Source organism: Oncorhynchus nerka, linkage group LG17 (assembly GCF_034236695.1).
Source record: "Oncorhynchus nerka isolate Pitt River linkage group LG17, Oner_Uvic_2.0, whole genome shotgun sequence".
In the NCBI taxonomy this organism is placed as follows: Eukaryota; Metazoa; Chordata; class Actinopteri; order Salmoniformes; family Salmonidae; genus Oncorhynchus; species Oncorhynchus nerka.
In genome coordinates, this window is record NC_088412.1 from 1,759,980 (window position 1) to 1,832,068 (window position 72,089).

The window sequence follows — 72,089 nt, forward strand, 5'->3', positions numbered from 1 at the left end:
AGAGCCATAAGGGAGACTAGAAATCTTCCAGCCCACTACCACTATCAGAGCAGAGCCATAAGGGATACTAGAGACATACCACACAACTACCACTATCATATTAGAGCTGTATAGGAGACTAGACAGCTACCACCCCACAACCACTATCAGATTAGAGCCATGAAGGAGATTAAACATCTACGACTACCAGATTAGAGCCGTAAAGGAGACTAGACATCTACCATCCCACCACCACTATCAGATTAGAGCTTTAAAGGAGACTAGACATCTACCACCCCACTACCACTATCAGATTAGAGCCGTAAGGAGACATCTACCACCCGACTTCCACTATCTGATTAGAGCCATAAGGGAGACTAGACATCTTCCAGCCCACTACCACTATCAGATTAGAGCCATCAGGGAGACTAGAGATATACCACACAACTACCACTATCAGATTAGAGCTGTAAAGGAGACATCTACCACCCCACAACCACTATCAGATTAGAGCCATAAAGGAGATTAAACATCTACGACTACCAGATTAGAGCCGTAAAGGAGACTAGACATCTACCATCCCACCACCACTATCAGATTAGAGCTTTAAAGGAGACTAGACATCTACCACCCCACTACCACTATCAGATTAGAGCCATTAGGGTGTCTAGACATCTACCACTACCAGATTAAAGCCATAAGGGAGACTAGATATCTACCACCCCACAACCACTATCAGATTAGAGCCATAAAGGAGATTAGACATCTACCACTATCAGATTAGAGCCGTAAAGGAGACTAGACATCTACCACCCCTATACATGATCAGATTAGAGCCTTAAAGGAGACTAGACATCTACCACTCCCAGATTAGAGCCATAAGGGAGTCTAGACACTACCACTATCATATTAGAGCCATAAAGGAGACTAGACATCTACAACCCCTCTACCACTATAAGATTAGAGCCATAAGGGAGAATAGACATCTACCACCCCACTACCACTATCAGATTAGAGCCATAAAAGGGAGAATAGAAATCTACCATCCCACCACCACTATCAGATTAGAGCTTTAAAGGAGACTAGACATCTACCACCCCACTACCACTATCAGATTAGAGCCGTAAGGGAGCCTTCTACCACCCGACTTCCACTATCTGATTAGAGCCATAAGGGAGACTAGACATCTTCCAGCCCACTACCACTATCAGATTAGAGCCATAAGGGAGACTAGACATCTTCCAGCCCACTACCACTATCAGATTAGAGCCGTAAGGGAGACTAGACATCTACCACCCCACTACCACTATCAGATTAGAGCCATAAGAGAGACTAGAAATCTTCCAGCCCACTACCACTATCAGATCAGAGCCATAAGGGATACTAGACACATAACACACAACTACCACTATCAAATTAGAGCTGTAAAGGAGACTAGACATCTACCACCCCACTACCACTATCAGATTAGAGCCATAAGGGAGACTAGAAATCTTCCAGCCCACTACCACTATCAGAGCAGAGCCATAAGGGATACTAGAGACATACCACACAACTACCACTATCATATTAGAGCTGTAAAGGAGATTAGACATCTACCACCCCACAACCACTATCAGATTAGAGCCATGAAGGAGATTAAACATCTACGACTACCAGATTAGAGCCGTAAAGGAGACTAGACATCTACCATCCCACCACCACTATCAGATTAGAGCTTTAAAGGAGACTAGACATCTACCACCCCACTACCACTATCAGATTAGAGCCGTAAGGGAGACATCTACCACCCGACTTCCACTATCTGATTAGAGCCATAAGGGAGACTAGAAATCTTCCAGCCCACTACCACTATCAGATCAGAGTCATAAGGGATACTAGACACATACCACACAACTACCACTATCAAATTAGAGCTGTAAAGGAGACTAGACATCTACCACCCCACTACCACTATCAGATTAGAGCCATAAGGGAGACTAGAAATCTTCCAGCCCACTACCACTATCAGATCAGAGCCATAAGGGATACTTGACACATACCACACAACTACCACTATCAGATTAGAGCCATAAAGGAGATTAAACATCTACCACTACCAGATTAGTGCCGTAAAGGAGACTAGACATCGTCCAGCCCACTACCACTATCAGATCAGAGCCATAAGGGATACTAGACACAGACCACACAACTACCACTATCAGATTAGAGCTGTAAAGGAGACTAGACATCTACCACCCCACTACCACTATCAGATTAGAGCCATAAGGGAGCCTAGAAATCTTCCAGCCAACTACCACTATCAGATCAGTGCCATAAGGGATACTTGACACATACCACACAACTACCACTATCAGATTAGAGCCGTAAGGGAGACTAGACATCTACCACCCCACAACCACTATCAGATTAGAGCCATAAAGGAGATTAGACATCTACCACTATCAGATTAGAGCTGTAAAGGAGACTAGACATCTACCACCCCACTACCACTATCAGATTAGAGCCTTCAGGGAGACTAGACATCTACCACTACCAGATTAAAGCCATAAGGGAGACTAGACATCTACCACCCCTATACATGATCAGATTAGAGCCTTAAAGGAGACTAGACATCTACCACTACCAGATTAGAGCCATAAGGGAGTCTAGACACTACCACTATCATATTAGAGCCATAAAGGAGACTAGACATCGTCCAGCCCACTACCACTATCAGATCAGAGCCATAAGGGATACTAGACACAGACCACACAACTACCACTATCAGATTAGAGCTGTAAAGGAGACTAGACATCTACCACCCCACTACCACTATCAGATTAGAGCCATAAGGGAGCCTAGAAATCTTCCAGCCAACTACCACTATCAGATCAGTGCCATAAGGGATACTTGACACATACCACACAACTACCACTATCAGATTAGAGCCGTAAGGGAGACTAGACATCTACCACCCCACAACCACTATCAGATTAGAGCCATAAAGGAGATTAGACATCTACCACTATCAGATTAGAGCTGTAAAGGAGACTAGACATCTACCACCCCACTACCACTATCAGATTAGAGCCTTCAGGGAGACTAGACATCTACCACTACCAGATTAAAGCCATAAGGGAGACTAGACATCTACCACCCCTATACATGATCAGATTAGAGCCTTAAAGGAGACTAGACATCTACCACTATAAGATTAGAGCCATAAGGGAGCCTAGACATCTAAGACCCCACCACCACTATCAGATTAGAGCCGTAAGGGAGACTAGACATCTACCACCCCACTACCACTATCAGATTAGAGCCATAAAAGGGAGAATAGAAATATACCACCCCACCACCACTATCAGATTACAGCTTTAAAGGAGACTAGACATCTACCACCCCACTACCACTATCAGATTAGAGCCGTAAGGAAGACATCTACCACCCAACTTCTACTATCTGATTAGAGCCATAAGGGAGACTAGACATCTTCCAGCCCACTACCACTATCAGATCAGAGCCATAAGGGATACTAGACACATACCACACCATTACCACTATCAGATTAGTGCCATAAGAGACACCAAAAATCTACCACCCCACTACTACTATTAGATTAGAGCCGTAAAGGAGACTAGACATCTACCACCCCACTACCACTATCAGATTAGAGCCATAAGGGAGACTAGAAATCTTCCAGCCCACTACCACTATCAGATCAGAGCCATAAGGGATACTAGACACATACCACACAACTACCACTATCACATTAGAGCTGTAAAAGAGACTAGACATCTACCACCCCACTACCACTATCAGATTAGAGCCATAAGGGAGACTAGAAATCTTCCAGCCCACTACCACTATCAGAGCAGAGCCATAAGGGATACTAGAGACATACCACACAACTACCACTATCATATTAGAGCTGTAAAGGAGACTAGACAGCTACCACCCCACAACCACTATCAGATTAGAGCCATGAAGGAGATTAAACATCTACGACTACCAGATTAGAGCCGTAAAGGAGACTAGACATCTACCATCCCACCACCACTATCAGATTAGAGCTTTAAAGGAGACTAGACATCTACCACCCCACTACCACTATCAGATTAGAGCCGTAAGGGAGACATCTACCACCCGACTTCCACTATCTGATTAGAGCCATAAGGGAGACTAGACATCTTCCAGCCCACTACCACTATCAGATTAGAGCCATCAGGGAGACTAGAGATATACCACACAACTACCACTATCAGATTAGAGCTGTAAAGGAGACATCTACCACCCCACAACCACTATCAGATTAGAGCCATAAAGGAGATTAAACATCTACGACTACCAGATTAGAGCCGTAAAGGAGACTAGACATCTACCATCCCACCACCACTATCAGATTAGAGCTTTAAAGGAGACTAGACATCTACCACCCCACTACCACTATCAGATTAGAGCCATTAGGGTGTCTAGACATCTACCACTACCAGATTAAAGCCATAAGGGAGACTAGATATCTACCACCCCACAACCACTATCAGATTAGAGCCATAAAGGAGATTAGACATCTACCACTATCAGATTAGAGCCGTAAAGGAGACTAGACATCTACCACCCCTATACATGATCAGATTAGAGCCTTAAAGGAGACTAGACATCTACCACTCCCAGATTAGAGCCATAAGGGAGTCTAGACACTACCACTATCATATTAGAGCCATAAAGGAGACTAGACATCTACAACCCCTCTACCACTATAAGATTAGAGCCATAAGGGAGAATAGACATCTACCACCCCACTACCACTATCAGATTAGAGCCATAAAAGGGAGAATAGAAATCTACCATCCCACCACCACTATCAGATTAGAGCTTTAAAGGAGACTAGACATCTACCACCCCACTACCACTATCAGATTAGAGCCGTAAGGGAGCCTTCTACCACCCGACTTCCACTATCTGATTAGAGCCATAAGGGAGACTAGACATCTTCCAGCCCACTACCACTATCAGATTAGAGCCATAAGGGAGACTAGACATCTTCCAGCCCACTACCACTATCAGATTAGAGCCGTAAGGGAGACTAGACATCTACCACCCCACTACCACTATCAGATTAGAGCCATAAGAGAGACTAGAAATCTTCCAGCCCACTACCACTATCAGATCAGAGCCATAAGGGATACTAGACACATAACACACAACTACCACTATCAAATTAGAGCTGTAAAGGAGACTAGACATCTACCACCCCACAACCACTATCAGATTAGAGCCATAAAGGAGATTAACATCTACGACTACCAGATTAGAGCCGTAAAGGAGACTAGACATCTACCATCCCACCACCACTATCAGATTAGAGCTTTAAAGGAGACTAGACATCTACCACCCCACTACCACTATCAGATTAGAGCCGTAAAGGAGACATCTACCACCCAACTTCCACTATCTGATTAGAGCCATAAGGGAGACTAGACATCTTCCAGCCCACTACCACTATCAGATTAGAGCCATAAGGGAGACTAGACATCTTCCAGCCCACTACCACTATCATATTAGAGCCGTAAAGGAGACTATACATCTACCACCCCACTACCACTATCAGATTAGAGCCGTAAGGGAGACTAGACATCTACCACCCCACAACCACTATCAGATTAGAGCCATAAAGGAGATTAGACATCTACCACTATCAGATTAGAGCCGTAAAGGAGACTAGACATCTACCACCCCACCACCACTATCAGATTAGAGCCGTAAGGGAGACTAGACATCTACCACCCCACTACCACTATCAGATCAGAGCCATAAGGGAGATTAAACATCTACCACTACCACATTAGTGCCGTAAAGGAGACTAGACATCTACCACCCCGCTACCACTATCAGATTAGAGCCTTAAAGGAGACTAGACATCTACCACCCCACTACCACTATCAGATTAGAGCCATAAGGGTGTCTAGACATCTACCACCCCACAACCACGATCAGATTAGAGCCATAAAGGAGATTAAACATCTACCACTACCACATTAGTGCCGTAAAGGAGACTAGACATCTACCACCCCGCTACCACTATCAGATTAGAGCCTTAAAGGAGACTAGACATCTACCACCCCACTACCACTATCAGATTAGAGCCATAAGGGTGTCTAGACATCTACCACTACCAGATTAAAGCCATAAGGGAGACTAGACATATACCACCCCACAACCACTATCGGATTAGAGCCGTAAGGGAGACTAGACATCTACCACCCCACTACCACTATCAGATTAGAGCCATAAGGGAGCCTAGACATCTACCACCCCACCACCACTATCAGATTAGAGCCGTAAGGGAGACTAGACATCTACCACCCCACTACCACTATCAGATTAGAGCCATAAGGGAGACTAGAAATCTTCCAGCCCACTACCACTATCAGATCAGAGCCATAAGGGATACTAGACACATAACACACAACTACCACTATCAAATTAGAGCTGTAAAGGAGACTAGACATCTACCACCCCACTACCACTATCAGATTAGAGCCATAAGGGAGACTAGAAATCTTCCAGCCCACTACCACTATCAGATCAGAGCCATAAGGGATACTTGACACATACCACACAACTACCACTATCAGATTAGAGCCATAAAGGAGATTAAACATCTACCACTACCAGATTAGTGCCGTAAAGGAGACTAGACATCGTCCAGCCCACTACCACTATCAGATCAGAGCCATAAGGGATACTAGACACATACCACACAACTACCACTATCAGATTAGAGCTGTAAAGGAGATTAGACATCTACCACTACCAGATTAAAGCCATAAGGGAGCCTAGACATCTACCACCCCACCACCACTATCAGATTAGAGCCGTAAGGGAGACTAGACATCTACCACCCCACTACCACTATCACATTAGAGCCATAAGGGAGAATAGAAATCTTCCAGCCCACTACCACTATCAGATCAGAGCCATAAGGGATACTAGACACATACCACACAACTACCACTATCAGATTAGAGCCGTAAGGGAGACTAGACATCTACCACCCCACAACCACTATCAGATTAGAGCCATAAAGGAGATTAAACATCTACCACTATCAGATTAGAGCCTTAAGGGAGACTAGACATCTACCACTACCAGATTAGAGCCATAAGGGAGTCTAAACACTACCACTATCATATTAGAACCAAAAAGGAGACTAGACATCTACAACACCTCTACCACTATAAGATTAGAGCCATAAGGGAGACTAGACATCTACCACCCCACTACCACTATCACATTAGAGCCATAAGGGAGAATAGAAATCTTCCAGCCCACTACCACTATCAGATCAGAGTCATAAGGGATACTAGACACATACCACACAACTACCACTATCAGATTAGAGCCGTAAGGGAGACTAGACATCTACCACCCCACAACCACTATCAGATTAGAGCCATGAAGGAGATTAAACATCTACGACTACCAGATTAGAGCCGTAAAGGAGACTAGACATCTACCATCCCACCACCACTATCAGATTAGAGCTTTAAAGGAGACTAGACATCTACCACCCCACTACCACTATCAGATTAGAGCCGTAAGGGAGACATCTACCACCCGACTTCCACTATCTGATTAGAGCCATAAGGGAGACTAGACATCTTCCAGCCCACTACCACTATCAGATTAGAGCCATCAGGGAGACTAGAGACATACCACACAACTACCACTATCAGATTAGAGCTGTAAAGGAGACATCTACCACCCCACAACCACTATCAGATTAGAGCCATAAAGGAGATTAAACATCTACGACTACCAGATTAGAGCCGTAAAGGAGACTAGACATCTACCATCCCACCACCACTATCAGATTAGAGCTTTAAAGGAGACTAGACATCTACCACCCCACTACCACTATCAGATTAGAGCCATTAGGGTGTCTAGATATCTACCACTACCAGATTAAAGCCATAAGGGAGACTAGATATCTACCACCCCACAACCACTATCAGATTAGAGCCATAAAGGAGATTAGACATCTACCACTACCAGATTAGAGCCATAAGGAGACTAGACACTACCACTATCAAATTAGAGCCTTAAAGGAGACTAGACATCTACAACCCCTCTACCACTATAAGATTAGAGCCATAATGGAGCCTAGACATCTACCACCCCACCACCACTATCAGATTAGAGCCGTAAGGAGACTAGACATCTACCACCCCACTACCACTATCACATTAGAGCCATAAGGGAGAATAGAAATCTTCCAGCCCACTACCACTATCAGATCAGAGCCATAAGGGATACTAGACACATACCACACCATTACCACTATCAGATTAGTGCCATAAGAGACACCAAAATCTACCACCCCACTACCACTATCAGAATAGAGCCGTAAAGGAGACTAGTCATCTACCACCCCACTACCACTATCAGATTAGAGCCGTAAAGGAGACTTGACATCTACCATCCCACCACCACTATCAGATTAGAGCTTTAAAGGAGACTAGACATCTACCACCCCACTACCACTATCAGATTAGAGCCGTAAGGAGCCTTCTACCACCCGACTTCCACTATCTGATTAGAGCCATAAGGAGACTAGACATCTTCCAGCCCACTACCACTATCAGATTAGAGCCATAAGGAGACTAGACATCTTCCAGCCCACTACCACTATCAGATTAGAGCCGTAAAGGAGACTATACATCTACCACCCCACTACCACTATCAGATTAGAGCCGTAAGGGAGACTAGACATCTACCACCCCACAACCACTATCAGATTAGAGCCATAAAGGAGATTAGGCATCTACCACTATCAGATTAGAGCCGTAAAGGAGACTAGACATCTACCACCCCAACACCACTATCAGATTAGAGCCGTAAGGAGACTAGACATCTACCACCCCACTACCACTATCAGATTAGAGCCATAAGGAGACTAGAAATCTTCCAGCCCACTACCACTATCAGATCAGAGCCATAAGGGATAGTAGACACATACCACACAACTACCACTATCAGATTAGAGCCGTAAGGAGACTAGACATCTACCACCCCACTACCACTATCAGATTAGAGCCGTAAGGGAGACTAGACATCTACCACCCCAGAACCACTATCAGATTAGAGCCATAAAGGAGATTAGACATCTACCACTATCAGATTAGAGCCGTAAAGGAGACTAGAAATCTACCACCCCACCACCACTATCAGATTAGAGCCGTAAGGGAGACTAGACATCTACCACCCCACTACCACTATCAGATTAGAGCCATAAGGGAGACTAGAAATCTTCCAGCCCACTACCACTATCAGATCAGAGCCATAAGGGAGATTAAACATCTACCACTACCACATTAGTGCCGTAAAGGAGACTAGAAATCTACCACCCCACCACCACTATCAGATTAGAGCCGTAAGGGAGACTAGACATCTACCACCCCACTACCACTATCAGATTAGAGCCATAAGGGAGACTAGAAATCTACCACCCCGCTACCACTATCAGATTAGAGCCTTAAAGGAGACTAGACATCTACCACCCCACTACCACTATCAGATTAGAGCCATAAGGGTGTCTAGACATCTACCACTACCAGATTAAAGCCATAAGGGAGACTAGACATATACCACCCCACAACCACTATCGGATTAGAGCTGTAAAGGAGACTAGACATCTACCACCCCACTACCACTATCAGATTAGAGCCATAAGGGAGACTAGACATCTACCACCCCACCACCACTATCAGATTAGAGCCGTAAGGGAGACTAGACATCTACCACCCCACTACCACTATCAGATTAGAGCCATAAGGGAGACTAGAAATCTTCCAGCCCACTACCACTATCAGATCAGAGCCATAAGGGATACTAGACACATAACACACAACTACCACTATCAAATTAGAGCTGTAAAGGAGACTAGACATCTACCACCCCACTACCACTATCAGATTAGAGCCATAAGGGAGACTAGAAATCTTCCAGCCCACTACCACTATCAGATCAGAGCCATAAGGGATACTTGACACATACCACACAACTACCACTATCAGATTAGAGCCATAAAGGAGATTAAACATCTACCACTACCAGATTAGTGCCGTAAAGGAGACTAGACATCGTCCAGCCCACTACCACTATCAGATCAGAGCCATAAGTGGTACTAGACACATACCACACAACTACCACTATCAGATTAGAGCTGTAAAGGAGATTAGACATCTACCACTACCAGATTAAAGCCATAAGGGAGCCTTAACATCTACCACCCCACCACCACTATCAGATTAGAGCCGTAAGGGAGACTAGACATCTACCACCCCACTACCACTATCAGATTAGAGCCATAAGGGAGACTAGAAATCTTCCAGCCCACTACCACTATCAGATCAGAGCCATAAGGGATACTAGACACAGACCACACAACTACCACTATCAGATTAGAGCCGTAAGGAGACTAGACATCTACCACCCCACAACCACTATCAGATTAGAGCCATAAAGGAGATTAGACATCTACCACTATCAGATTAGAGCTGTAAAGGAGACTAGACATCTACCACCCCACTACCACTATCAGATTAGAGCCTTCAGGAGACTAGACATCTACCACTACCAGATTAAAGCCATAAGGAGACTAGACATCTACCACCCCTATACATGATCAGATTAGAGCCTTAAGGAGACTAGACATCTACCACTACCAGACTAGAGCCATAAGGGAGTCTAGACACTACCACTATCATATTAGAGCCATAAAGGAGACTAGACATCTACAACCCCTCTACCACTATAAGATTAGAGCCATAAGGGAGCCTAGACATCTAAGACCCCACCACCACTATCAGATTAGAGCCGTAAGGGAGACTAGACATCTACCACCCCACTACCACTATCAGATTAGAGCCATAAAAGGGAGAATAGAAATATACCACCCCACCACCACTATCAGATTAGAGCTTTAAAGGAGACTAGACATCTACCACCCCACTACCACTATCAGATTAGTGCCGTAAGGAAGACATCTACCACCCAACTTCCACTATCTGATTAGAGCCATAAGGGAGACTAGACATCTTCCAGCCCACTACCACTATCAGATCAGAGCCATAAGGGATACTAGACACATACCACACCATTACCACTATCAGATTAGTGCCATAAGAGACACCAAAAATCTACCACCCCACTACTACTATTAGATTAGAGCCGTAAAGGAGACTAGACATCTACCACCCCACTACCACTATCAGATTAGAGCCATAAGGGAGACTAGAAATCTTCCAGCCCACTACCACTATCAGATCAGAGCCATAAGGGATACTAGACACATACCACACAACTACCACTATCACATTAGAGCTGTAAAAGAGACTAGACATCTACCACCCCACTACCACTATCAGATTAGAGCCATAAGGAGACTAGAAATCTTCCAGCCCACTACCACTATCAGAGCAGAGCCATAAGGGATACTAGAGACATACCACACAACTACCACTATCATATTAGAGCTGTAAAGGAGACTAGACATCTACCACCCCACAACCACTATCAGATTAGAGCCATGAAGGAGATTCAACATCTACGACTACCAGATTAGAGCCGTAAAGGAGACTAGACATCTACCATCCCACCACCACTATCAGATTAGAGCTTTAAAGGAGACTAGACATCTACCACCCCACTACCACTATCAGATTAGAGCCGTAAGGGAGACATCTACCACCCGACTTCCACTATCTGATTAGAGCCATAAGGGAGACTAGACATCTTCCAGCCCACTACCACTATCAGATTAGAGCCATCAGGGAGACTAGAGACATACCACACAACTACCACTATCAGATTAGAGCTGTAAAGGAGACATCTACCACCCCACTACCACTATCAGATTAGAGCCGTAAAGGAGACTAGACATCTACCATCCCACCACCACTATCAGATTAGAGCTTTAAAGGAGACTAGACATCTACCACCCCACTACCACTATCAGATTAGAGCCATTAGGGTGTCTAGACATCTACCACTACCAGATTAAAGCCATAAGGGAGACTAGATATCTACCACCCCACAACCACTATCAGATTAGAGCCATAAAGGAGATTAGACATCTACCACTATCAGATTAGAGCCGTAAAGGAGACTAGACATCTACCACCCCTATACATGATCAGATTAGAGCCTTAAGGGAGACTAGACATCTACCACTACCAGATTAGAGCCATAAGGGAGTCTAGACACTACCACTATCATATTAGAGCCATAAAGGAGACTAGACATCTACAACCCCTCTACCACTATAAGATTAGAGCAATAAAGGAGAATAGACATCTACCACCCCACCACCACTATGAGATTAGAGCCGTAAGGGAGACTAGACATCTACCACCCCACTACCACTATCAGATTAGAGCCATAAAAGGGAGAATATAAATCTACCATCCCACCACCACTATCAGATTAGAGCTTTAAAGGAGACTAGACATCTACCACCCCACTACCACTATCAGATTAGAGCCGTAAGGGAGACATCTACCACCCGACTTCCACTATCTGATTAGAGCCATAAGGGAGACTAGACATCTTCCAGCCCACTACCACTATCAGATTAGAGCCATCAGGGAGACTAGAGACATACCACCCCACTACCACTATCAGATTAGAGCCGTAAGGGAGCCTTCTACAACCCGACTTCCACTATCTGATTAGAGCCATAAGGGAGACTAGACATCTTCCAGCCCACTACCACTATCAGATTAGAGCCATAAGGGAGACTAGACATCTTCCAGCCCACTACCACTATCAGATTAGAGCCGTAAGGGAGACTAGACATCTACCACCCCACTACCACTATCAGATTAGAGCCATAAGAGAGACTAGAAATCTTCCAGCCCACTACCACTATCATATTAGAGCCGTAAAGGAGACTATACATCTACCACCCCACTACCACTATCAGATTAGAGCCGTAAGGGAGACTAGACATCTACCACCCCACAACCACTATCAGATTAGAGCCATAAAGGAGATTAGACATCTACCACTATCAGATTAGAGCCGTAAAGGAGACTAGACATCTACCACCCCACCACCACTATCAGATTAGAGCCGTAAGGGAGACTAGACATCTACCACCCCACTACCACTATCAGATCAGAGCCATAAGGAGATTAAACATCTACCACTACCACATTAGTGCCGTAAAGGAGACTAGACATCTACCACCCCGCTACCACTATCAGATTAGAGCCTTAAAGGAGACTAGACATCTACCACCCCACTACCACTATCAGATTAGAGCCATAAGGGTGTCTAGACATCTACCATTACATTTACATTACATTTAAGTCATTTAGCAGAAGCTCTTATCCAGAGCGACTTACAAATTGGTGCATTCACCTTATGACCTCCAGTGGAACAGTAGTGCATCTAAATATTTTCAGGGGAAGGGGGGGTGAGAGGGATTACTTTATCCTATCCTAGGTATTCCTTAAAGAGGTGGGGTTTCAGGTGTCTCCGGAAGGTGGTGATTGACTCCGCTGTCCTGGCGTCGTGAGGGAGTTTGTTCCACCATTGGGGGGCCAGAGCAGCGAACAGTTTTGACTGGGCTGAGCGGGAACTGTACTTCCTCAGTGGTAGGGAGGCGAGCAGGCCAGAGGTGGATGAACGCAGTGCCCTTGTTTGGGTGTAGGGCCTGATCAGAGCCTGGAGGTACTGAGGTGCCGTTCCCCTCACAGCTCCGTAGGCAAGCACCATGGTCTTGTAGCGGATTAAAGATTAAAGCCATAAGGAGACTAGACATATACCACCCCACAACCACTATCGGATTAGAGCCGTAAGGAGACTAGACATCTACCACCCCACTACCACTATCAGATTAGAGCCATAAGGAGACTAGACATCTACCACCCCACCACCACTATCAGATTAGAGCCGTAAGGAGACTAGACATCTACCACCCCACTACCACTATCAGATTAGAGCCATAAGGAGACTATAAATCTTCCAGCCCACTACCACTATCAGATCAGAGCCATAAGGGATACTAGACACATAACACACAACTACCACTATCAAATTAGAGCTGTAAAGGAGACTAGACATCTACCACCCCACTACCACTATCAGATTAGAGCCATAAGGGAGACTAGAAATCTTCCAGCCCACTACCACTATCAGATCAGAGCCATAAGGGATACTTGACACATACCACACAACTACCACTATCAGATTAGAGCCATAAAGGAGATTAAACATCTACCACTACCAGATTAGTGCCGTAAAGGAGACTAGACATCGTCCAGCCCACTACCACTATCAGATCAGAGCCATAAGGGATACTAGACACATACCACACAACTACCACTATCAGATTAGAGCTGTAAAGGAGATTAGACATCTACCACTACCAGATTAAAGCCATAAGGGAGCCTAGACATCTACCACCCCACCACCACTATCAGATTAGAGCCGTAAGGGAGACTAGACATCTACCACCCCACTACCACTATCAGATTAGAGCCATAAGGGAGACTAGAAATATTCCAGCCCACTACCACTATCAGATCAGAGCCATAAGGGATACTAGACACATACCACACAACTACCACTATCAGATTAGAGCTGTAAGGGAGACTAGACATCTACCACTACCAGATTAGAGCCGTAAGGGAGACTAGACATCTACCACCCCACAACGACTATCAGATTAGAGCCATAAAGGAGATTAAACATCTACCACTATCAGATTAGAGCCTTAAGGGAGACTAGACATCTACCACTACCAGATTAGAGCCATAAGGGAGTCTAAACACTACCACTATCATATTAGAACCATAAAGGAGACTAGACATCTACAACACCTCTACCACTATAAGATTAGAGCCATAAGGGAGACTAGACATCTACCACCCCACTACCACTATCACATTAGAGCCATAAGGGAGAATAGAAATCTTCCAGCCCACTACCACTATCAGATCAGAGCCATAAGGGAGAATAGAAATCTTCCAGCCCACTACCACTACCAGATTAAAGCCGTAAGGGAGACTAGACATCTACCACCCCACAGCCACTATCAGATTAGAGCCATAAAGGAGATTAGACATCTACCACTATCAGATTAGAGCTGTAAAGGAGACTAGACATCTACCACCCCACTACCACTATCAGATTAGAGCCATAAGGGAGACTAGAAATCTTCCAGCCCACTACCACTATCAGATCAGAGCCATAAGGGATACTAGACACATACCACACAACTACCACTATCAGATTAGAGCCGTAAGGGAGACTAGACATCTACCACCCCACAACCACTATCAGATTAGAGCCATAAAGGAGATTAAACATCTACCACTACCAGATTAGAGCCGTAAAGGAGACTAGACATCTACCACCCCACTACCACTATCAGATTAGAGCCGTAAAGGAGACTAGACATCTACCACCCCACTACCACTATCGGAATTAGAGCCATAAGGGTGTCAAGACATCTACCACTATCAGATTAAAGCCTTAAGGGAGACTAGACATCTACCACCCCGCAAACACTATCAGATTAGAGCCATAAAGGAGGTTAGACATCTACCACTATCAGAATAGAGCTGTAAAGGAGAGTAGACATCTACCACCCCACTACCACTATCAGATTAGAGCCTTAAGGGAGACTAGACATCTACCACTACCAGATTAGAGCCATAAGGGAGTCTAGACACTACCACTATCAAATTAGAGCCATAAAGGAGACTAGACATCTACAACCCCTCTACCACTATAAGATTAGAGCCATAATGGAGCCTAGACATCTACCACCCCACCACCCCTATCAGATTAGAGCCGTAAGGGAGACTAGACATCTACCACTACCAGATTAGAGCCATAAGGGAGTCTAAACACTACCACTATCATATTAGAACCATAAAGGAGACTAGACATCTACAACACCTCTACCACTATAAGATTAGAGCCATAAGGGAGACTAGACATCTACCACCCCACTACCACTATCACATTAGAGCCATAAGGGAGAATAGAAATCTTCCAGCCCACTACCACTATCAGATCAGAGCCATAAGGGATACTAGACACATACCACACAACTACCACTATCAGATTAGAGCCGTAAGGGAGACTAGACATCTACCACCCCACAGCCACTATCAGATTAGAGCCATAAAGGAGATTAGACATCTACCACTATCAGATTAGAGCTGTAAATCTACCACTATCAGGAGACTAGACATCTACCACCCCACTACCACTATCAGATTAGAGCCATAAGGAGACTAGAAATCTTCCAGCCCACTACCACTATCAGATCAGAGCCATAAGGGATACTAGACACATACCACACAACTACCACTATCAGATTAGAGCCGTAAGGGAGACTAGACATCTACCACCCCACAACCACTATCAGATTAGAGCCATAAAGGAGATTAAACATCTACCACTACCAGATTAGAGCCGTAAAGGAGACTAGACATCTACCACCCCACTACCACTATCAGATTAGAGCCGTAAAGGAGACTAGACATCTACCACCCCACTACCACTATCGGAATTAGAGCCATAAGGGTGTCAAGACATCTACCACTATCAGATTAAAGCCTTAAGGGAGACTAGACATCTACCACCCCGCAAACACTATCAGATTAGAGCCATAAAGGAGGTTAGACATCTACCACTATCAGAATAGAGCTGTAAGGAGAGTAGACATCTACCACCCCACTACCACTATCAGATTAGAGCCTTAAGGAGACTAGACATCTACCACTACCAGATTAGAGCCATAAGGAGTCTAGACACTACCACTATCAAATTAGAGCCATAAAGGAGACTAGACATCTACAACCCCTCTACCACTATAAGATTAGAGCCATAATGGAGCCTAGACATCTACCACCCCACCACCCCTATCAGATTAGAGCCGTAAGGGAGACTAGACATCTACCACCCCACTACCACTATCACATTAGAGCCATAAGGGAGAATAGAAATCTTCCAGCCCACTACCACTATCAGATCAGAGCCATAAGGGATACTAGACACATACCACACAACTACCACTATCAGATTAGAGCCGTAAGGGAGATTATACATCTACCACTATCAGATTAGAGCCATAAGGGTGGCTAGACATCTACCACTACCAGAATAAAGCCATAAGGGAGACTATACATCTACCACCCCACAACCACTATCAGATTAGAGCCTTAAGAGAGATTAGACATCTACCACTATCAGAATAGAGCTGTAAAGGAGAGTAGACATCTACCACCCCACAACCACTATCAGATTAGAGCCTTAAGAGAGATTAGACATCTACCACTACCAGATTAGAGCCATAAGGGAGTCTAGACACTACCACTATAAGATTAGAGCCATAAGGGAGCCTAGACATCTACCAACCCACTACCACTATCAGATTAGAGCCGCAAGGGAGAATAGACATCTACCACCCCACTACCACTATCAGATTAGAGCCATAAGGGAGACTAGAAATCTTCCAGCCCACTAGCACTATCAGATCAGAGCCATAAGGGATACTAGACACATACCACACAACTACCACTATCAGATTAAAGCTGTAAAGGAGACTAGACATCTACCACCCCACTACCACTATCAGATTAGAGCCATAAAGGAGACTAGAAATCTTCCAGCCCACTACCACTATCAGATCAGACCCATAAGGGATACTAGACACATACCACACAACTACCACTATCAGATTAGAGCCGTAAGGGAGACTAGACATCTACCACCCCACAACCACTATCAGATTAGAGCCATAAAGGAGATTAAACATCTACCACTACCAGATTAGAGCCGTAAAGGAGACTAGACATCTACCACCCCACTACCACTATCAGATTAGAGCCATAAGGGTGTCTAGACATCTACCACTACCAGATTAAAGCCATAAGGGAGACTAGACATCTACCACCACACAACCACTATCAGATTAGAGCCATAAGGGATACTAGACACATACCACACAACTACCACTATCAGATTAGAGCCGTAAGGGAGACTAGACATCTACCACCCCACAACCACTATCAGATTAGAGCCATAAAGGAGATTAAACATCTACCACTACCAGATTAGAGCCGTAAAGGAGACTAGACATCTACCACCTCACTACCACTATCAGATTAGAGCCGTAAAGGAGACTAGACATCTACCACCCCACTACCACTATCGGAATAGAGCCATAAGGGTGTCAAGACATCTACCACTATCAGATTAAAGCCTTAAGGGAGACTAGACATCTACCACCCCGCAAACACTATCAGATTAGAGCCATAAAGGAGGTTAGACATCTACCACTATCAGAATAGAGCTGTAAAGGAGAGTAGACATCTACCACCCCACTACCACTATCAGATTAGAGCCTTAAGGGAGACTAGACATCTACCACTACCAGATTAGAGCCATAAGGGAGTCTAGACACTACCACTATCAAATTAGAGCCATAAAGGAGAATAGACATCTACAACCCCTCTACCACTATAAGATTAGAGCCATAATGGAGCCTAGACATCTACCACCCCACCACCACTATCAGATTAGAGCCGTAAGGGAGACTAGACATCTACCACCCCACTACCACTATCACATTAGAGCCATAAGGGAGAATAGAAATCTTCCAGCCCACTACCACTATCAGATCAGAGCCATAAGGGATACTAGACACATACCACACAACTACCACTATCAGATTAGAGCCGTAAGGGAGATTATACATCTACCACTATCAGATTAGAGCCATAAGGGTGGCTAGACATCTACCACTACCAGATTAAAGCCATAAGGGAGACTATACATCTACCACCCCACAACCACTATCAGATTAGAGCCTTAAGAGAGATTAGACATCTACCACTATCAGAATAGAGCTGTAAAGGAGAGTAGACATCTACCACCCCACAACCACTATCAGATTAGAGCCTTAAGAGAGATTAGACATCTACCACTACCAGATTAGAGCCATAAGGAGTCTAGACACTACCACTATAAGATTAGAGCCATAAGGAGCCTAGACATCTACCAACCCACTACCACTATCAGATTAGAGCCGCAAGGGAGAATAGACATCTACCACCCCACTACCACTATCAGATTAGAGCCATAAGGGAGACTAGAAATCTTCCAGCCCACTAGCACTATCAGATCAGAGCCATAAGGGATACTAGACACATACCACACAACTACCACTATCAGATTAAAGCTGTAAAGGAGACTAGACATCTACCACCCCACTACCACTATCAGATTAGAGCCATAAAGGAGACTAGAAATCTTCCAGCCCACTACCACTATCAGATCAGACCCATAAGGGATACTAGACACATACCACACAACTACCACTATCAGATTAGAGCCGTAAGGGAGACTAGACATCTACCACCCCACAACCACTATCAGATTAGAGCCATAAAGGAGATTAAACATCTACCACTACCAGATTAGAGCCGTAAAGGAGACTAGACATCTACCACCCCACTACCACTATCAGATTAGAGCCATAAGGGAGCCTAGACATCTACCAACCCACTACCACTATCAGATTAGAGCCGCAAGTGAGAATAGACATCTACCACCCCACTACCACTATCAGATTAGAGCCATAAGGGAGACTAGAAATCTTCCAGCCCACTAGCACTATCAGATCAGAGCCATAAGGGATACTAGACACATACCACACAACTACCACTATCAGATTAAAGCTGTAAAGGAGACTAGACATCTACCACCCCACTACCACTATCAGATTAGAGCCATAAAGGAGACTAGAAATCTTCCAGCCCACTACCACTATCAGATCAGACCCATAAGGGATACTAGACACATACCACACAACTACCACTATCAGATTAGAGCCGTAAGGGAGACTAGACATCTACCACCCCACAACCACTATCAGATTAGAGCCATAAAGGAGATTAAACATCTACCACTACCAGATTAGAGCCGTAAAGGAGACTAGACATCTACCACCCCACTACCACTATCAGATTAGAGCCATAAGGGTGTCTAGACATCTACCACTACCAGATTAAAGCCATAAGGAGACTAGACATCTACCACCACACAACCACTAGCAGATTAGAGCCATAAGGGATACTAGACACATACCACACAACTACCACTATCAGATTAGAGCCGTAAGGGAGACTAGACATCTACCACCCCACAACCACTATCAGATTAGAGCCATAAAGGAGATTAAACATCTACCACTACCAGATTAGAGCCGTAAAGGAGACTAGACATCTACCACCCCACTACCACTATCAGATTAGAGCCGTAAAGGAGACTAGACATCTACCACCCCACTACCACTATCGGAATAGAGCCATAAGGGTGTCAAGACATCTACCACTATCAGATTAAAGCCTTAAGGGAGACTAGACATCTACCACCCCGCAAACACTATCAGATTAGAGCCATAAAGGAGGTTAGACATCTACCACTATCAGAATAGAGCTGTAAAGGAGAGTAGACATCTACCACCCCACTACCACTATCAGATTAGAGCCTTAAGGAGACTAGACATCTACCACTACCAGATTAGAGCCATAAGGGAGTCTAGACACTACCACTATCAAATTAGAGCCATAAAGGAGACTAGACATCTACAACCCCTCTACCACTATAAGATTAGAGCCATAATGGAGCCTAGACATCTACCACCCCACCACCACTATCAGATTAGAGCCGTAAGGGAGACTAGACATCTACCACCCCACTACCACTATCAGATTAGAGTTGTAAAGGAGACTAGACATCTACCACCCCTCTACCACTATCAGATTAGAGCCGTAAAGGAGACTAGACATCTACCACTACCAGATTAAAGCCATAAGGGAGACTAGACATCTACCACCACACAACCACTATCAGATTAGAGCCGTAAAGGAGACTAGACATCTACCACCCCACTACCACTATCAGATTAGAGTTGTAAAGGAGACTAGACATCTACCACCCCTCTACCACTATCAGATTAGAGCCGTAAAGGAGACTAGACATCTACCACTATCAGATTAGAGCCATAAGGGAGACTAGACATCTACCACCCCACTACCACTATCAGATTAGAACCATATAAGGGTGTCTAGACATCTACCACTACCAGATTAAAGCCATAAGTGGAGACTAGAAATCTACCACCCCACAACCACTATCTGATTAGAGCCATAAAGGAGATTAGACATCTACCACTATCAGATTAGAGCTGTAAATGAGACTAGACATCTACCACTCCACAACCACTATCAGATTAGAGCCTTAAGGGAGACTAGACATCTACCACTACCAGATTAAAGCCATAAGGGAGACTAGACATCTACCACCTCTATACAATTATCAGATCAGAGCCTTAAGGGAGACTAGACATCTACCACTACCAGATTAGAGCCATAAGGGAGTCTAGACACTACCACTATAAGATTAGAGCCATAAGGGAGCCTAGACATCTACCAACCCACTACCACTATCAGATTAGAGCCGTAAGGGAGACTAGACATCTACCAACCCACTACCACTATCAGATTAGAGCCGTAAGGGAGACTAGACATCTACCACCCCACTACCACTAACAGATTAGAGCCGTAGGGGAGACTAGACATCTACCACCACTATCAGATTAGAGCCATAAAGGAGATTAAACATCTACCACTACCAGATTAGAGCCGTAAAGGAGACTAGACATCTACCACCCCACTACCACTATCACATTAGAGCCATACGGGTGTCTAGACATCTACCACTACCAGATTAACGCCATAAGGGAGACTAGACATATACCACCCCACAACCACTATCATATTAGAGCCGTAAAGGAGACTAGACATCTACCACCCCACTACCACTATCAGATTAGAGTTGTAAAGGAGACTAGACATATACCACCCCTCTACCACTATCAGATTAGAGCCATAAAGGAGACTAGACATCTACCACTATCAGATTAGAGCCATAAGGGAGGCTAGATATCTTCCATCCCCACTACCACTATCAGATTAGAGCCATAAAGGAGACTAGACATCTACCACTATCACATTAGAACCATAAGGGAGACTAGGCATCTACCACCCTCAGATTAGAGCCATAAGGGAGTCTAGACATCTACCACCCCTATTCCATTATCAGATAGAGCCATAAGGAAGACTAGACAAATACCACTACCAGATTAGAGCCATAAGGGATACTAGACATCTACCACCCCTATATCATTATCAGATTAGAGCCATAAGGGAGGGTCATTTTGATCAGAATGAAATGTTAAGAAAAACTGGGCCCTGATGATCATTCCCTTTGTAGTGTTCAACTAGTGCCCATAGGGCTACATAGTAGTGCACTAAATAGGACATAGTGAGCTATTTGGGACTCAAACAGACAGAATTGTAGTAATAGGACAGTATGTTATTATCTCCAGCTAGTATGTTGTTCATTAATAGGACAGTATGTCATTATCTCCAGACAGTGTTGATCAGTATGGCATTATCTCCAGACAGTGTTGATCAGTATGGCATTATCTCCAGACAGTGTTGATCAGTATGGCATTATCTCCAGACAGTGTTGAACAGTATGGCATTATCTCCAGGCAGTGTTGATCCGTATGGCATTATCTCCAGACAGTGTTGATCAGTATGGCATTGTCTCCAGACAGTGTTGATCCGTATGGCATTATCTCCAGACAGTGTTGATCCGTATGGCATTATCTCCAGACAGGGTTGATCCGTATGGCATTATCTCCAGACAGTGTTGATCCGTATGGCATTATCTCCAGACAGGGTTGATCCGTATGGCATTATCTCCAGACAGTGTTGATCAGTATGGCATTATCTCCTGACAGTGTTGATCAGTGTGTCATTATCTCCAGACAGTGTTGATCAGTAATAGGACAGTGTGTTATTATCTCCAGACAGTGTTGATCAGTAATAGGACAGTGTGTCATTATCTCCAGACAGTGTTGATCAGTGTGGCATTATCTCCAGACAGTGTTGATCAGTATGTCATTATCTCCAGACAGTGTTGATCAGTGTGTCATTATCTCCAGACAGTGTTGATCAGTGTGGCATTATCTCCAGACAGTGTTGATCAGTGTGTCATTATCTCCAGACAGTGTTGATCAGTATGTCATTATCTCCAGACAGTGTTGATCAGTGTGGCATTATCTCCAGACAGTGTTGATCAGTGTGTCATTATCTCCAGACAGTGTTGATCAGTATGTCATTATCTCCAGTGTTGATCAGTAATAGGACAGTGTGTCATTATCTCCAGACAGTGTTGATCAGTGTGGCATTATCTCCAGACCATGTTGATCAGTATGGCATTATATCCAGACAGTGTTGAACAGTATGGCATTATCTCCAGACAGTGTTGATCAGTAATAGGACAGTATGGCATTATCTCCAGACAGTGTTGATCAGTATGGCATTATTTCCAGACAGTGTTGAACAGTATGGCATTATCTCCAGACAGTGTTGATCAGTATGGCATTATCTCCAGACAGTGTTGATCAGTATGGCATTATCTCCAGACAGTGTTGATCATTAATAGGACAGTATGGCATTATCTCCAGACAGTGTTGATCAGTATGGCATTATCTCCAGACAGTGTTGATCATTAATAGGACAGTATGGCATTATCTCCAGACAGTGTTGATCCGTATGGCATTATCTCCAGACAGTGTTGAACCGTATGGCATTATCTCCAGACAGTGTTGATCAGTAATAGGACAGTATGGCATTATCTCCAGACAGTGTTGATCAGTATGGCATTATCTCCAGCCAGTGTTGATCCGTATGGCATTATCTCCAGACAGTGTTGAACAGTATGGCATTATCTCCAGACAGTGTTGATCAGTATGGCATTATCTCCAGCCAGTGTTGATCCGTATGGCATTATCTCCAGACAGTGTTGAACAGTATGGCATTATCTCCAGACAGTGTTGATCAGTATGGCATTATCTCCAGACAGTGTTGAACCGTATGGCATTATCTCCAGACAGTGTTGATCCGTATGGCATTATCTCCAGACAGTGTTGAACAGTATGGCATTATCTCCAGACAGTGTTGATCAGTATGGCATTATCTCCAGACAGTGTTGAACAGTGTGGCATTGTCTCCAGACAGTGTTGAACAGTGTGGCATTGTCTCCAGACAGTGTTGAACAGTATGGCATTATCTCCAGACAGTGTTGAACAGTATGGCATTATCTCCAGACAGTGTAGTTAACTAGTGATTATGTTAAGATTGATGGTTTATTATAAGATAAGTTTAATGCTAGCTAGCAACTTACCTTGGCTCCTTGCTGCACTCACGTAACAGGTGGTCAGCCTACCACGCAATCGGAGTCCAAAAAAAGGCCTATTACCGATTGATATGAAAACTTGAAAAATCGGCCCTAATCGGTCGACCTCTAGTTTGTTGGGCTATATCTGTGGTATACCGGTCATCATGAGCCTTGATGAATATGATGTGTTTGTTGGACTATATCTGTGGTATACCGGTCATCATGAGCCTTGATGAATATGATATGAACATTTGAAAAACAGCCTTAATTTAATCGTCCATGCCGATCAAATCGGTCGACCTCTACTCCCGACTCCAAGTTTACGTCAGTATGATGGTTATTATCTCCATATTTGGGCATAAAGGCGTTTCCACCACCATTTCTCACATAAATGAATTTTACCGACACAAAAAAAGATCCCACGATGTCGAACGAACAAAAGATCTTTCAGCATTTCTAAAATTGTACCGACACTTCCTGTTTCCATCACAGATGTGGTGAGATGTTTTTTTTTTAAAAATATGGTATGACTTAACTGCATACAAACTGAATGGGACCTTTAAACTCCGAGGTAAGTTTATTTATTAATTGTAATTAGTGGGACACAGAGAGAAGAGTTTAATTATAAACAAAACAAATAAGAAACAACAACAACAACAACAACAAATCACAGCATGAATGAAAACATAATAACAGTGGTGCCCGAGGCATAAAGTGAAAGATCATTGACATAATTAAAATCACACAACAGCAATAGTTAAGGGGACTACATAGACCGAGCAAAGCTAGCCTGCTCCAAAGCTAGCCTGCTCCAAAGCTAGCCTACTCCAAAGCTAGCCTACTCCAAAGCTAGCCTACCTGCTCCAAAGCTAGCCTGCTCCAAAGCTAGCCTGCTCCAAAGCTAGCCTACTCCAAAGCTAGCCTACCTGCTCCAAAGCTAGCCTGCTCCAAAGCTAGCCTGCTCCAAAGCTAGCCTACTCCAAAGCTAGCCTGCTCCAAAGCTAGCACTAATAAAAATAAAAATAAAAGTGCACTACTTTCAACCCCTATGGAAGAATGGTGTCACGCCCTGACCACGCCCTGACCTTAGTTCCTTAGTCTCTGTTTTAGTTGGTGTGGTCAGGGCGTGAGTTGGTGTGGCCAGGGCGTGGTCAGGGCGTGAGTTGGTGTGGTCAGGGCGTGGTCAGGGCGTGAGTTGGTGTGGTCAGGGCGTGGTCAGGGCGTGAGTTGGTGTGGTCAGGGCGTGGTCAGGGCGTGAGTTGGTGTGGTCAGGGCGTGAGTTGGTGTGGTCAGGGCGTGAGTTGGTGTGGTCAGGGCGTGAGTTGGTGTGGTCAGGGCGTGGTCAGGGCGTGAGTTGGTGTGGTCAGGGCGTGGTCAGGGCGTGAGTTGGTGTGGTCAGGGCGTGAGTTGGTGTGGTCAGGGCGTGGTCAGGGCGTGAGTTGGTGTGGTCAGGGCGTGAGTTGGTGTGGTCAGGGCGTGAGTTGGTGTGGTCAGGGCGTGAGTTGGTGTGGTCAGGGCGTGAGTTGGTGTGGTCAGGGCGTGAGTTGGTGTGGTCAGGGCGTGAGTTGGTGTGGTGAGGGCGTGAGTTGGTGTGGTCAGGACGTGAGTTGGTGTGGTCAGGGCGTGAGTTGGTGTGGTCAGGGCGTGAGTTGGTGTGGTCAGGGCGTGAGTTGGTGTGGTCAGGGCGTGAGTTGGTGTGGTCAGGGCGTGAGTTGGTGTGGTCAGGGCGTGAGTTGGTGTGGTCAGGGCGTGAGTTGGGGTGGGCATTCTATGTTTTGAATTTTCTGTTTAGTGTTTTTGTTGCACCTTGCAGAACTGTTCGTTTGTCGGTCTGTTAGTTTTTGTTCCAGTATACCACGTTGCTCTTTGGTCCTCTTCCCAACGACAATCGTGACAAATGGTGCCATTCTGAATTCTAGCAAAAATATGTTTTACAACAGGAAAATATACATTTTAGTGTTTGTTATTGGACTACTAGTGCAGGTAGTCCCCTCCCGGTTTTAAATCAGTTTTCTACTGTTTGGTGCCCAATGAACACACAGGTCATCACAGTACGATACAAGGCTGCAGTCATTCCCAGAAAAGGTAGTGGTGACAGGGGCAATAAACATTCAGGTTACCAGTCATGGTGGTCCATAATAGCATATCAATATAGCATGCTAATTTAGCATTCATTATCACGGAAGCAGTGCAGACTATTTCGTAACGCTCTTCATTTGCTTGATGGGTTGTTTTAAATTCACCGCAAAACAGACACTATTTTACGTGAAATGGGTTATGGATTAAGTTAATCTGATTTGACTCCAGACCTCCAGACAGTGGGTTATTAATGAAGTTAATCTGGTCTAACTCCAGACAGTGGGTTATTAATGAAGTTAATCTGGTCTAACTCCAGACAGTGGGTTAATAATGAAGTTAATCTGGTTTGACTCCAGACAGTGGGTTATTAATGAAGTTAATCTGGTTTGACTCCAGACAGTGGGTTATTAATGAAGTTAATCTGGTCTAACTCCAGACAGTGGGTTAATAATGAAGTTAATCTGGTTTGACTCCAGACAGTGGGTTATTAATGAAGTTAATCTGATCTGACTCCAGACAGTGGGTTATTAATGAAGTTAATCTGGTTTGACTCCAGACAGTGGGTTATTAATGAAGTTAATCTGGTTTGACTCCAGACAGTGGGTTAATAATGAAGTTAATCTGGTTTGACTCCAGACAGTGGGTTATTAATGAAGTTAATCTGATCTGACTCCAGACAGTGGGTTATTAATGAAGTTAATCTGGTTTGACTCCAGACAGTGGGTTATTAATGAAGTTAATCTGGTTTGACTCCAGACAGTGGGTTATTAATGAAGTTAATCTGGTTTGATTCCAGACAGTGGGTTATTAATGAAGTTAATCTGATCTGACTCCAGACAGTGGGTTATTAATTAAATTAATCTGGTCTGACTCCAGACAGTGGGTTATTAATGAAGTTAATCTGATCTGACTCCAGACAGTGGGTTATTAATGAAGTTAATCTGGTTTGACTCCAGACAGTGGGTTATTCATGAAGTTAATCTGGTCTAACTCCAGACAGTGGGTTATTAATGAAGTTAATCTGAACCACCCTGATCACACGTACATTTTTAAGGGTAGGAACCTGTCCTGTCCACCAACTCCGAGAGATAGGTGAGCTGGGCTTCAAGAGAAGGGGAGGTGGCATCTGAAAACTATCTACAGACCAACCAACAAGTCATTCTACAATAAAGGCACTGAAACAAGTCACTACTCAGTACTCAAAGCATTAGTCATTGAAACAAGTCACTACTCAGTACTCAAAGCATTAGGCACTGAAACAAGTCACTACTCAGTACTCAAAGCATTAGTCATTGAAACAAGTCACTACTCAGTACTCAAAGCATTAGTCATTGAAACAAGTCACTACTCAGTACTCAAAGTATTAGGCACTGAACAGACACTGTGTTAGTGAGTCTAGCTGTAATGAATCAGTCTGAACAGACACTGTGTTAGTGAGTCTAGCTGTAATGAATCAGTCTGAACAGACACTGTGTTAGTGAGTCTAGCTGTAATGAATCAGTCTGAACAGACACTGTGTTAGTGAGTCTAGCTGTAATGAATCAGTCTGAACAGACACTGTTAGGGAGTCTAGCTCTAAATGAATCAGTCTGAACAGACACTGTGTTAGTGAGTCTAGCTGTAATGAATCAGTCTGAACAGACACTGTGTTAGGGAGTCTAGCTCTAAATGAATCAGTCTGAATAGACACTGTATTAATGAGTCTAGCTGTAATGAATCAGTCTGAATAGACACTGTATTAGGGAGTCTAGCTCTAAATGAATCAGTCTGAACAGACACTGTTAGGGAGTCTAGCTCTAAATGAATCAGTCTGAACAGACACTGTGTTAGGGAGTCTAGCTCTAAATGAATCAGTCTGAACAGACACTGTGTTAGGGAGTCTAGCTCTAAATGAATCAGTCTGAACAGACACTGTGTTAGGGAGTCTAGCTCTAAATGAATCAGTCTGAACAGACACTGTGTTAGGGAGTCTAGCTCTAAATGAATCAGTCTGAACAGACACTGTGTTAGGGAGTCTAGCTGTAATGAATCAGTCTGAACAGACACTGTGTTAGGGAGTCTAGCTGTAATGAATCAGTCTGAACAGACACTGTGTTAGGGAGTCTAGCTCTAAATGAATCAGTCTGAACAGACACTGTGTTAGGGAGTCTAGCTGTAATGAATCAGTCTGAACAGACACTGTGTTAGGGAGTCTAGCTCTAAATGAATCAGTCTGAACAGACACTGTGTTAGGGAGTCTAGCTGCAATGAATCAGTCTGAACAGACACTGTGTTAGGGAGTCTAGCTCTAAATGAATCAGTCTGAACAGACACTGTGTTAGGGAGTCTAGCTCTAAATGAATCAGTCTGAACAGACACTGTATTAGTGAGTCTAGCTCTAAATGAATCAGTCTGAACAGACACTGTGTTAGGGAGTCTAGCTGTAGGTCTCTGCAGGTCTCTCCAGACAGTGGTTATCTATGTGCCATTACTCGACTTGATTAGTTGACCCTTGACACCAAGGTGAACCATGCTTAGCCTGCTCCCACATCTGTTTGTGCTGTCTTAGCGACTCCTATAAAATCACATAGAGTTGGCAAGACAGCACAAACAGAGCTGGGACTCAGGACTCAAGACTAGACCATGCTAGCATCACGAATATTCCTCATAAATCTCAGTAGGAGGATTCCTTCCCTAGTTAATCCTTCATGATATCAGAAATTCCTTGAAACATGATTAATAAAAAACCTTGGAAATGTAGGGAACGTTTCAGGAATTTTGCAACACTAGCTTAATTTTGCAACCCTAGCCTATCATCATTAGCATTATAGCATTACTACCACTGTTCCCTAGCCTATCATTAGCATTACTACCACTGATCCCTAGCCTATCATTAGCATTATAGCATTACTACCACTGTTCCCTAGCCTATCATTAGCATTATAGCATTACTACCACTGTTCCCTAGCCTAACATCATTAGCATTATAGCATTACTACCACTGATCCCTAGCCTATCACTAGCATTATAGCATTACTACCACTGTTCCCTAGCCTATCACTAGCATTATAGCATTACTACCACTGATCCCTAGCCTATCATTAGCATTATAGCATTACTACCACTGATCCCTAGCCTATCATTAGCATTATAGCATTACTACCACTGATCCCTAGCCTATCATTAGCATTATAGCATTACTACCACTGATCCCTAGCCTATCACTAGCATTATAGCATTACTACCACTGATCCCTAGCCTATCATCGTTAGCATTACTACCACTGTTCCCTAGCCTAACATCATTAGCATTATAGCATTACTACCACTGATCCCTAGCCTATCATTAGCATTACTACCACTGATCCCTAGCCTATCATTAGCATTATAGCATTACTACCACTGATCCCTAACCTATCATCGTTAGCATTACTACCACAGAGAGAACATTATCTAGTTATGCAGCACACCACCAGGCTCCCAAATGGTCCCTTAAGCTATTTCTTTTTTTATAGTGCACTACTACTGGTTAGGGTAAGGCCTCTGGTTAATAGTAGTGCACTACTACATTAGGGAATAGGGTGCAAATTGTGGATTCACAAGTCAGCCAGGGTAATGAGAGTACGGTGCAAGTCCAATCTGAAGCTTATACAGGTGAACAAAACAAACCTCAAAATTATTTAATAAAAAAATCTAACATCTAAAAACACAAAAACAGTAAATCATATATTAATTCATTAATATTAATTAATTAATTAATTTAACATTTCTGTGAAGATTCGTCCAGCGTTTGTCTTGATTATTAAATCGTTGCTATGTAATAATAGAAAAGACGGCAGAAATAAAAAGTTGTGTAGTTCTGACTGGGGTTCCTGAAGGAACCAATGGGATCAGACAGTTGTATAGTCCTGACTGGGGATCCTGAAGGAACCAACGGGATCAGACAGTTGTATAGTCCTGACTGGGGATCCTGAAGGAACCAATGGGATCAGACAGCTGTATAGTCCTGACTGGGGATCCTGAAGGAACCAATGGGATCAGACAGCTGTATAGTCCTGACTGGGGATCCTGAAGGAACCAACGGGATCAGACAGTTGTATAGTCCTGACTGGGGATCCTGAAGGAACCAATGGGATCAGACAGTTGTATAGTCCTGACTGGGGATCCTGAAGGAACCAACGGGATCAGACAGTTGTATAGTCCTGACTGGGGATCCTGAAGGAACCAATGGGATCAGACAGTTGTATAGTCCTGACTGGGGTTCCTGAAGGAACCAACGGGATCAGACAGCTGTATAGTCCTGACTGGGGATCCTGAAGGAACCAACGGGATCAGACAGCTGTATAGTCCTGACTGGGGATCCTTAAGGAACCAACGGGCTCAGACACAGCTGTATAGTCCTGACTGGGGGTCCTTAAGGAACCAACGGGATCAGACACAGCTGTATAGTCCTGACTGGGGATCCTTAAGGAACCAACGGGATCAGACAGCTGTATAGTCCTGACTGGGGTTCCTGAAGGAACCAACGGGATCAGACAGCTGTATAGTCCTGACTGGGGTTCCTGAAGGAACCAACGGGATCAGACAGCTGTATAGTCCTGACTGGGGATCCTTAAGGAACCAACGGGATCAGACAGTTGTATAGTCCTGACTGGGGATCCTGAAGGAACCAACGGGATCAGACACAGCTGTATAGTCCTGACTGGGGATCCTTAAGGAACCAACGGGCTCAGACAGCTGTATAGTCCTGACTGGGGATCCTTAAGGAACCAACGGGCTCAGACAGCTGTGTAGTCCTGACTGGGGTTCCTGAAGGAACCAACGGGATCAGACAGTTGTATAGTCCTGACTGGGGATCCTGAAGGAACCAATGGGATCAGACAGCTGTATAGTCCTGACTGGGGTTCCTGAAGGAACCAACGGGATCAGACAGTTGTATAGTCCTGACTGGGGATCCTGAAGGAACCAACGGGATCAGACACAGCTGTATAGTCCTGACTGGGGATCCTTAAGGAACCAACGGGCTCAGACAGCTGTATAGTCCTGACTGGGGATCCTTAAGGAACCAACGGGCTCAGACAGCTGTATAGTCCTGACTGGGGTTCCTGAAGGAACCAACGGGATCAGACAGCTGTATAGTCCTGACTGGGGATCCTGAAGGAACCAATGGGATCAGACAGCTGTATAGTCCTGACTGGGGATCCTTAAGGAACCAACGGGATCAGACACAGCTGTATAGTCCTGACTGGGGTTCCTGAAGGAACCAACGGGATCAGACACAGCTGTATAGTCCTGACTGGGGATCCTTAAGGAACCAATGGGATCAGACAGCTGTATAGTCCTGACTGGGGATCCGTAAGGAACCAACGGGATCAGACACAGCTGTATAGTCCTGACTGGGGATCCGTAAGGAACCAACGGGATCAGACAGCTGTATAGTCCTGACTGGGGATCCTGAAGGAACCAACGGGATCAGACAGTTGTATAGTCCTGACTGGGGATCCTGAAGGAACCAACGGGATCAGACACAGCTGTATAGTCCTGACTGGGGATCCTTAAGGAACCAACGGGCTCAGACAGCTGTATAGTCCTGACTGGGGATCCTTAAGGAACCAACGGGCTCAGACAGCTGTGTAGTCCTGACTGGGGTTCCTGAAGGAACCAACGGGATCAGACAGTTGTATAGTCCTGACTGGGGATCCTGAAGGAACCAATGGGATCAGACAGCTGTATAGTCCTGACTGGGGATCCTGAAGGAACCAACGGGATCAGACACAGCTGTATAGTCCTGACTGGGGATCCTTAAGGAACCAACGGGCTCAGACAGCTGTATAGTCCTGACTGGGGATCCTTAAGGAACCAACGGGCTCAGACAGCTGTGTAGTCCTGACTGGGGTTCCTGAAGGAACCAACGGGATCAGACAGTTGTATAGTCCTGACTGGGGATCCTGAAGGAACCAACGGGATCAGACACAGCTGTATAGTCCTGACTGGGGATCCTTAAGGAACCAACGGGCTCAGACAGCTGTATAGTCCTGACTGGGGATCCTTAAGGAACCAACGGGCTCAGACAGCTGTATAGTCCTGACTGGGGTTCCTGAAGGAACCAACGGGATCAGACAGCTGTATAGTCCTGACTGGGGTTCCTGAAGGAACCAACGGGATCAGACACAGCTGTATAGTCCTGACTGGGGATCCTTAAGGAACCAATGGGATCAGACAGTTGTATAGTCCTGACTGGGGATCCTTAAGGAACCAACGGGATCAGACACAGCTGTATAGTCCTGACTGGGGTTCCTGAAGGAACCAATGGGATCAGACAGCTGTATAGTCCTGACTGGGGATCCTTAAGGAACCAACGGGATCAGACACAGCTGTATAGTCCTGACTGGGGATCCTGAAGGAACCAACGGGATCAGACACAGCTGTATAGTCCTGACTGGGGATCCTTAAGGAACCAATGGGATCAGACAGCTGTATAGTCCTGACTGGGGATCCGTAAGGAACCAACGGGATCAGACACAGCTGTATAGTCCTGACTGGGGATCCTTAAGGAACCAACGGGATCAGACACAGCTGTATAGTCCTGACTGGGGTTCCTGAAGGAACCAACGGGCTCAGACACAGCTGTATAGTCCTGACTGGGGATCCTTAAGGAACCAACGGGCTCAGACAGCTGTATAGTCCTGACTGGGGATCCTTAAGGAACCAACGGGCTCAGACAGCTGTATAGTCCTGACTGGGGTTCCTGAAGGAACCAACGGGCTCAGACAGCTGTATAGTCCTGACTGGGGTTCCTGAAGGAACCAACGGGATCAGACAGTTGTATAGTCCTGACTGGGGATCCTTAAGGAACCAACGGGATCAGACAGCTGTATAGTCCTGACTGGGGATCCTTAAGGAACCAACGGGATCAGACAGCTGTATAGTCCTGACTGGGGATCCTTAAGGAACCAACGGGATCAGACAGCTGTATAGTCCTGACTGGGGATCCGTAAGGAACCAACGGGCTCAGACACAGCTGTATAGTCCTGACTGGGGGTCCTTAAGGAACCAACGGGATCAGACAGCTGTATAGTCCTGACTGGGGTTCCTGAAGGAACCAACGGGATCAGACAGCTGTATAATCCTGACTGGGGTTCCTGAAGGAACCAACGGGATCAGACAGTTGTATAGTCCTGACTGGGGATCCTTAAGGAACCAACGGGATCAGACAGCTGTATAGTCCTGACTGGGGATCCTTAAGGAACCAACGGGATCAGACAGCTGTATAGTCCTGACTGGGGATCCTTAAGGAACCAACGGGAACAGACAGCTGTATAGTCCTGACTGGGGATCCGTAAGGAACCAACGGGCTCAGACACAGCTGTATAGTCCTGACTGGGGGTCCTTAAGGAACCAACGGGATCAGACAGCTGTATAGTCCTGACTGGGGGTCCTTAAGGAACCAACGGGCTCAGACACAGCTGTATAGTCCTGACTGGGGATCCTTGAGGAACCAACGGGATCAGACAGCTGTATAGTCCTGACTGGGGTTCCTGAAGGAACCAACGGGATCAGACACAGCTGTATAGTCCTGACTGGGGATCCTTAAGGAACCAACGGGCTCAGACACAGCTGTATAGTCCTGACTGGGGATCCTTAAGGAACCAACGGGATCAGACAGCTGTATAGTCCTGACTGGGGATCCGTAAGGAACCAACGGGCTCAGACACAGCTGTATAGTCCTGACTGGGGATCCTTAAGGAACCAACGGGATCAGACAGCTGTATAGTCCTGACTGGGGATCCTGAAGGAACCAACGGGATCAGACAGCTGTATAGTCCTGACTGGGGGTCCTTAAGGAACCAACGGGATCAGACACAGCTGTATAGTCCTGACTGGGGATCCTGAAGGAACCAACGGGATCAGACAGCTGTATAGTCCTGACTGGGGGTCCTTAAGGAACCAACGGGATCAGACACAGCTGTATAGTCCTGACTGGGGATCCTTAAGGAACCAACGGGATCAGACAGCTGTATAGTCCTGACTGGGGATCCGTAAGGAACCAACGGGATCAGACAGCTGTATAGTCCTGACTGGGGATCCTTAAGGAACCAACGGGCTCAGACAGCTGTATAGTCCTGACTGGGGATCCTTAAGGAACCAACGGGCTCAGACAGCTGTATAGTCCTGACTGGGGATCCTTAAGGAACCAACGGGATCAGACAGCTGTATAGTCCTGACTGGGGATCCGTAAGGAACCAACGGGATCAGACAGCTGTATAGTCCTGACTGGGGATCCTTAAGGAACCAACGGGCTCAGACAGCTGTATAGTCCTGACTGGGGATCCTTAAGGAACCAACGGGCTCAGACAGCTGTATAGTCCTGACTGGGGTTCCTGAAGGAACCAACGGGATCAGACAGCTGTATAGTCCTGACTGGGGATCCTTAAGGAACCAACGGGCTCAGACACAGCTGTATAGAACCAACGGGATCAGACAGCTGTATAGAACCAACGGGATCAGACAGCTGTATAGAACCAACGGGCTCAGACAGCTGTATAGAACCAACGGGCTCAGACACAGCTGCACCCTAATTATACACCCTTTTCTCAAAGTGTTCACTTGCACACTTCCCATCATGGATTTAGTCTTAACAACGGTGGAAAGAAACTCACTTCAGCCAATAATTACAATCTAATGCTTTTAAATCCATGACAAGAAGTGTGCAAGACAAGTAAGTGCACACTTTGGAGGCAGCCTCTACTCTGTAGTATAGACCCTAGAGCCTGGCCACGCAGCTGTGTGCCAGTCTAGAGCCTGGCCATGCAGCTGTGTGTCAGTCTAGAGCCTGGCCACGCAGCTGTGTGTCAGTCTAGAGCCTGGCCACGCAGCTGTGTCTCGGTCTAGAGCCTGGCCACGCAGCTGTGTGTCAGTCTAGAGCCTGGCCACGCAGCTGTGTCTCGGTCTAGAGCCTGGCCACGCAGCTGTGTCTCGGTCTAGAGCCTGGCCACGCAGCTGTGTCTCGGTCTAGAGCCTGGCCACGCAGCTGTGTCTCGGTCTAGAGCCTGGCCACGCAGCTGTGTCTCGGTCTAGAGCCTGGCCACGCAGCTGTGTCTCAGACAGACAGGACCAAAGCAGTCTTTTTAGAAGGGGGTTTGGGGTCGGGGGTCAGGGGAAGCAGGTGCTACTGGTGATGCCGTTAAATGCTCTGACAACATTGCATCTTTGGTTTATTCTCCGTCGGCTGCACCTGGATGTTGACCACGTTGTTGCTAGGCGACATGTTGTTGTCTTGCCGGTCTGACATCTGTTTCTGAGACACAATGCGATAGATTTCTGCAGGGAGGGAGGGGGGATGTGGAAGACAGGAGGGAGAGCGAGGAAGAGAAGAGACAGAGAGAGGGGTGAGAGAGGGACAGGAGGGTGAGAGAGGGACAGGAGGGAGAGAGACAGACGGGGGTGAGAGAGGGACAAGAGGGAGAGAGAGAGGGACAGGAGGGAGAGAGAGAGGGACAGGAGGGAGAGAGAGGGACAGGAGGGAGAGAGAGGGACAGGAGGGAGAGAGAGGGACAGGAGGGAGAGAGAGAGGGACAAGAGGGAGAGAGAGAGACAGGGAGAGGGGGACAGAGAGAGGGACAGGAGGGAGAGAGAGGGACAGGAGGGAGAGAGAGGGACAGGAGGGGGTGAGAGAGGGACAGGAGGGAGAGAGAGAGACAGACGGGGGTGAGAGAGGGACAGGAGGGAGAGAGAGGGACAGGAGGGAGAGAGAGGGACAGGAGGGAGAGAGAGGGACAAGAGGGAGAGAGAGAGACAAGAGGGAGAGAGAGAGGGACAGGAGGGAGAGAGAGAGACAAGAGGGAGAGAGAGAGAGGGACAGGAGGGAGAGAGAGGGACAAGAGGGAGAGAGAGAGAGGGACAGGAGGGAGAGAGAGAGACAAGAGGGAGAGAGAGAGAGGGACAGGAGGGAGAGAGAGGGACAGGAGGGAGATTACCATGTTATGCTGCAGTACTTTACTCCCAGCTTAAACAGGAAATGATCTAGTACAATCACCAGATCGGATCGCGTTCCCTATGAAACATTGGTTTGACTACACTCTGTGTGTTAGTACAGGCATGGCAAGAGCCACAGGAAGGGAGTTGATCCACAGCAGAGCAGTGGACCTCATCTGGACCCCGGAACTGTGATTAGGTATTCAGGAAGCTCATCTGGACCCCGGAACTGTGATTAGGTATTCAGGAAGCTCATCTGGCCCCCGGCTGTGATTAGGTATTCAGGAAGCTCATCTGGCCCCCGGCCCTCAGATGTGATTAGGTATTCAGGAAGCTCACCTGGCCCCCGGCTGTGATTAGGTATTCAGGAAGCTCATCTGGCCCCTGGAACTCAGCTGTGATTAGGTATTCAGGAAGCTCATCTGGCCCCCGGAACTCAGCTGTGATTAGGTATTCAGGAAGCTCACCTGGCCCCCGGCTGTGATTAGGTATTCAGGAAGCTCACCTGGCCCCCGGCTGTGATTAGGTATTCAGGAAGCTCACCTGGCCCCCGGCTGTGATTAGGTATTCAGGAAGCTCACCTGGCCCCCGGCTGTGATTAGGTATTCAGGAAGCTCATCTGGACCCCGGCCCTCAGCTGTGATTAGGTATTCAGGAAGCTCATCTGTCCCCCGGCTGTGATTAGGTATTCAGGAAGCTCATCTGGCCCCCGGAACTCAGCTATGATTAGGTATTCAGGAAGCTCATCTGGCCCTCAGCTGTGATTAGGTATTCAGGAAGCTCATCTGGCCCCCGGCCCTCAGATGTGATTAGGTATTCAGGAAGCTCATGTGGCCCCCGGAACTCAGCTGTGATTAGGTATTCAGGAAGCTCATGTGGCCCCCGGAACTCAGCTGTGATTAGGTATTCAGGAAGCTCATCTGGCCCCCAGAACTCAGCTGTGATTAGGTATTCAGGAAGCTCATCTGGCCCCCGGAACTCAGCTGTGATTAGGTATTCAGGAAGCTCATCTGGCCCCCGGAACTCAGCTGTGATTAGGTATTCAGGAAGCTCATCTGGCCCCCGGAACTCAGCTGTGATTAGGTATTCAGGAAGCTCATCTGGCCCCCGGAACTCAGCTGTGATTAGGTATTCAGGAAGCTCATCTGGCCCCCGGAACTCAGCTGTGATTAGGTATTCAGGAAGCTCATCTGGCCCCCGGAACTCAGCTGTGATTAGCTATTCAGGAAGCTCATCTGGCCCCCGGAACTCAGCTGTGATTAGCTATTCAGGAAGCTCATCTGGCCCCCGGAACTCAGCTGTGATTAGGTATTCAGGAAGCTCATCTGGCCCCCGGAACTCAGCTGTGATTAGGTATTCAGGAAGCTCATCTGGCCCCCGGAACTCAGCTGTGATTAGGTATTCAGGAAGCTCATGTGGCCCCCGGAACTCAGCTGTGATTAGGTATTCAGGAAGCTCATCTGGCCCCCGGAACTCAGCTATGATTAGGTATTCAGGAAGCTCATCTGGCCCCCGGAACTCAGCTGTGATTAGGTATTCAGGAAGCTCATGTGGCCCCCGGAACTCAGCTGTGATTAGGTATTCAGGAAGCTCATCTGGCCCCCGGAACTCAGCTGTGATTAGGTATTCAGGAAGCTCATGTGGCCCCCGGAACTCAGCTGTGATTAGGTATTCAGGAAGCTCATCTGGCCCCTGGCGCAGCAGAGATGATCACCCTAACACACAACCACTGGTCTCTTCTCTCATTCTCTGGCCTGTGCTAAACCCCTAATACAATATAGCCCATTTAAAATATAATGACTTTATTAAACCTTATAGAAAATAGTCAATGCACAGACAGACAGAGGACTACTCACCAGTCAGAATGGTCTGGAAGGATGTCTCCACATTAGTAGAGTCCAGGGCTGAGGTCTCCAGGAAAGACAAACCGTTCTTCTCTGAGGGACAGAGGGAAACGGTAAACTGTGTCAATCACTACTGTGTTAATGTCTCCCCGCGACATCGCAGAGACGTCTCCCCTGCGACATCGCAGAGACGTCTCCCCGCGACATCGCAGAGACGTCTCCCCGCGACATCGCAGATACGTCTCCCCGCGACATCGCAGATACGTCTCCCCGCGACATCGCAGAGACGTCTCCCCGCGACATCGCAGAGACGTCTCCCCGCGACATCGCAGAGACGTCTCCCCGCGACATCGCAGAGACGTCTCCCCGCGACATCACAGAGACATCTCCCCGCGACATCACAGAGACGTCTCCCAACGACATCACAGAGACGTCTCCCCGCGACATCGCAGAGACGTGAATAAGCAAACCCTGATCACCGACAGCCACTCATGAGTAAGGAAAAGATGAACACCACTACTCTTAGACCTCCTTATGTGGGAGTAGGGAGGCATGGTTGGTACTAGCCTGATACCAGACCTGCACAAATACATCTGAAACCAGACCAGGTTGGTTCTGAAACCAGACCAGGTTGGATCTGAAACCAGACCAGGTTGGATCTGAAACCAGACCAGGTTGGATCTGAACTGAACAAATACATCTGAAACCAGACCAGGTTGGATCTGTCCTGACCTGAACAAATAAATCTGAAACCAGACCAGGTTGGATCTGTCCTGACCTGAACAAATACATCTGAAACCAGACCAGGTTGGTTCTGAAACCAGACCAGGTTGGATCTGAAACCAGACCAGGTTGGTTCTGAACTGAACAAATACATCTGAAACCAGACCAGGTTGGATCTGAAACCAGACCAGGTTGGTTCTGTACTGACCTGCAAACGCCCGTGCCCCATCGGTGGGCACAGCCCTGAGGTGGCGCAGGTCGCTCTTGTTGCCAACCAACATAATGACGATGTTGCTGTCAGCATGGTCTCTCAGCTCCTTCAGCCAACGTTCCACGCTTTCGTAGGTCAGGTGCTTGGCGATGTCATAGACCAGAAGAGCACCCACGGCACCACGGTAATACCTGTGGACCAGAGAAGACAGTTCAAATCAAATTTGATTGGTTACATAAATATATCTAACAGATAGGAGCAAACAAACGTGACAACCACCACCACTATCAGAATAGAGCCATAAGGAAGTCAAGACATCTACCACCCCACTAACACTATCAGAATAGAGCCATAAGGGAGAATAAACATCTAATACTATCAGATTACAGCCACAAGGGAGAATAGACATCTACCACCCCACTACCCCTATCAGATTAGAGCCATTAGGGAGACTAGGCATCTACCACTATCAGATTAGAGCCATAAGGGAACTAGGCATCTACCAACCTACTACCACTATCAGATTACAGCCACAAGGGAGAATAGACATCTACCACCCCACTACCCCTATCAGATTAGAGCCATTAGGGAGACTAGGCATCTACCACTACCAGATTAGAGGAATAAGGGAGCCTAGACATCTACCACTACCAGATTAGAGAGATAAAGGGAGACTAGACATCTACCACCCCACAACCACTATCTGATTAGAGCCGGAAGCTAGACTAGACATCTACCACTATAAAATTAGAGCAATAAGGGAGCCTAGGCATCTACCACTATCAGATTAGAGCCATGAAGGAGACTAGACATCTCCCACCCCACTACCAATGTCTAGTCTCCCTTATGGCTCTGATCTGACATCTACCACCCCACTACCACTATCAGATTAGAGCCATAAGGGAGACTAGACATCTACCAACCCACCACCAGATTAGAGCAATAAGGGAGACTAGGCATCTATCACCCCACTACCACTATCAGATTAGAGCCATAAAGATCTATAAGGGAGACTAGACATTACGACCCCACTATCACTACCAGATTAGAGCCATAAAGGAGACTATGCATCTACCACTATCAGATTAGAGCCATAAGGGAGACTAGGCATCTACCAACCTACTACCACTATCAGATTAGAGCCATAAAGGAGAGTAGGCATCTACCACCCCACGGACACTATCAGATTAGAGCCATAAGGAAGACTAGACATCTACCACACCACTACCACTATCAGATTAGAGCCATAAGGGAGCCTAGGCATCTACCACCCCAATACCACTATCACATTAGAGCCATAAGGGAGTCTAGGCATCTACCACTATCAGATTAGAGCCATAAGGGAGGCTAGGCATCTACCAACCCACCACCAGATTAGAGCAATAAGGGAGACTAGGCATCTACCACCCCACGGACACTATCAGATTAGAGCCATAAGGAAGACTAGACATCTACCACACCACTACCACTATCAGATTAGAGCCATAAAGATCTATAAGGGAGACTAGACATTACGACCCTACTTCCACTATCAGATTAGATCCATAAAGGAGACTAGGCATCTACCAATATCAGATTAGAGCCATAAGGGAGACCAGACATTTACCACCCCACGAACACTATCAGATTAGATCTGTAAGGAAGACTAGACATTACCACCCCACTACCACTATCACATTGGAGCCAAAGGGGAGTCTAGGCATCTACCAACCCACTACCACTATCAGATTAGAGCCATAAGGGAGCCTAGGCATCTACCACCCCAATACCACTATCACATTAGAGCCATAAGGGAGCCTAGGCATCTACCACTATCAGATAGAGCCATAAGGGAGCCTAGGCATCTACCACCCAACTACCACTATTAGATTAGAGCCATAAGGGAACCTAGGCTTCTACCACAATCAGATTAGAGCCGTAAGGGAGCCTAGGCATCTACCAACCCACTATCACTATCAGATTAGATCTACAAGGGAGGCTAGACATTACCACCACACTACCACTATCAGATTAGAGCCATAAGGGAGGCTAGGCATCTACCAACCCACCACCAGATTAGAGCCATAAGGGAGCCTAGGCATCTACCACCCAACTACCACTATTAGATTAGAGCCATAAGGGAACCTAGGCTTCTACCACAATCAGATTAGAGCCGTAAGGAGCCTAGGCATCTACCAACCCACTATCACTATCAGATTAGATCTACAAGGGAGGCTAGACATTACCACCACACTACCACTATCAGATTAGAGCCATAAGGGAGGCTAGGCATCTACCAACCCACCACCAGATTAGAGCCATAAGGGAGCCTAGGCATCTACCACCCAACTACCACTATTAGATTAGAGCCATAAGGGAACCTAGGCTTCTACCACAATCAGATTAGAGCCGTAAGGGAGCCTAGGCATCTACCAACCCACTATCACTATCAGATTAGATCTACAAGGGAGGCTAGACATTACCACCACACTACCACTATCAGATTAGAGCCATAAGGGAGGCTAGGCATCTACCAACCCACTACCAGATTAGAGCCATAAAGATCTATAAGGGAGACTAGACATTACGATCCCACTACCACTATCAGATTAGAGCCACAAGGGAGACTAGACATCTACCACCCCACAACCACTATCAGATCAGAGCCATAAGAGAGACTAGGCATCTACCAACCCACTTCCACTATCAGATTAGAGCCATAAAGGAGACTAGGCATCTACCACCCCACTAACACTATAAAATTAGATCTACAAGGGAGACTAGACATTACCACCACACTACCACTATCAGATTAGAGCCATAAGGCAGACTAGGCATCTACCAACCTACTACCACTATCAGATTAGAGCCATAAAGGAGAGTAGGCATCTACCACCTCACGGACACTATCAGATTAGAGCCATAAGGAAGACTAGACATCTACCACACCACTACCACTATCAGATTAGAGCCATAAAGATCTATAAGGGAGACTAGACATTACGACCCCACTATCACTACCAGATTAGAGCCACAAGGGAGCCTAGGCATCTTCCACTATCAGATAGAGCCATAAGGGAGACTAGGCATCTACCACTATTAGATAGAGCCATAAGGGAGACTAGGCATCTACCACCCAACTACCACTATCAGATAGAGCCATAAGGGAGACTAGGCATCTACCACTATCAGATTAGAGCCACAAGGGAGACTAGACATCTACCACCCCACAACCACTATCAGATTAGAGCCATAAGGGAGACTAGGCATCTGCCACCTCACTTCCACTATCAGATCCACAAGGGAGTCTAGACATCTACCACCCCACAACCACTATCAGATTAGAGCCATAAGGGAGACTAGGCATCTACCACTACCAGATTAGAGCCATAAGGGAGACTAGACATCAACCACCCCACTACCACAATCAGATTAGAGCCATAAAGGAGACTAGACATCTACCACCCCACTATTACTACCAGAGCCGTAAGGGAGACTAGACATTACCACCCCACTACCACTATCAGATTAGAGCCATAAGGGAGTCTAGGCATCTACCACCCAACTAGCACTATCAGATTAGATCTATAAGGGAGACTAGACATTACCACCCCACTACCACTATCAGATTAGAGCCATAAGGGAGTCTAGACATCTACCACCCCACTACCACTATCAGATTAGAGCCATAAGGGAGCTTAGGCATCTACCACCCCAGTACCACTATCAGATTAGAGCCATAAGGGAGACTAGGCATCTACCACCCCACTACCACTAGTGGATGGTTTGGGGACCGTGGACCTGGATGGTTTGGGGACCGTGGAACTGGATGTTTTGGGGACCGTGGACCTGGATGGTTTGGGGACCGTGGACCTGGATGGTTTGGGGACCGTGGACCTGGATGGTTTGGGGACCGTGGACCTGGATGGTTTGGGGACCGTGGACCTGGATGGCTTGGGGACCGTGGACCTGGATGGTTTGGGGACCATGGACCTGGATGGTTTGGGGACCGTGGACCTGGATGGTTTGGGGACCGTGGACCTGGATGGTTTGGGGACCGTGGACCTGGATGGTTTGGGGACCGTGGACCTGGATGGTTTGGGGACCGTGGACCGATGCTGTCTTGTTTTATCATTTCAATCAGGGACTGATGAGTATCAGTGAATCATTACATTCCTAGTATATATGTGTGTGTGTGTGTGTGTGTGCGCGCACCACCACCACCAGAGAGACTCACGCTGATGTAATAGCCCGGTATCTCTCCTGGCCAGCTGTGTCCCAGATCTGAGCCTTCACGGTCTTCCCATCCACCTGGATACTGCGGGTGGCAAACTCCACCCCGATGGTGCTCTTACTCTCCAGGTTAAACTCATTCCGGGTGAAACGAGACAACAGGTTACTCTTCCCCACACCGGAGTCTCCTATCAACACCACTGGGCCAGAGAGAGAGAGCGAGAGAGATGGGTTAGAGTCTCCTATCAACACCACTGGGCCAGAGAGAGAGACGGGTTAGAGTCTCCTATCAACACCACTGGGCCAGAGAGAGAGAGAGAGAGAGAGAGAGAGAGAGAGATGGGTTAGAGTCTCCTATCAACACCACTGGGCCAGAGAGAGAGACGGGTTAGAGTCTCCTATCAACACCACTGGGCCAGAGAGAGAGACGGGTTAGAGTCTCCTATCAACACCACTGGGCCAGAGAGAGAGAGAGAGATGGGTTAGAGTCTCCTATCAACACCACTGGGCCAGAGAGAGAGAGAGAGATGGGTTAGAGTCTCCTATCAACACCACTGGGCCAGAGAGAGAGAGAGAGATGGGTTAGAGTCTCCTATCAACACCACTGGGCCAGAGAGAGAGAGAGATGGGTTAGAGTCTCCTATCAACACCACTGGGCCAGAGAGAGAGAGATGGGTTAGAGTCTCCTATCAACACCACTGGGCCAGGGAGAGAGAGAGAGATGGGTTAGAGTCTCCTATCAACACCACTGGGCCAGAGAAAGAGAGAGATGGGTTAGAGTCTCCTATCAACACCACTGGGCCAGAGAGAGAGAGAGAGAGAGAGATGGGTTAGAGTCTCCAATCAACACCACTGGGCCAGAGAGAGAGAGAGAGATGGGTTAGAGTCTCCTATCAACACCACTGGGCCAGAGAGAGAGAGAGAGATGGGTTAGAGTCTCCTATCAACACCACTGGGCCAGAGAGAGAGAGAGATGGGTTAGAGTCTCCTATCAACACCACTGGGCCAGAGAGAGAGAGAGAGATGGGTTAGAGTCTCCTATCAACACCACTGGGCCAGAGAGAGAGAGAGATGGGTTAGAGTCTCCTATCAACACCACTGGGCCAGAGAGAGAGAGAGAGAGAGATGGGTTAGAGTCTCCTATCAACACCACTGGGCCAGAGAGAGAGAGATGGGTTAGAGCAGTCTCAAATCAAACCACTGGGCCAGAGAAAAAAATCAGCTACAAGAGAGATGGGTTAGAGTCTCATTGAAAAACACCACTGGGCCAGAGAGAACCTAATTGAACCTAGAGTCTAACAAATATATTACAATATGATCAGATAAATAAAGAGAGATGGGTTAGGTCTCTATCAACACCACTGGGCCAGAGACAAAAGACAAATGGGTTTAGAGTCTAAATATCAACACCACTGGGCATTAAATGAAAGAAAGAGATGGGTTCAGAGTCTCCTATTTTCTATTTTAGCACCACTGGGCCAGAGACTTCAAAGAAAAAGAATAATAGGTTAATTTTCTATCATCCACCAACTGGGCCATATTTTAAAATATAATTGATTGAAATACAAAAAAATAAAGTCAAAAATCTATTAATCAAAAACCACTGGTTTAGTAACATGCAGTGAAAATGGGTTAATATCTACATTTTAACAAACTTGACTGGGCCAGAAACTCTAAATATGTGATTGCACAGTAATGTTCACTGTTTGAGGTTGAGGGTGATACTTGGTGGTGTCCCATCTTTTCCACAAGTTCATCAATGTTCCTCTGGGCTGAAGAAATCCTCAGAAGAGTGGATGGTGTTCAGAGTCTCCTATCAACACCACTTTGGGTTCATCAAAGAAAACAGTTGACACAGGGTTAGAGTCTCCTAACATAGACCACTGGGCCAGGATGAGAGATGGGTTAGAGTCTCTATCAACACCACTGGGCCAGAGAGCCCTCAGAGATGGGTTGGAGAGTCTCCTATCAACACCACTGGGCCAGAGAGAGAGAGAAATGGGTTAGAGTCTCCTATCAACACCACTGGGCCAGAAAGAGCAAATCGAGAGAGAAGGGTTAAGTCTCTATTTTATCAGCACACTGGTGCCAGAGAGGTAGAGAGAGACATGGTTGGCAGCTGGGAATGGCTCAAATTTGTTTAGACTGCAGTCTCCCACAGAGTCAGGTGTTGTAGTTTTAAATGCTTCAATACATATCAGGTGACACGACCTTACCCTGCATGCTGAATTTACATTCAGATGACTTGTAGACCACAGTGAAATGCATTTCAATAGAAACATTTAGACTCGGAGTGAAATGCTGAATACAACAGGTGTCCAGTAGACAAATCTCCTCACAGTGAAACATCTTCTGAATACAACAGGTGTAGTAGACCTCTGTGTGAAATGCTGAATCACCAGGTGTTTAGACCTCACAGTGAAATGCTGAATACAACAGGTCTAGTAGACCTGTGCAGTGAAATGCTGAATACAATTTTCAGGTTTAGTAGACCTCACAGTGAAATGCTGATAAGCTACAACAGGTGTAGTAGACTTTTCCAGTGAAATGCTGAATACAACAGGTGTAGTAGACCTCACAGTGAAATGCTGAATACAACAGGTAGCTCCATCTCATTTACACATCTTGACACCTCTTCATACAAATCATGCCCCGTAGTTGTGCCTGCATGGATGAAAATTAAAAACTCCTCTGTCATCTTTTTGGAGTCCACTCCGCGGATGAAAATTGACAACTGGGCAATGTCAAAATGTCCTTTTTCATCCACAGCTGGAATATGCTGACAAAATCTTTTCCCTTTTTCACAGTAGCAGTCAACAGTTTGGCAATGGTGTTTCACCTACTCATTCCAGGGTTTTTTTTTATTTATTACTTTTCATGCATTTTTGTAGAACAATAGTGAAGACATCAGACATTTAAACTGTCCTTGACAGGGCTAGGGTGATTTGTTATATCTGGAGTTTGACTTCTCCCTTTTGTCCTTTGTTCCATGTCCAATTCTTGTTTTTGTCCGCGTTTCTTTCTAATTCTCTCCTTATCTCTTTCTTTCTCTTTCTCGGAGGAAGACCCTAGGACCATGCCCCAGGACTACCTGACATGATGACTCCCACCTTGTTGAAACCCCAGTCCACCTGGCCATTTTTGCTGCTCCAGTTAATTTTACTGGGCCCTGACGACCATGTCCCAGGAAATACCTGACATGATGACTCCCTACTGTCCCCAGTCCACCTGGCCATTGCTGCTGCTCCAGTTTCAACTGTTCTGCCTTACTATTATTCAACCATGCTGGTCATTTATGAACATTTGAACATCTTGGCCACGTTGACTCTGTTATAATCTCCACCACCACAGCCAGAAGAGGACTGGCCACCCCACATATGCTCTGGGCCAGAATTTAGAGTCTCCTTTCAACTCTCTGGGCCAGAGAGGACCTGTTAGAGCCCTAGGACCGGTGCCCCAGGACTACCTGACATGATGACTCCAGGTGCTGTCCCCAGTCCATCTGACTGTGCTAGACCTGCTACAGTTTCAACTGTTCTGCCTTAGTAGACCTCACCATGCTGGTCATTTATGAACATTTGAACATCTTGAATCATGTTGTTATAACCTCTACCCGTGAACAGCCAGAAGAGGACTGGCCACCCCACAGTAGCCTGGTTCCTCTACAGATTTTTCTTCCAATTTGTCCTGTCTAGGGAGTTTTTCCTAGCCACCGTGAAAATTACACCTGCATTGTTTTAAGTTTGGGGTTTTAGGCTGGGTTTCTGTAAAGCACTTTTTGAGATATCAGCTGAGTCAACAGTTTGGGCTATATAAATAAATTTGATTTGATTTGATTTGATTTGATCAAACCTATGAAGTAACGCATATTACACAACCTCCAGGCCGCTTAGTGGGAATATAATTTATTGTGTATTGATTTTAAGAAAGGCATTGATGTTTATGGTACATTGGTGCAGGCTGTGATTCATTGATAAATTAACAGGCACCGTATTGATTATATGCAACGCAGGACAAGCTAGTTAACCTAGTAATATCATCAACCATGTGTAGTTAACTAGTGATTATGTTAATGTAACAGCTGTGAAACAGCTAGCTTAGTTAGCGGTGGTGCTAGTGTAAAGGATGTGAAACGGCTAGCTTAGTTAGCGGTGGTGCTAGTGTAACGGATGTGAAACGGCTAGCTTAGTTAGCGGTGGTGCTAGTGTAACGGATGTGAAACGGCTAGCTTAGTTAGCGGTGGTGCTGATGTAACGGATGTGAAACGGCTAGCTTAGTTAGCGGTGGTGCTGATGTAACGGATGTGAAACGGCTAGCTTAGTTAGCGGTGGTGCTGATGTAACGGATGTGAAACGGCTAGCTTAGTTAGCGGTGGTGCTGATGTAACGGATGTGAAACGGCTAGCTTAGTTAGCGGTGGTGCTGATGTAACGGATGTGAAATGTGAAACGGCTAGCTTAGTTAGCGGTGGTGCTGATGTAACGGATGTGAAACGGCTAGCTTAGTTAGCGGTGGTGCTGATGTAACGGATGTGAAACGGCTAGCTTAGTTAGCGGTGGTGCTGATGTAACGGATGTGAAACGGCTAGCTTAGTTAGCGGTGGTGCGCGTTAAATAGCGTTTCAATCGGTGACGTCACTCGCTCTGAGACCTTGAAGTAGTAGTTCCCCTTTGCTCTGCAAGGGCTGTGGCTTTTGTGGATAGGTAACGATGCTTCGTGGGTGACTGTTGTTGATGTGTGCAGAGGGTCCCTGGTTCACGCCCGAGTATGGGCGAGGGACAGTCTAAAGTTACACTGTTACATTAAGATTGATGTTTTTTATAAGATAAGTTTAATGCTAGCTAGCAACTTACCTTGGCTCCTTGCTGCACTCACGTAACAGGTGGTCAGCCTACCACGCAATCGGAGTCCAAAAAAAGGCCTATTACCGATTGATATGAAAACTTGAAAAATCGGCCCTAATCGGTCGACCTCTAGTTTGTTGGACTATATGTGTGGTATACCGGTCATCATGAGCCTTGATGAATATGATGTGTTTGTTGGGCTATATCTGTGGTATACCGGTCATCATGAGCCTTGATGAATATGATGTGTTTGTTGGACTATATGTGTGGTATACCGGTCATACAGAAGTGAGTAATAAATACACAGCCTGTAACTACATCCCCGGTTCCATGGTTTGCGACTACTGACACACATTCCTCTGTGCTTGACATCTCAACACATTTCCCCAGTCGATAACATGCGCTGACTGGACATGGACTAAGGCCTAGCCTATAAAGGTCTAAATTCAGCGGTATGACATTCTCATGGTTGAGATCATAAATGCTGAATGAAATGAGTCACATTCCTCCAGAGAGGAAAGGCCAATTGGTCCATCATGGTCCATAGTAATTACTCCACAATGGGAAGAACCCATTTTATCATATATGTCATGATGAGAATGGTGTTGTTGTTGCTGTTGTTTTTTAAGCATGGATCTTTACACAAGCAGGATATAGTAGACATTTTAAACGAATGACATCACATCACGTTATTAATAAAAGGTAACTGGAGCAACTAGCTATGGTTTCATTAACTAAGTTGTGGTCATTTGGCAAGCTAGCTAGCCGACAAAATTATCAGAGGCTCTATGTTAGCATTATTGAGGAATATCAATACAATAGTCTACTATATATGTATAACACTGTCATATCCAAACGCACTCATTTTAGTTCATAAGATATCAAGCTGACATTAACTTTACTGTGAATGTGTAGCTAGCTAATTTATCTAGCGGCTAACTAGATTAGCAACGAGCTCCACCACCTCTAGTACTAGCTAGCTGCTAAATAGATTAGCACCGAGCTCTACCACCACTGGTACTGTACTAGCTAGCGGCTAACGAGATTAGCACCGAGCTCTACCACCACTAGTACTAGCTAGCTGCTAACTAGATTAGCACCGAGCTCTACCACCACTAGAACTAGCTAACGGCTAACTAGATTAGCACCGAGCTCTACCACCACTAGAACTAGCTAGCGGCTAACTAGATTAGCATCGAGCTCTACCAGCACTAGTACTAGCTAGCGGCTAACTAGATTAGCATCAAGCTCTACCACTACTAGTACTGTACTAGCTAGCGGCTAACGAGATTAGCACCGAGCTCTACCACCACTAGAACTAGCTAGCGGCTAACTAGATTAGCACCGAGCTCTACCACCACTAGTACTAGCTAGCGGCTAACTAGATTAGCACCGAGCTCTACCACCACTAGTACTAGCTAGCGGCTGTCTAGATTAGCACCGAGCTCTACCACCACTAGAACTAGCTAGCGGCTAACTAGATTAGCACCGAGCTCTACCACCACTAGAACTAGCTAGCTCGTATGAAACCATGAAGTTACATTTTATGGACGGGTAACGTTTTGGGGTCTGATTTGGCATAGATTTTTACCTTTGAACAAGTAATCATACTCGTCATCTCTGTTCCCCATCCTGAATCAAAAATGAAGGCGAGGTTTCGATCCAATTGGAACCGTTTCCTTTTCCTTTCCTTCCTCGGTCCTATCCCGCCTGGTACTCTGCAATGCACCGTCTTTAAAACGGTATCTGCTGCAACTCGTACCTACTCCGTTTTAACAAGCGAGTTATAGCATCCAACATGCTATATAAACGCCCACTTCCGGATCGAGCTTTTGGTATTGATAACAAGTCTCACTTTCTTTTGATGTTAAACGAAATATATTTATTGAATAAATGTATATATTATGGCAAAGTAGTTTTTCTTCATGACAGCCCAGCTAATCATGGACAACGGGAGAAATAATATGTGTAATACATACTAATACGTGTTATATGTTTCAGTAAAACATGGTTCTATGGTGTAATGGTTAGCACTCAGGACTCTGAATCCTGCGATCCGAGTTCAAATCTCGGTAGGACCTATGTTTTTTAATTTTCTTAGCTGTGAATCAAAACAGTGGCAGACTTCTCGATTATAAGGAGTAGATGTAGATGTATATTTCAGTTTAAAGGGGTAGTCTGCAGTTGCTACATCCATTTATTTTGTGGATTTATCAATTAATATGTACCCATTGATTCTTGAAGAATCTAAATGCCTCATTTGCATTGTTTTATGCTGTGTTCAAGTGCTAGTCTGAACTAGGAAACTTGGAAATGTGTGACATGCTAACTGGTTAGAGTTAAACATGAGCCGGGTTTAACAATTTCCCGACTCGACGTTAAGCTGAGCCAGTTACTGAAATGATCTTTGACTGAAACGATGCTGTTAACCAAACTACTGTAACGAGTAGTGCTAATGTTTACATTACTATGAGTTTTCATTTAGCAGCTGTTCTTCTGTCACAAGTCATTGCAGTTAGCCTCCAGTCAGCTGCTATGCTCAGCTGACCCAACGGACTGATTTCTGATTACAATCATTTCCTCTTAATTGTGGGGCTGCATGTCTACAACGTCAGCATCATTTAAGCAAGCTTTTTTATGACAGTGAATAAAGAGCTAGCTAGCGACACTACATGACCAAAAGTATGTGGTCACCTGCTCGTCGAACATCTCATTCCAAAAATCATGGGCATTAATATGGAGTTGGTCCCCCTTTGCTGCTATAACAGCCTCTACTCTTCTGGGAAGGGCTTTCCACTAGATGCTGGAATATTGCTGCAGGAACTTGCTTCCATTCAGCCACAAGATCATTAGTGAGGTCGGGGGCACTGATGTTGGGCGATTAGGCCTGGCTCGCAGGTGGCGTTCCAATTCATCCCAAAGGTGTTCGATGGGGTTGAGGTCAGGGCTCTGCAGGCCAATCAAATTCTTCTTCCAGCACAAGACCATTATTCCTCTTCCACCAAACTTTACAGTTGCCCCTATGGGGTCAAATGTATTTTCAATTTTTCAGAGTTAATGGTGGGAGGCTTCGGTGGCTCAGACCCTGTAACGGGTGGAGGAGAGACCAGAGACGGCTCGTTGCTTAATGTGGAGAACTGGTTGAAAGTTTCTGTCGGCTGAATGAGCGACACCGGTTGAGCATCCCGACAGCATTTCTTTCCAGAAGCCATGAGAAAGTTGTCCGGCTGCAGCCCTCATCCTCCACATACAACCACCGTTCTGCCAGTCACATTCTGTTAACGTCCCCAAAGCACACACATCCCTGGGTCGCTCGTCTTTTCAGTTCGCTGCAGCTTGCGACTGGAACGAGCTGCAGCAAACACTCAAACTGGACAGTTTTATCTCCATCTCTTCATTCATAGACTCAATCATGGACACTCCTACTGACAGTTGTGGCTGCTTAGTGTGATGTATTGTTGTCTCTACCCTCCTTGCCCTTTGTGCTGTTGTCTGTAGCCCAATAATGTTTGTACCATAATTTGTGTTGCTACCATGTTGTGTTGCTACCATGTTGTGTTGCTACCATGTTGTTGTCATGCTGTGTTGTTATGTTGTGTTGCTGCCTTGCTTTGTTGTTGTCTTAGGTCTCTCTTTATGTAGTGTTGTGCTGTATGTCTTGTTGTGATGTGTGTTTTATCCTATATTTATATTTAATTTATTTTTAATCCCAGCCCCTGTCCCCGCAGGTCATTGTAAATAAGAAATTGTTCTTAACTGATTTGCCTAGTTAAATATTCAAACCAGGTACTGCAGTGACGCATCTTGCCCTGAGATGCTGTATCTTAGACCACTGAGTCACTCGGGAGTAATCTGCCAAACCAATCCCAACGAAGAAGAAGAAAACAACTGGGAACTCTGAAAAAACGAGCTGCCAATGGGAAAAATTAAACAGACGTGTGTGTGAGAACTTGGGCATCTTTCTACAGCTCCGATTTTCCGACCTGATGACTCACGTCTTGATTTGAAATCGTATTTTTCCGTGGTCCCAGTTGTCATCAACACACCATTAGTCAGAGAGGAAGAGAGAGGCCCAACACGGTGAAATATCTCTCTCTCCAGCAGGTGGCGTTATTGCGTTGCTTTGTCCACCTAGAAAGGAGTTTTTGGCAATGAGAGTGCCGAATTTGGTCAAACAACAAAAATGAATTGCTTATTTGCTACCTGAGGTTTATTTTATCGAATAGAAATCTCGTAATGCTGAAGTTGTTACGAGTGTAATGATGTAAGTAGGACACGTGACATCTCGGCAACTTTGAGAAAAAAAAACAGTATTAATCACCAACTTCAAACATCTGCTATCTGAGCAGCTAACCGATCGCTGCAGCTGGACATAGTCCATCGGTAAATAGCCCACCCAATTTACCTAACTCATCCCCATACTGTTTTTATTTATTTACTTTTCTGCTCTTTTGCACACCAATATCTCTACCTGTACATGACCATCTGATCATTTATCACTCCAGTGTTAATCTGCTAAATCGTAATTATTTACCTCCTCATGCCTTTTGCACACAATCTATATAGACTCCCCTTTTTTTCTACTGTGTTACTGACTTGTTAATTGTTTACTCCATGTGTAACTCTGTGTTGTCTGTTCACACTGCTATGCTTTATCTTATCCAGGTCGCAGTTGTAAATTAGAACTTGTTCTCAACTAACCTACCTGGTTAAATAAAGGCGAAATCAAAATAATAAAAAATGAAGATAGGCTGAAACTGCTTCTCTAATAGAAATCTCCGATCACACTTGTTGGTTCATGTGCTAGTTGAAACAAGGACATTTCCAATATGCTAACAGTTTGAAGTTTTTCATGTGCCGGGTTCAAAGACACAGCAAGTCGGACACTATCGAGTTTCCTATTTCCGACTATGATATGAACGTGGCACAAGCTCATGAGTAAATACGTCATCGGGTCTAACGTTCGTCTAGCTCCGAACTGCGCATGTGCAGGCCATCAAATCAATGGCACTCCTTCTATATAAAGTTGTTTTTAAAGAAATTTAAAACATGTCAGTTTGTCACTTTCACAAGGTTGGAGTAATAACATGTTCAACTACTTAAAGATGCACAATGCAGAAATCGCTCCGCCATTTCCTGGTTGCTAAAATCCAGGCAGTATCACAACCGGACGTGACTGGGAGTCCCATAGGGCGGCGCACATTTGGCCCAGAGTCGTCCGGGTTTCGCCCGGGTAGGCCGTCATTGTAAATAATAATTTGTTCTTAAAACTGACTTGCCTAGTAAAATAAAGGTTACATTTAAAAAAAATATATATATATATATATATATAATATATGTAATATATATGTAATAGTTCTAATTTCAGTTTATGTGACAAAACAAGCAAGTATAGTGTAGATAATTATTGTACTAAACCGCTGTGAAATATATTTTCCATAACCAAAAATATTGTATTTTATATTGTATCAGCTGTTAGAAGCTGGTGTACAAAACCGAAAGTAAAAGATGCAAAAAGAAAACATAAGAACAGAAAGCATAGAAAGAGTGCACATAGAACAGGTCTACCGCTTCATTACTTTCAATGAGAATGACAGATCTATAACAACACATTTTTAATGTGAATTTGGTCATGTCGTCCAAAAAGTTACATATTGGAGCTTTAAAAGACATTGGCTCCAATCTAGGTTTTGCTTTTCGATTTTTAGAAAATTAACAACAAATGAATCATTTTTTCCCCGGCCTGGTCTGTTTCGCAAGCTTGCCCGGTAGTGTCGCGATGTTGCGCATCTGAGTTTAGAAACTCTGTGATTCAACCCCAACAGAAAACAACAAATACCCTTGTAATGGTTTTATTAACAAAGTAAATGTAAACAAACATTATTTCGCCTAGAAATATGGGTAAAATTACAGTTTTGATATCATGGGTGGTCAGTCATTGCATCCATAGTGCTGTTATATGAGTTTGAGCGTGGTTCAATGTCTCTCTGACAAGGTACAAATCTGTCGTTCTGCCCCCTGAAACAAGGCAGTTTAACCCACTGTTCCCCGGTAAGCCGTCATTGTAAATAAGAATTGGTTCTTAACTGACTTTCCTGGTTAAATAAAGGTTACATATAAAATAGAAAATATACATAGAAAGAGGAATGGCAATATGAATGAACACTGCCAAAATGAAATACTGTAGTAAAAAAAAATGTGTCCACTAGCCAGTATTTTATTTAACTAGGAAAGTCAGTTAAGAAACAAATTCATATTTACAAATGACGGCCTAGGAACAGTGGGTTTAAGTGCCTTGTTCAGGGGGCAGAACGACATATTTTTACCATGTCATCTTGTAGCCACTAGGCTACCTGCCGCCCAATAATAATAACCACAGGGGTGCAGTAGAGCGCCGCTTTTAAAATAATATAAAACACAACCTCTATCACACGTCTTTATAATGGCGAAATGTTCTAATGGAAATTTGTGAAATTAACTTAAATTGTTTTAAATGTGAGGTAGTGAATAGACCTAAAGAGATAGCTGAAAAGAGACAGCAACAAACAGTGCAGCTATTCCCTCCGCAAGGCTATTAAACAAGCTAAGCGTCAGTACAGAGACAAAGTAGAATCTCAATTCAAACGGCTCAGACACAAGAGGCATGTGGCAGGGTCTACAGTCAATCACGGACTACAAGAAGAAACCCAGCCCAGTCACGGACCAGGATGTCTTGCTCCCAGGCAGACTAAATAACTTTTTTGCCCGCTTTGAGGACAATACAGTGCCACTGACACGGCCTGCAACGAAAACATGCGGTCTCTCCTTCACTGCAGCCGAGGTGAGTAAGACATTTAAACGTGTTAACCCTCGCAAGGCTGCAGGCCCAGACGGCATCCCCAGCCACGCCCTCAGAGCATGCGCAGACCAGCTGGCCGGTGTGTTTACGGACATATTCAATCAATCCCTATACCAGTCTGCTGTTCCCACATGCTTCTCCACTGGCTTCCAGTTGAAGCTCGCATCCGCTACAAGACCATGGTGCTTGCCTACGGAGCTGTGAGGGGAACGGCACCTCAGTACCTCCAGGCTCTGATCAGGCCCTACACCCAAACAAGGGCACTGCGTTCATCCACCTCTGGCCTGCTCGCCTCCCTACCACTGAGGAAGTACAGTTCCCGCGCAGCCCAGTCAAAACTGTTCGCTGCTCTGGCCCCCCAATGGTGGAACAAACTCCCTCACGACGCCAGGACAGCGGAGTCAATCACCACCTTCCGGAGACACCTGAAACCCCACCTCTTTAAGGAATACCTAGGATAGGATAAAGTAATCCTTCTCACCCCTCCTCCCCCCCTTAAAAGATTTAGATGCACTATTGTAAAGTGGCTGTTCCACTGGATGTCTTAAGGTGAACGCACCAATTTGTAAGTTGCTCTGGATAAGAGCGTCTGCTAAATGACTTAAATGTAAATGTAAAAATGCTTCAAGAGGGCCACCATTGTTCCTGTTCCCAAGAAAGCTAAGGTAACTGAGCTAAACGACTACCCTCACTTCCGTCATCATGAAGTGCTTTGAGAGACTAGTCAAGGACCATATCACCTCCACCCTACCTGACACCCTAGACCCACTCCAATTTGCTTACCGCCCAAATAGGTCCACAGACGATGCAATCTCAACCACACTGCACACTGCCCTAACCCACCTGGACAAGAGGAATACCTATGTGAGAATGCTGTTCATCGACTACAGCTCGGCATTCAACACCATAGTACCCTCCAAGCTCGAGACCCTGGGTCTCGACCCCGCCCTGTGCAACTGGGTACTGGACTTCCTGACGGGCCGCCCCCAGGTGGTGAGGGTAGGCAACAACATCTCCTCCCCGCTGATCCTCAACACGGGGGCCCCACAAGGGTGCGTTCTGAGCCCTCTCCTGTACTTCCTGTTCACCCACGACTGCGTGGCCACGCACGCCTCCAACTCAATCATCAAGTTTGCGGACGACACAACAGTGGTAGGCTTGATTACCAACAACGACGAGACGGCCTACAGGGAGGAGGTGAGGGCCCTCGGAGTGTGGTGTCAGGAAAATAACCTCACACTCAACGTCAACAAAACTAAGGAGATGATTGTGGACTTCAGGAAACAGCAGAGGGAACACCCCCCTATCCACATCGATGGAACAGTAGTGGAGAGGGTAGCAAGTTTTAAGTTCCTCGGCATACACATCACAGACAAACTGAATTGGTCCACTCACACTGACAGCGTCGTGAAGAAGGCGCAGCAGCGCCTCTTCAACCTCAGGAGGCTGAAGAAATTCGGCTTGTCACCAAAAGCACTCACAAACTTCTACAGATGCACAATCGAGAGCATCCTGGCGGGCTGTATCACCGCCTGGTACGGCAACTGCTCCGCCCTCAACCGTAAGGCTCTCCAGAGGGTAGTGAGGTCTGCACAACGCATCACCGGGGGCAAACTACCTGCCCTTCAGGACACCTACACCACCCGATGTTACAGGAAGGCCATAAAGATCATCAAGGACATCAACCACCCGAACCACTGCCTGTTCACCCCGCTATCATCCAGAAGGCGAGGTCAGTACAGGTGCATCAAAGCTGGGACCGAGAGACTGAAAAACAGCTTCTATCTCAAGGCCATCAGACTGTTAAACAGCCACCACTAACACTGAGTGGCTGCTGCCAACACACTGTCATTGACACTGACCCAACTCCAGCCACTTTAATAATGGGAATTGATGGGAAATGTTGTAAATATATCACTAGCCACTTTAAACAATGCTACCTTATACAATGTTACTTACCCTACATTATTCATCTCATATGCATACGTATATACTGTAATCTACATCATCGACTGCATCCTTATGTAATAGATGTATCACTAGCCACTTTAACTATGCCACTTTGTCTACATTCTCATCTCATATGTATATACTGTACTCGATACCATCTACTGTATGCTGCTCTGTACCATCACTCATTCATATATCCTTATGTACATATTCTTTATCCCCTTACACTGTGTATAAGACAGTGGTTTTGGAATTGTTAGTTAGATTACTTGTTGGTTATCACTGCATTGTCGGAACTAGAAGCACAAGCATTTCGCTACACTTGCATTAACATCTGCTAACCATGTGTATGTGACAAATAACATTTGATTTGATTTGATTTGAACCAGGCTATTATTACAGTCCACTCCTTGCCACTCCTGTCATGTGCTGTCTAACGCGGATTGCTAAAATAATGACAACGATCAAATTATATCACTTTAAAAATGATATAATTATGGAACACCTAAACATTTGGTGGTTCAGTGTAGCCTTTTATCTTATGGACATGATGTTGAATTATCTTCACGCCTAGAATAAAAAACCACCAATTTAACAAAGAAAAACACAAAAAAACATGAGTAATGGGTCAGTTTAGAAAAAGTAATCCAGTACAAATCTTTCCCTGGAACCAGGAACATACTGGGGTAATAATGATAACTAACGTCTCTAGTAATACTATAGCTCCCCCCCTTCAAACTGTCCTTGTCAATTCATTACGTATTATTTTAGCATTATACTATAGCCTGTCTGGACTCCATCTCTTTATTACGACAGAGGAGGGATAAATAATATAACTGAAACGAGCATAACAAATGATAATAGTCATGATAATCAGCGTAATGTGCGAGGAATGACGACAGGTGCCAGTTTCGCGTTTCTTTCCCGTCAGAAGCAGGAGCAAAAAAACGTAGCTCGATTGAAAGCTAATATTCTCCATATTCTTTATCTCTCTCGTTACGAACTCCTCTCTAGCCATTTTGTACAACATTATTTAGCATCGACACTGCCTTCTCACAAGGGAATTACAACAGCAGGTCGTAGCGGGATTGTTTGTTGTTGTTCTTACAATTCTGAATTCTAGATTGTGCCAAATTATGATATTGTCATTGAAAATATGAATGATGTACCAATCAACAACTGCACCGTAAATTCGGCTGCATGTTGAACTAAAGAGATGCATGATAATCCTAGTACTCGTCCGTCTTCCTCCGTGTCACCAATGACGTCCGTGCGCGTTCATGTGAATTGTGAGCGGTCACGTGGATAACGGGTCTGGGATAAAGCGCAAGTGTATTTATTTCGTTGGATGCGTATTATTTTTGGTCGACCCGAGACACACTATTAATTTCTTATACGACAAAAAGGGAAAATAATTCAACACAAATGGCGAATAAAATTGTCGTTAAAATTGTAGGTTTATTTTGATAGAAAAACAGTGTCCCGCTCAGTAAGCGTTTGACAACAATCGTCGTGTGATCCTGGTATGTGAGTAGAGGTTCATCATCATTTCATTGGATGAACATGCATGATTTTTTTGACCGCTGTAACATATTGATTTCTAGAGATAATCTCTTCTGTAAGGCTATATTTTATTTTATTTATTTATATATATGTTTCGTCTGAAACGATGTGTTCTCTATGGTTGTCTTATATATTGATTATGTCTAAGCATCGATCACTGATGTTGTTGTAAATGAAATGGGTCCTGTTTTGATGTGGGCTGTGCATACATTTCGATTATCATGCTTCTACGTCATCCCCTGTGATAGTGTTCTCGAGTGTCACTGGGTAAAATCACACCGTGATACAAACCCATCAATGAATGAACGAACTCCGTACCCTTTTTGGACCTAGTGTCAGGCACTGGCACCGCTGTTATGATGCATCGTGTTTTGTGTACATTGTATCAGGGCCGACAGGGACAGGCTACTTTTGTTGCAACCGATCTCTCCTTTCTGATTTCACCGTTATGAAGACAATTTATTAGACATAAACTAACACATCATTTTACAATTAAAATTAAGTTATATATGTAATAATTGGTTATAATTAGGCCCAGCTTATTTGTTTTTGATTGATGGTACGCCTAATTATTAAGAACTTGGTTCACCCGTGTCTTGTGTTCTCTCTTTCCCTGGGATTTTGGTGCTCCGTCACTCCACTGTCAAACGGATGTCTTTAGTCTGCCTGTAGTAATCTGTTATGGCAGTCCCAGAATTTATATTCAACCACAATGTTACGAAAGCTTCCAGGGAAAACAGTTAGGTTTTTATCACACCAGAAGGATTAATTACAGACACATTTGGGTATGGCCTTTCTCCCCCAACAAGTATTCCAGAAATCCACTGCATGTTATGTGGTATGCCTGAGATGTAACTGAGGTCTGTCTGCTTGCCTGTCAATCTGCTTGCCTGTCTACCTATCTGTCTGCCTACCTGGCGTCTGTCTGTCTGTCTGTCTGTCTGTCTGTCTGTCTGTCTGTCTGTCTGTCTGTCTGTCTGTCTGTCTGTCTGTCTGTCTGAGGTCTGTCTGCTTGCCTGTCAATCTGCCTGCCTGTCTACCTATCTGTCTGCCTACCTGGCGTCTGTCTGTCTGTCTGTCTGTCTGTCTGTCTGTCTGTCTGTCTGTCTGTCTGTCTGTCTGTCTGTCTGTCTGTCTGTCTGTCTGTCTGTCTGTCTGCCTACCTGGCGTCTGTCTGTCTATATGCCTGAGGTCTGTCTGCCTAACTAGGTTCATGGCTAAGAGGGACCAGATGCTACATATTGGAATGTTTTGTTGTTCCCTCTCAGATTGGCCTGTTCCCTACACCCCTGCTGCCCTTCCTGGTATTTACAGGAGTCCCTATAGTCCAGGCTCCCGGGCACAGCTCTGGTACTGCCATAGACGTACAATGATTAGAACGATAGTCTCTTGTCACACTTTTTAAACATTGATAATTTGGTTCAAGGTGCAGAGATTACTAGAATGTAAATGACTAAAAAGGGGACCTAAAAACACCACAATTTGACAGTATGGTGACTGGTTCACCCATCACATCAGGTTGAGATGAATGGGAATGTTCATTCTAGTCATTCTATTTCTATTGCTGATGCAGCCTCCAGACCACTGGTACAGATAGCTGGGATGCCCTGTTCACATCAGGTTGAGATGAATGGGAATGTTCATTCTAGTCATTCTATTTCTATTGCTGATGCAGCCTCCAGACCACTGGTACAGATAGCTGGGATGCCCTGTTCACATCAGGTTGAGATGAATGGGAATGTTCATTCTAGTCATTCTATTTCTATTGCTGATGCAGCCTCCATACCACTGGTACAGATAGCTGGGATGCCCTGTTCACATCAGGTTGAGATGAATGGGAATGTTCATTCTAGTCATTCTATTTCTATTGCTGATGCAGCCTCCAGACCACTGGTACAGATAGCTGGGATGCCCTGTTCACATCAGGTTGAGATGAATGGGAATGTTCATTCTAGTCATTCTATTTCTATTGCTGATGCAGCCTCCAGACCACTGGTACAGGTAGCTGGGATGCCCTGTTCACATCAGGTTGAGATGAATGGGAATGTTCATTCTAGTCATTCTATTTCTATTGCTGATGCAGCCTCCAGACCACTGGTACAGATAGCTGGGATGCCCTGTTCACATCAGGTTGAGATGAATGGGAATGTTCATTCTAGTCATTCTATTTCTATTGCTGATGCAGCCTCCAGACCACTGGTACAGATAGGTGGGATGCCCTGTTCACATCAGGTTGAGATGAATGGGAATGTTCATTCTAGTCATTCTATTTCTATTGCTGATGCAGCCTCCAGACCACTGGTACAGGTAGCTGGGATGCCCTGTTCACATCAGGTTGAGATGAATGGGAATGTTCATTCTAGTCATTCTATTTCTATTGCTGATGCAGCCTCCAGACCACTGGTACAGATAGGTGGGATGCCCTGTTCACATCAGGTTGAGATGAATGGGAATGTTCATTCTAGTCATTCTATTTCTATTGCTGATGCAGCCTCCAGACCACTGGTACAGGTAGCTGGGATGCCCTGTTCACATCAGGTTGAGATGAATGGGAATGTTCATTCTAGTCATTCTATTTCTATTGCTGATGCAGCCTCCAGACCACTGGTACAGATAGCTGGGATGCCCTGTTCACATCAGGTTGAGATGAATGGGAATGTTCATTCTAGTCATTCTATTTCTATTGCTGATGCAGGGGTAGGGGTAGGGATTAGTGCTTCTGAGATTAGGGGTAGGGATTAGTTCTTCTGAGATTAGGGGTAGAGATTAGTACTTCTGAGATTAGGGGTAGGGATTAGTGCTTCTGAGATTAAGGGTAGGAATTAGTGCTTCTGAGATTAGGGGTAGGGATTAGTTCTTCTGAGATTAGGGGTAGGGATTAGTACTTCTGAGATTAGGGGTAGGGATTAGTGCTTCTGAGATTAAGGGTAGGGATTAGTTCTTCTGAGATTAGGGGTAGGGATTAGTGCTTCTGAGAATAGGGGTAGAGATTAGTGCTTCTGCAGATTAGGGGTAGGGATTAGTGCTTCTGAGATTAGGGGTAGGGGTTAGTGCTTCTGAGATTAGGGGTAGGGATGGGTGCTTCTGAGATTAGGGGTAGGGATGGGTGCTTCTGAGATTAGGGGTAGGGATGGGTGCTTCTGAGATTAGGGGTAGGGGTTAGTGTTTCTGAGATTAGGGGTAGGGATGGGTGCTTCTGAGATTAGGGGTAGGGGTTACTGCTTCTGATATTAGGGGTAGGGATTAGTGCTTCTGAGATTAGGGGTAGGGGTTAGTGCTTCTGAGATTAGGAGTAGGGATGGGTGCTTCTGAGATTAGGGGTAGAGATTAGTGCTTCTGAGATTAGGGGTAGGGATGGGTGCTTCTGAGATTAGGGGTAGGGGTTAGTGCTTCTGAGATTAGGGGTAGGGATTAGTGCTTCTGAGATTAGGGGTAGGGATTAGTGCTTCTGAGATTAAGGGTAGGAATTAGTGCTTCTGAGATTAGGGGTAGTGATTAGTTTTTCTGAGATTAGGGGTAGGGATTAGTACTTCTGAGATTAGGGGTAGGGATTAGTGCTTCTGAGATTAAGGGTAGGGATTAGTGCTTCTGAGATTAGGGTTAGGGATTAGTGCTTCCGAGAATAGGGGTAGAGATTAGTGCTTCTGCAGATTAGGGGTAGGGATTAGTGCTTCTGAGATTAAAATCAAATCAAATCAAATCAAATTTTATTTGTCACATACACATGGTTAGCAGATGTTAATGCGAGTGTAGCGAAATGCTTGTGCTTCTAGTTCCGACAATGCAGTAATAACCAACAAGTAATCTAACTAACAATTCCAAAACTACTGTCTTATACACAGTGTAAGGGGATAAGGAATATGTACATAAGGATATATGAATGAGTGATGGTACAGAGCAGCATACAGTAGATGGTATCGAGTACAGTATATACATATGAGATGAGTATGTAGACAAAGTAAACAAAGTGGCATAGTTAAAGTGGCTAGTGACATAAGAATGCAGTCGATGATCTAGAGTACAGTATATACATATGCATATGAGATGAATAATGTAGGGTAAGTAACATTATATAAGGTAGCATTGTTTAAAGTGGCTAGTGATATATTTACATCATTTCCCATCAATTCCCATTATTAAAGTGGCTGGAGTTGGGTCAGTGTCAATGACAGTGTGTTGGCAGCAGCCACTCAATGTTAGTGATTGCTGTTTAACAGTCTGATGGCCTTGAGATAGAAGCTGTTTTTCAGTCTCTCGGTCCCAGCTTTGATGCACCTGTACTGACCTCGCCTTCTGGATGATAGCGGGGTGAACAGGCAGTGGTTCGGGTGGTTGATGTCCTTGATGATCTTTATGGCCTTCCTGTAACATCGGGTGGTGTAGGTGTCCTGGAGGGCAGGTAGTTTGCCCCGGTGATGCGTTGTGCAGACCTCACTACCCTCTGGAGAGCCTTACGATTGAGGGCGGAGCAGTTGCCGTACCAGGCGGTGATACAGCCCGCCAGGATGCTCTCGATTGTGCATCTGTAGAAGTTTGTGAGTGCTTTTGGTGACAAGCCGAATTTCTTCAGCCTCCTGAGGTTGAAGAGGCGCTGCTGCGCCTTCTTCACGACGCTGTCAGTGTGAGTGGACCAATTCAGTTTGTCTGTGATGTGTATGCCGAGGAACTTAAAACTTGCTACCCTCTCCACTACTGATCCATCGATGTGGATAGGGGGTGTTCCCTCTGCTGTTTCCTGAAGTCCACAATCATCTCCTTAGTTTTGTTGACGTTGAGTGTGAGGTTATTTTCCTGACACCACACTCCGAGGGCCCTCACCTCCTCCCTGTAGGCCGTCTCGTCGTTGTTGGTAATCAAGCCTACCACTGTTGTGTCGTCCGCAAACTTGATGATTGAGTTGGAGGCGTGCATGGCCACGCAGTCGTGGGTGAACAGGGAGTACAGGAGAGGGCTCAGAACGCACCCTTGTGGGGCCCCGTGTTGAGGATCAGCGGGGGAGGAGATGTTGTTGCCTACCCTCACCACCTGTGGGCGGCCCGTCAGGAAGTCCAGTACCCAGTTGCACAGGGCGGGGTCGAGACCCAGGGTCTCGAGCTTGATGACGAGCTTGGAGGGTACTATGGTATTGAATGCCGAGCTGTAGTCGATGAACAGCATTCTCACATAGGTATTCCTCTTGTCCAGGTGGGTTAGGGCAGTGTGCAGTGTGGTTGAGATTGCATCGTCTGTGGACCTATTTGGGCGGTAAGCAAATTGGAGTGGGTCTAGGGTGTCAGGTAGGGTGGAGGTGATATGGTCCTTGACTAGTCTCTCAAAGCACTTCATGATGACGGAAGTGAGTGCTACGGGCGGTAGTCGTTTAGCTCAGTTACCTTAGCTTTCTTGGGAACAGGAACAATGGTGGCCCTCTTGAAGCATGTGGGAACAGCAGACTGGTATAGGGATTGATTGAATATGTCCGTAAACACACCGGCCAGCTGGTCTGCGCATGCTCTGAGGGCGTGGCTGGGGATGCCGTCTGGGCCTGCAGCCTTGCGAGGGTTAACACGTTTAAATGTCTTACTCACCTCGGCTGCAGTGAAGGAGAGACCGCATGTTTTCGTTGCAGGCCGTGTCAGTGGCACTGTATTGTCCTCAAAGCGGGCAAAAAGTGATTTAGTCTGCCTGGGAGCAAGACATCCTGGTCCGTGACTGGGCTGGGTTTCTTCTTGTAGTCCGTGATTGACTGTAGACCCTGCCACATGCCTCTTGTGTCTGAGCCATTGAATTGAGATTCCACTTTGTCTCTGTACTGACGCTTAGCTTGTTTAATAGCCTTGCGGAGGGAATAGCTGCATTGTTTATATTCGGACATATTACCAGACACCTTGCCCTGATTAAAAGCAGTGGTTCGCGCTTTCAGTTTCACGCGAATGCTGCCATCAATCCAAGGTTTCTGGTTTGGGAATGTTTTTATCGTTGCTATGGGAACGACATCTTCGACGCACGTTCTAATGAACTCGCACACCGAATCAGCGTATTCGTCAATATTTCCATCTGACGCAATACGAAACATGTCCCAGTCCACGTGATGGAAGCAGTCTTGGAGTGTGGAGTCAGCTTGGTCTGACCAGCGTTGGACAGACCTCAGCGTGGGAGCCTCTTGTTTTAGTTTCTGCCTGTAGGCAGGGATCAGCAAAATGGAGTCGTGGTCAGCTTTTCCGAAAGGGGGGGCGGGGCAGGGCCTTATATGCGTCGCGGAAGTTAGAGTAACAATGATCCAAGGTTTTACCACCCCTGGTTGCGCAATCGATATGCTGGTAAAATTTAATGAGTCTTGTTTTCAGATTAGCTTTGTTAAAATCCCCAGCTACAATGAATGCAGCCTCCGGATAAATGGTTTCCAGTTTGCAAAGAGTTAAATAAAGTTCGTTCAGAGCCATCGATGTGTCTGCTTGGGGGGGGATATATACGGCTGTGATTATAATCGAGGAGAATTCTCTTGGAAGATAATGCGGTCTACATTTGATTGTGAGGAATTCTAAATCAGGTGAACAGAAGGATTTGAGTTCCTGTATGTTTCCTTCATCACACCATGTCTCGTTAGTCATGAGGCATACGCCCCCGCCACTCTTCTTACCAGAAAGATGTTTGTTTCTGTCGGCGCGATGCGTGGAGAAACCCGTTGGCTGCACCGCCTCGGATAGCGTCTTCCCAGTAAGCCATGTTTCTGTGAAGCAGAGAACGTTGCAGTCTCTGATGTCCCTCTGGAATGCTACCCTTGCTCGGATTTCGTCAACCTTGTTGTCAAGAGACTGGACATTGGCAAGAAGAATGCTGGGGAGTGGTGCGCGATGTGCCCTTTTTCGGAGTCTGACCAGAACACCGCCTCGTTTCCCTCTTTTTCGGAGTCGTTTCCTTGGGTCGCTGCATGCGATCCATTCCGTTGTCCTGTTTGTAAGGCAGAACACCGGATCCGCGTCGCGGAAAACATATTCTTGGTCGTACTGATGGTGAGTTGGCGCTGATCTTATATTCAGTAGTTCTTCTCGACTGTATGTAATGAAACCTAAGATGACCTGGGGTACTAATGTAAGAAATAACACGTAAAAAAAACAAAAAACTGCATAGTTTCCTAGGAACGCGAAGCGAGGCGGCCATCTCAGTCGGCGCCGGAAGTACCGGGGGGTAGGGGTTAGTGCTTCTGAGATTAGGGGTAGGGATGGGTGCTTCTGAGATGAGGGGTAGGGGTTAGTGCTTCTGAGATTAGCGGTAGGGATGGGTGCTTCTGAGATGAGGGGTAGGGATGGGTGCTTCTGAGATTAGGGGTAGGGATGGGTGCTTCTGAGAGTAGGGGTAGGGATGGGTGCTTCTGAGATTAGGGGTAGGGATGGGTGCTTCTGAGATTAGGGGTAGGGGTTAGTGCTTCTGAGATTAGGGGTAGGGGTTAGTGCTTCTGAGATTAGGGGTAGGGATGGGTGCTTCTGAGATTAGGGGTAGAGATTAGTGCTTCTGAGATTGGTGGTAGGGATGGGAGCTTCTGAGATATGGGGGTAGGGGTTAGTGCTTCTGAGATTAGGGGTAGGGATGGGTGCTTCTGAGATTAGGGGTAGAGATTAGTGCTTCTGTGATTAGGGGTAGGGATGGGTGCTTCTGAGATTAGGGGTAGGGGTTAGTGCTTCTGAGATTAGGGGTAGGGATTAGTGCTTCTGAGATTAGGGGTAGGGATGGGTGCTTCTAAGATTAGGGGTAGGGATTAGTGCTTCTGAGATTAAGGGTAGGGATTAGTGCTTCTGAGATTAGGGGTAGAGATTAGTGCTTCTGAGATTAGGGGTAGGGATGGGTGCTTCTGAGATTAGGGGTAGGGATGGGTGCTTCTGAGATTAGGGGTAGGGATTAGTGCTTCTGAGATTAGGGGTAGGGATTAGGGGTGCTTCTGAGATTAGGGGTTAGTGCTTCTGAGATTAGGGGTAGGGGTTAGTGCTTCTGAGATTAGGGGTAGGGATGGGTGCTTCTGAGATTAGGGGTAGGGATGGGTGCTTCTGAGATTAGGGGTAGGGTAGGCCTATTCATTAGAATTGTTGTAATATTTGGGATAAGGAAATACACTGAACAAAAGATTAACACAACATGTAAAGTGTTGGTCCCATGTTTCATGAGCTGAAATAAAAGATCCCAGAAATATTCCATACGCACAAGAATCTTATTTCTCTCAAATGTTGTGCACAAATGTGTTTATATCCCTGTTAGTGAGCATTTCTCCTTTACCAAGATAATCCATCCGCCTGACAGGTGCGGCATAAGGCCACTAAAATGTGCAGTTTTGTCACACGACACAATCCCAAAGATGTTTCAAGTTTTGAGGGAGCGTGCAATTGCTATGCTGACTTAAGGAAGGTTCTCCAGAGCTGTTGCCAGAACATTTAATGTTTATTTCTCTACTATAAGCCGCCTCCGACGTCATTTTAGGGATTTTGGCATTACGTCCAACCGGCCTCACAAACACAGGCCAAGTGTAAACACCTCAGCCCAGGACCTCCACATCTGGTTTCTTCACCGACGCGGCAATCGTCTGAGACCAGCCACCTGGATAGCTGATGAAACTGTGGGTTTGTCTGAGACCAGCCACCCAGATAGCTGATGAAACTGTGGGTTTGTCTGAGACCAGCCACCCAGACAGCTGATGAAACTGTGGGTTTGTCTGAGACCAGCCACCCGGATAGCTGATGAAACTGTGGGTTTGTCTGAAGAACCCTGGACAAACTGTCAGCTGATGAAACTGTGGGTTTGTCCCCACCAGGTCGTGTCTGAGACCAGCCACCCGGACAGCTGATGAAACTGTGTTTTGTCTGTGACCAGCTGATGCTGATGAAACTGTGGGTTTGTCTGAGACCAGCCACCCGCATTGCATTTTATCAATGCATTGATGAAACTGGGATCCTGAGATTGATTGTCTGAGACCAGCCACAACCGGACAGCTGATGAAACTGTGGGTCTGTGCACAATTCCTGGAAGCTGATAAATGTCTTTGGCCTGCATATTTCCCTAGACGCCACCCATTCAGCATGTTTGGGATGTCTGAGACCAGCCACCCGGATCCAGCTGATGAAGTCTGGGGTTTGTCTGAGACAAGCCACCCACAGCCATGAAAGGGGGTTTGTCTGAGACCAGCCACCCGGACAGCTGATGAAGAGGAGGGGGACGATATTGCACAGCCATTGAAGAGGATGTCTGGACAAACTGTCAGAAGAGGAGTCTCAGGGAAGCTCATGCCATTGAAGTGCTCGTTGTCCCCACCAGGGTCGTGACCTGACTGCAGTTCAGCGCCATAACAGACTTCAGAGGGGAAATGCTCACCTTGAAGATGGCCTCTGGAGAAGTGTGCTCTTCACCGATGAATCCACAGCCATTGAAGAGGGCAGATGGCAGACAGTGTGTATTGTGCCGTGTGAAGGCGAGATGTTTGTTGATGTCAACGTTGTGAACAGCGTGCCTCACGGAGAGCGGTGTGGTTATGGTATTGGGGCAGGCGTACAGCCGTTGAAGGACAACCAACGCAATTGCATTTGATCAATGGCAAGAGGAGTGAATGCATAGAAGATACTGGGACAAAGATCCTGAGATCAACAAGATGATTGGTCGTGTCATTCATCCGCTGCCATCAACTCGTGTTACAGCATCATAGTGCACGGCCCCATGTCGCAAAATAGGCTCTGTGCACAATTCCTGGAAGCTGTAAATGTCTCATGGCCTGCATATTTCCCCAGATTACGTCACCCATTCAGCATGTTTGGGATGCTCTGGATCGACGTGTACCACAGCTTGTTCCAAAGAGCCTCCCTGCTCAATAAATCCAGCCATTTCTGGGGAGTTTCTGACAGTCATTGAAGAGGGGAGTGGGGACAACATTCCAGGTGGAGGGAGGGAGGGGACAACCAACTGGAGTGATCAACAGCTATGTGAAGGGAGATGGGGAGGGAGGGGAGGGAGGAGGTGTTTCACTGCCATGAGGCAAATGATCACACCAGATACTGACTGGAGGTGTCTCTGATTCCACAGCGGTTTTACCATTGATACTGACTGGTTTTACTGTATCCACTACCAGACACTACTGGTTTACTCTGATCCAACACCCCTACACACTACTATTTTAAAGGTATAGCTAGCTACTGAACTGCACACTACTGTTTTACCATGTATAACTCTGTATTCCACAGTCATGTGAAAGCTCACACACTAGATTTGGGCAACTTAGCTATGTTTTAACATTGAGCTGATTTAGCTAACTACTGGAACTCACACTACTGTTTTACCATGTCTGCTAACTACACACTACTGTTTTACCATGTTGCGGTGAGCTAACTTTCCACTGTTTTACCATGAAGCTATAAGCTAACTTCTGTGACCAGTGGGATGTAGCTAACTACACACTTGTCATGGATGGCTAACTTACTGTTTTACCATGTGGGGCTAACTTGACTCACACTTGTTTTACATGGATGGCTGGTTGGTGGTGGTAGGGGGCTAACTACTGGAACTACACACTACTGTTTTACCATGGATGGTGGCTTGGTGGTGGGGGGGGGATGTACCATGTAAATCAAATCAAATCAAATCAAATTTTATTTGTCATACATGGTTAGGATGTTAATGCGAGTGGGGACAACATGTGACTCACAGTCATGTATGGTGGTTGGGACAACATTCCACTGTTTTGAAGAGGATGTTCCTCAGGGTTGTCATGGATGGTGGTTGGTGGTGGTGGGGGGGGATGTGACTCAGGGTTGTCATGGATGGTGGTTGGTGGTGGGGCTAACTACTGGATGTGACTCAGGGTTGTCATGGATGGTGGTTGGTGGTGGGGGGGATGTGACTCACTGTTTTAAATGGATGGTGGTTGGTGGTGGTGGGGTGGGGGGTGTGTAACTACTGTAGAACATGAAATAGGGGGACTTTAATTCAGAGGATGTTACATTCATGAATCACTACATCAGGAAATCATGCAATAATTGACAGGAAATCAGTCACAGTGTCTTTATGACAACCTAACCAAGGAGTTCCTCTTTCTGGTCTGATTTCAACCCTAAATTACATGCTCTTGCTCACGTAATTCAGACACATTTCTGTTTTGGATGCGGGATGGTTCAGGAGGAAATCCGTTGTTTACGTAGCGGTGGCCTATCCTCCACACTGCTTATTGATGAAAGAGCCTCAGCCTGCTTTACCCTGATGAATGTGGAAATTTCAGAAAATTGCATACTGAGAGCTATTCTGGGGAGTTTCTGAGTGACTCAGAGTTGTGAACTTTCATGTTGTGGTGCGGGGGAACTACAGCAGTGGGAGGTGGAGTTGAGGGAGTGGAGGGGGGGCACACTACTGTTGGGAGGTGGAGGGAGTGGAGGGGAGGGGAACTACACACTACTGAGGGGAGGGGTAGGAGGCAGCAGTGGGAGGTGGAGTTGAGGGAGTGGAGGGGAACTACACACTACTGGGAGGTGGAGGGAGCTAACTAGGGGAGGGGAGGGGTTTTACCATGAAGGGGAGGGGAGGGGAGGAGGCAGCAGTGGGAGGTGGAGTTGAGGAGTGGAGGGGGGGGAGCGTTTTAGGTGGAGGGAGTGGAGGGGTGTAGCTAACTACTGAACTACACACTACTGTTTTACCATGTAGCTAACTACTGGAGAGGTAGAGCTAACTACTGGAACTACACACTACTGTTTTACCATGTAGCTGGAGTTAACTACACACTACTGTTTTACCATGTAGCGGTGTAGCTAACTACTGGAACTACACACTACTGTTTTACCATGTGGAGGGCTAACTACTGGAACTACACTCTACGTTTTCTGCAAAAACAAAATATGATAGGGTGAAGTAGGGGATTTTTCTGGAGGCAGCACTGGGAGTAGCTGGAGCTTACTGTTTTACCATGGGAGTGGAGGGGGGAAGGGAGGGAGGAGGTAACACTACCTTTTAACCATACACACTGAGCGGTTTAGCTAACTACTGAAACTACACACTACTGTTTTACCATGTAGCGGTGTAGCTAACTACTGGAACTACACACTACTGTTTTACCATGTAGCGGTGTAGCTAACTACTGGAACTACACACTACTGTTTTACCATGTAGCGGTGTAGCTAACTACTGGAACTACACACTACTGTTTTACCATGTAGCGGAACTAACTACACACTACTGTTTTACCATGTAGAGGTGTAGCTAACTACTGGAACTACACACTACTGTTTTACCATGTAGCGATGTAGCTAACTACTGGAACTACACACTACTGTTTTACCATGTAGCGGTGTAGCTAACTACTGGAACTACACACTACTGTTATACCATGCGGTAGCTAACTACTGGAACTACACACTACTGTTTTACCATGTAGCGGTGTAGCTAACTACTGGAACTACACACTACTGTTTTACCATGTAGCGGTGTAGCTAACTACTGGAACTACACACTACTGTTTTACCATGTAGCGGTGTAGCTAACTACTGGAACTACACACTACTGTTTTACCATGTAGCGGTGTAGCTAACTACTGGAACTACACACTACTGTTTTACCATGCTGTAGCTAACTACTGGAACTACACACTACTGTTTTACCATGTAGCGGTGTAGCTAACTACTGGAACTACACACTACTGTTTTACCATGTAGCCTAACTACTGGAACTACACACTACTGTTTTACCATGTAGTGGTAGCTAACTACTGGAACTACACACTACTGTTTTACCATGTAGCGGTGTAGCTAACTACTGGAACTACACACTACTGTTTTACCATGTAGCGGTGTAGCTAACTACTGGAACTACACACTACTGTTTTACCATGTAGCGGTGTAGCTAACTACTGGAACTACACACTACTGTTTTACCATGTAGCGATAACTACTGGAACTACACACTACTGTTTTACCATGTAGCGGTGTAGCTAACTACTGGAACTACACACTACTGTTTTACCATGTAGCGGTGTAGCTAACTACTGGAACTACACACTACTGTTTTACCATGTAGCGGTGTAGCTAACTACTGGAACTACACACTACTGTTTTACAAAAACAAAATATGATATGCGGTGGTGAACTACTGGAACTACACACTACTGTTTTACCATTATTTTTGTAGCTAACTTACTGAACTACACACTACTGTTTTACCATGTAGCAGTGTAGCTAACTACTGGAACTACACACTACTGTTTTACCATGTAGCGGTGTAGCTAACTACTGGAACTACACACTACTGTTTTACCATGTAGCGGTGTAGCTAACTACTGGAACTACACACTACTGTTTTACCATGTAGCGGTGTAGCTAACTACTGGAACTACACACTACTGTTTTACCATGTAGCGGTGTAGCTAACTACTGGAACTACACACTACTGTTTTACCATGTAGCTAACTACTGGAACTACACACTACTGTTTTACCATGTAGCGGTGTAGCTAACTACTGGAACTACACACTACTGTTTTACCATGTAGCTAGCTAACTACTGGAACTACACACTACTGTTTTACCATGTAGCTAAGCTAACTACTGGAACTACTGGAACACACACTACTGTTTTAC

General features: G+C 45.7%; 1 protein-coding gene and 1 non-coding gene across 4 annotated transcripts; one reads left to right on the plus strand and one right to left on the minus strand.

Moving 5' to 3' along the window:
• Nucleotides 1-24,868: 24,868 nt before the first annotated feature.
• LOC135561363 (ras-related protein Rab-11A-like) lies at nucleotides 24,869-49,989 on the minus strand. Of its 3 annotated transcripts, none has more exons than XR_010459387.1 (6): nucleotides 49,760-49,989; nucleotides 43,330-43,525; nucleotides 39,111-39,304; nucleotides 38,192-38,272; nucleotides 25,230-35,681; nucleotides 24,869-25,177 (listed from the first exon to the last, which is right to left on the minus strand). XR_010459387.1 is itself a non-coding variant. In XM_065002837.1 (5 exons), exons 1-5 carry the CDS (start codon nucleotides 49,797-49,799, stop codon nucleotides 35,545-35,547), a joined length of 648 nt encoding a protein of 215 aa, XP_064858909.1. In that variant the 5' UTR covers nucleotides 49,800-49,989; the 3' UTR covers nucleotides 24,869-35,544. The 3 variants fall into 3 exon arrangements, 1 of the variants encoding a protein (XP_064858909.1); XR_010459386.1 differs by having other exon boundaries at nucleotides 24,869-25,193; XM_065002837.1 differs by having other exon boundaries at nucleotides 24,869-35,681.
• Nucleotides 49,990-50,177: 188 nt separating this feature from the next.
• trnaq-cug (transfer RNA glutamine (anticodon CUG)) lies at nucleotides 50,178-50,249 on the plus strand. Its single transcript has one exon. It is a non-coding gene; the product is annotated as a tRNA-Gln (tRNA).
• The last annotated feature ends 21,840 nt before the right edge of the window (nucleotides 50,250-72,089 follow it).

What these genes read in the sequence shown, in the direction of transcription:
- LOC135561363 (XM_065002837.1), bottom strand. Translation starts at nt 49,799, where the DNA reads ATGGGGAACAGAGATGACGAGTATGATTACTTGTTCAAAG. An exon ending in GTATGATTACTTGTTCAAAG is followed by an intron (nt 43,526 to 49,759) that starts GTAAAAATCTAT and finishes TCTCTGGCCCAG; the next exon opens with TGGTGTTGATAGGAGACTCC. An exon ending in TGGGGCACGGGCGTTTGCAG is followed by an intron (nt 38,273 to 39,110) that starts GTCAGTACAGAA and finishes TCTGTCCCTCAG; the next exon opens with AGAAGAACGGTTTGTCTTTC.